Source organism: Camellia sinensis, chromosome 14 (genome assembly GCF_055761805.1).
Source record: "Camellia sinensis isolate YWXY chromosome 14, ASM5576180v1, whole genome shotgun sequence".
Classification (NCBI taxonomy): domain Eukaryota; kingdom Viridiplantae; phylum Streptophyta; class Magnoliopsida; order Ericales; family Theaceae; genus Camellia; species Camellia sinensis.
This window is the reverse complement of record NC_138974.1, coordinates 25,542,738-25,604,466: the sequence shown is the minus strand read 5'-3', so window position 1 is coordinate 25,604,466 and position 61,729 is coordinate 25,542,738. Positions and strand designations below refer to the sequence as shown.

Genomic DNA, 61,729 nt, shown 5'->3' with positions numbered 1-61,729 from the left:
CAAACTACAAACAAAATCACAATCAATTCATATCTGTTCAAACCAATACAAAAAACAACTCATCTACATTAACTGTGCAGAGCTCAATTCAACACTAGATCTAAACAGATAACCACAAAAAAAAAAATTAAAAAAAAAATTCTAGATCTGAACAAATTGAAGAGGAAGAAGTCAAATCTAGATCTAGAAACCACCGGCGACTCTGACTATAAAGGTGACTACATCTATCCCCCATCTTCCTTGCAAATGAAATATTTTTCGAGAAAAACGAAAAATGTGTGAGAAACCAAATCTGCAAGATCTACTCAAAGTTGAGTAAGGAACCTCACCATCAGAGATAGTGTTATGAATTTCGGTGTATTTCTGAACGACGTTGTGGTTGTTGAGACCTTCATCTTTCTCAATCAACGACTCAGTAGAGCCTCTATTCTTGTTTCATCGTCGCGGCTGCCAAAGAGGGTTTTTCTAGTGAGAGCTTGACTTTGGAGACGAGCACCCATTGGAATACGGAGAACACAATTCTGATGGCGGTGCACACCAAGATTACTATCTCTATGCCGAAATTTGAGAGTATCGCCTCCCTTATGATTAACGTGTTTGACGGTAGCGCATGGTGCAGTACAACTCACTCGGCTCAGTTTTATCTCACTCTGCCAGTACTAGTAGTTAATCATGAACTCAAGAGAGAGAGAAGAGAGAGAAACAAAATGGAGAGAGAGAGAGAGACAGAGAGAGAGACAGAGAGAGAGATAGACAGCAATAGAGACAGAGACAGACAGACAGACAGACAGACAAAGGGAGAGCATTTGGTACGAGATAGAGATTGTGACGACGACGGTGAAACCGCGACGGCGACAGAGTTGCAAAACGAAGAAATGAGATGGACGAGAGAGAGAGAGAGATAGGAGGGTTTGTTTTGTGTTTCACCGTGGATACCAAATATATAAGGGTAATTTGGTCATTCTGTAAAAGATTATCCTTATGGACACAATAACTTTGCCCCTAGATCATTGAACAAAAGAAAATCGAATTTGGACTTTTGAACCAAGAGCCCTATTTTTTTTTTTTCTTTTTTCTATTTCTACTTTCTCAATTGCTACCCATCGTCGGCGACTTGTTGAAAAATTGGCCAATGCTAAAAAAATATCAGCGGACAAATGGACATGTGTACTACGCACAAGAGGATACAACCCTTATAACCTATAACTGATTTTTGTTACACTATTGGCTCTTGTTTCATTTATATATGGAGTATGTGCCAACCAAGAGGCACAATAGTTAGAGTTTTGAGTCAGACACACCATTTAGTAGCAAACTAGTTTCTCAAAGAAACATGGTACGCCGGTTTAGTTTTGAAATTAATTTTGAAAAATAATTTTGTGAAAATAATTTTAAAAATTCAAAATTTATTTGACTATAAATTTTCAAAGTTTTTTTGAGTTTTATATTTTCACAACAGAAGACGAGAGAAACTGGGGTCCTAGGCCATTCAGGTTCCTAAATGCTTGGATCCTGCACCCAAGCTTCACATTTGTCGTGCACAAATCATGGTTAGATTCACAGGTGCAAGAATGGGTTGGGTATAGAGAAAAGATCAAATTGTGCAGTCTTAAACCTGAATTGAAAAGGTGGAACACTTAACTGTTTGGTTGTGTGGAGGATCAACTGAAAAAGGTTGAAGATGAGTTGCATGAGTTTGATTTATTGGAAGAATTAAGGCTATTAGAATCTTAGGAAATTGCAAGAAAAAGGGAGGTGAGGAATTTGGTATGGTCATTAAAAAAGAAAAAGGATTGGATTTGGTTCCAGAAGTCTAGATTGAACTGGGCTCAAAATAGGGATAGAAATACTAGGTTCTGTTACATAATTGCTAGCCAAAGGCAAAGAAGGAACTTAGTGGACTCAGTGGTAATTGATAGTGTTAGCATTAAAGATATAGAACTGGTGAGAGAAGAAGTGTTAAGGCATTTTTAGACGATTGGCCATCTAGACCAAAATTGTCTGGTACTAAAGTAGCGGAGCTTCTTGAATAAGAATTCACAATGGAATTAGTATGGGATACAATAAAAGGTTATGATGAGAATAAAGCGCTAAGACCGGATGGGTTTAACATGGCATGCATCTAGAAATGCTGGAAGTTCATAAGGAGTGATCTATTCCAATTCATGCAGGAGTTCTACAATAATAGTAAGTTGGTCAAAGGGCTTAATAGCTCATTCGTTACCCTTATTTCGAAGAAGATCAGCCTCTCAGGTTTGACAGATTACAGGCCTATAAGTTTAGTGGGTGTAGTGTATAAATTATTGGCTAAGGTACTTTCAAAAAGATTGAAATGGTATTACCATATGTGATTAGTGAAGTGCAAACTTCCTTTTTGGGAGGTAGGAACATCTTTGATAAAGTAATGATTGCCAATAAGGTGGTGGATTGGTGGAAGAAGTCTAAAATGAAGGGAGTAATATTCAAACTTGATTTTGAAAAAGCTTACGATTTGGTCAACTATGAGTATTTGTTTTCTATGATGGCAAATTGGGCTTGGGGAGAGATGGTTAGGTTGGATACGAACTTGTGTCACTATGACAAGGATTTCAGTACTTGTTAATAGATCGCTAATCGAAGAGATTTGTCTACAAAAGGGATTAAGGCAAGATGATCCTTTATCTCCCTTTTTGTTTAATATAGCACTTGAGGGACTTCACCTATTGTTGGAAAGGGCAAAAGCTTTGGGGTTAATAAATGGAGCTACTATTAGGCAAGCAGGATTGAAACTGTCTCATCTCCAGTTTGCCGATGATACTATCCTATTTTGCAAAGTAGAGTGGGAGAAGATTGTGACTGTCAAAAGGATTCTTACATGCTTTGAGCTTATGCCAAGACTTAAGACAAATTTCCACAAAAGTGTGGTGTGTAGAGTTAGGATTAGTGATAAAATTGAACAAGTCTTTACCTCAAAACTGCTGTGCCTATGCCAGAAGTTGCCTCTTAAGTACTTGGGTCTACTAGTTGGGGTAAATCCAAGAAGAAAGAAGACTTGGCAGCCTGTGGTAGAGAAAGTAAAGGCCAAGTTAGCTTTATAGAAGAAAAATATGTTGCCCTTTGCTGGCAGGTTAACATTGATAAAAAAATCTATCCTAGATAGCCTTTCTGGAGTTTACATTTCCATTTTCAAATTACCTAAAGGAGTAGCAAAGGAAATTGATAAGTTGAAGGAAGCATTTCTGTGGGGCAGCTCAGAGACAAGAAGAAAAATTCATTTAGAAAATTGGAAAGAAGTAACTCTGAGCAAAGAACAAGAAGGGTTAGGCATAAAAAGGGTAAAGGATATAAATGACTTTATGATAGCTAAGTGGTGGTAAAGGTATGTGGTAGAAGATGATTCACTGTGGAAAAAAGTAATTATCAGCAAGTATGAGGCAGTAGGAGGTAGATGGTTACCAGTGATAGAAGGGGTTGGAAATGAATCTACTGTATGGAGTGACATACTAAGTATGTCAAGGACTAACTCTGGACTATTTGATTTTTGTTTGTATCTAACTGTAAGATTGTGATTGGTGATGGGTGTAGGATTGATTTTTGGCATGATAGATGGCTTTGGAACTTTCAATTAAAAGTGGAATTTCCCAGGTTATTTATATTATTTGTGGAAAAAGAAGGGACATTGAGCTCTTTCATGCAAAGGAGAGATAACTCAGGGGTTTGGAAGCTATTGTTCAAATGACCACTCCTTGCTTGGGAGGAAATGGAGGTTAGTTGGTTGAAAGTGTTGATAAGAGATGCTCCTTGGCTTAATGTGGGGCTGTAGGACTCAATTAGTTGGGATACATCCCTTGATGGTCAGTTTACTGTGGCCGCGATTAGAGAATGGCATGAGTTGAGTCAAGTTCCAAGATTGCAGGTCCCTAGGCTGCTATGAAAAGGTGTAGCTCCACCAAAAACTTAGTTCTTGAGTTAGTTGGCATGTAGGGGGAGGGTGAAAATAACTGGTCTGTTATAGAGGTTTGGGGTATTAAGGGGTGGTTTGGGATGATCCAAATAAGTGCACTTTTTAACTTTTTATGAAATATGGGTTGGGTTTGAAGTGATGTGGTAGAAATGTAATGTGACTTAAATAAGATGATGTGACTGAAATAGGATAGTGACTTTTTGACTTTTTTAGATTATGACAAACAAGACCTAAGTAGCACTGTAGAGAATTTATGCCCATTTTGTAAGTTGGAAGCAGAGTCAGTGGATCACATTATGTTGCAGTGCTCTGAGGTTTGGAAGGTTTGGTCATCTCTACTGAAATGATGGGGCTTATCTTTGGTCAAACCTACTGCTGTTGATGGAGTGCTGCTATGGTGGCTGAGAACAAAATTTAAGTAGTTAGGAAGATTTGGAGGCTTGTACCAATTGCAATATTGTAGTCAATATGGAGGTTAAAAAATGAGTGTGTTTTTAATGAGAGTCAGCCAAACATGAAGGAGCTTGGTGAAATTGTAAATGTAATGATTGGGTTGTGGATGAAGTATGGGTTGCCCGCGATCCCTTATTCAGTGCATGATATTGTAAAGAATATGAATCAGGTACGGTTATGCATTTGAGGGTGTTTAGTTGTATGGGTAAGTGTTGGTTTGTGTGGGGTTGGTTTTTTATTGAATTTGTTGTTTGTTCTCTATTGGTTGCTCACCAACTTGGGATTGGGTTCTGTCATATGATTGTTATTGTTTCTGGGTGCTAACCTAGTTGGGATTTGGATTTTAAGATATGATGACTTTTGCTCTCCCTCTTCCCCTCCCTCTTTTATTGATGTAATATTTCTCAAATGTTGTATTATTTTCTATTCATCAGTAAAGGTCTCTTTTTGATTGATCAATATATATATAGTTTCAAAATAGTTTATAGCAATTTGAAATTTGAAATTTGAAATTTGAAATTTGAAATTTGAAAATTTGTTTTTTCAAAATAGTTTTTGTTTTTTTGTTGTTATAATTAGTTGTCGTTTTAATTGGAATTAGTCAATAATAATTTATAATATAAACTTCATTTTACCTCTCTGTAGTTTAAACCATGTGTGGTCTATCTATATAACGTTTGAAAATAAATACATAACCCTCTTGTGGTTGTGGATTGAAGTATCCACTAAAATATCATTAAATTTTCGTCATTTGTTTAGAAAGTAAAGTGCACTCCTTATATTTTATTCTATATATGATTTAAACCCTGCACTTTTATCAAATTATGCAATGACGGAAGTCTTATTGATGCAATGCACATACATGATGAGAACATAAAGGCCCGTCACCATCGTAGGGCTCGATGAACATTAAGACTGTTTGCACTTTGAGCTTAGAAAATTTCCAAAAATCTTACGGACACCATCGTAGGGCCCGATGAACATCAAGACTGTTTGCACTTTGAGCTTAGAAAATTTTCAAAAATCTTATCCCAAAACCACACAACAAGATCTATAGAATGGATAATTTGTTGGGAATTTTATTGTGAAAGGTAATTAACTCCATAGAAATTGAAAATGTACGATCTTTTAAGGTACCTGCTCTCATGAAATAATATAGCCCTTCATAAAACAAGTTATAAAATTTCAAAATAGTCACCAATGCTACTAAAACACCATCCCCATGACATTTATTTGTAAGAAAAGTTTTAGCGTTCATATACATCATGTCTAGTATAAAAGAGAAAATACATGAACAACAACGTTCGTCAGACCAGCAGATTGAAATGTTGTTATGAAATTCTTAATCGTTGTATCTTGAAAGACAGATGCCCATTTGAACTCGTGAGCACCGAAGAGAGAGGCAAAACTTGTTTTAAGAATATTGTGTCTAACACAAGTCTTAATCAAATTATTTATTATTTCTAGAATTATACATTATATTTGTAAGTTTTTTCTGAATTATTTTCTAAATTCACCAAATTTATTTTCAGTTTCGATTTATTTGTTAATTTCTAAATCTAGTTCAAGGTTTTATCTGCCACATATGATTTATTCTAACATGATTTACACTATTGACCTTGTCAAATTTTAGCGAAAATCAATCGTCTTGATGACGTTTTTGGCTTGTTTTTGTTTTACAATAGAAATTTCTTTTCTTATTTTGTTCTTTTTCAATGCTCAATGTCTTTGATTAAGGTATTGTTTGGCAGCTTTCCATTTTGTTTAATATTTGATTTTTTTTTCTCATTAATACACTCTTGGATTTTTTTATTTATTTTTTATTTTTCAAAAAACTAAACTAGTTTAACAAAAATAAGCACTAAATATTTTTTCTTCTTTAAAAAAAAAGAAAAGAAAAGAAAACCATATAAAATCATGAGTCCTTTTTTTTTTCTTTTTTGTTTTCACCAATTTTAAATTTTTTGAAAACAAAAGAAATAGATTTTGAAACTCAACCAAACAGAGTAAATAACATTTTGAAACTTTGTGTATTCTTTGTCAATCAAACCACTACTAAGCCTTTATTCCAACCTTCTTTATGAATCCACGAATTTAGAAAATAATTTTGTTTCGACATTGTGCTACATTTATTTAGCTGAAAAATATTTTTTAAGGAAAATATATTTTATGATTTTTTTTTCTAAAAAATAAATATTTTTCTATGTTTGGTGTGGTGGTTGTGGCAGTGGTGATTAAACAAAGATGGAGGTGGAGTTGGTGATGGTGGCATGATAGTGGGGCGGTGGAGGCGGCCATGGCGAGGGTGGTGTGGTGGTGGAGGTGTGTGTGATCGTGATAGCATAGTGCTATTACTAAGATTTTAATTTAAAAAATATTTTCTATATTTTCAAATATTAAACTTATTTTCTGACCATAGAAAATGTTTTCCATACACCAACAAATACAAAAACCATTTTTCAACCCAAACAAATGGATTAGTTCAAATTGAAGGACTGAAAGTCGTGTTATCTTTAATTTATCTATTACACATTTCGATTGCACGTTTCTACCACATCACGTGTGTAATTTGTGATGGAACTGATACATTCATACATCAGTTCTAAAAATACATATTTGTCACATTATGAACCACAGTTTAAAGGAATCTTATCTACAAATAGTAAAATAAAGATTAATGCTTTTAGATAATAAAAAAAGTTAAAAATTATTTTTATTATTTATATGTATATATATATTTTAAAATTTTAAAAATTATTTCCAAACAATATAATTTTATTGATCTTATATTTTAATAAAAAAATAACTTAAAAAGTGACTTTTCAAAACTTTACATCGAGAAAGTCCTGTGTTACTTTGCGCTTGCTTGTCATTGATGTTGATGTCACAAACAATATGCAAAGACCGGAAATTTGTCCTTTACTCTTCAAACAATAGACTTTAGATTTGCTAAATCTTCATGTAATCTTAAAATAATCTTCACATTCAATTATTTGGTTACTTGTCTAATAATCTCTCCATTCAATAATTGTCTAATAATCTTCGCATTCAGTGGCGGAAGGACGTTGGGGCGAGGGGGTCACGCGTCCCACCGATTTTTTAATTTATTTTATTTTATTTTTTGTTTGGGTTTGAGTTTGGTCTTGTTTACAGTGCTTGCTACACAGTCTTTCCAAATGCATCCCAAACACACGGACACCACACGGCCTTTTTTTTTTTTCTTTTTTTTTTAATCTCAATTCCAACCAAACACTGACTTACAATTTTTTTTTTTTTTTGGTGAGTGCATGTAACTCCAATTACAACAAGGCTAAAATCCTAACAGTGTATGAAATTCTTTAATTTTTTATTTATTCACAGTACTTGTTAAGTATCTTCATATTTTTTTTTGTCTTCATTATCTCCCTTTGTTGCTTTGCAATTTACCGACTCACGATTTATCATATTAGGATAACACAACACAGATTTGGGATCACACTACAATCTTGGTATCATCTCTTCGTGATTTAGAGGTAACTTTATTTAATTATTTTTACTTTTAAATAAAAATTATGAGTATTAATTTATAGTTACTTGTTAAATTTTGATTTGTAAAATTGTTTTATTTGTTATTATTTATGTTAAAATAAGAGATTTTGATATGCTAAAATTATGAATCTTAATTGGTACTGATTTATATTAAATTAGGGATTTTGGTTTGTTGTTGTTTGTGCTAAAATTAGGGATTTGATTTGTGCTAAAATTAAAAATATTAATTTGCAGTGATTAATATTTAAATTAGGGATTTTGATTAGTTATAATTTGTGCTAAAATTAGAAATTTTGATTTATTGTGATTTATGTTAAATTTAAATTTTTTTATTTGTATTAAAATTGGAGATTTTGATTTGTGGGGGTTTGTGATTTTGATTATGAATTTTTATTTTGATTTTTAGTTTTTTCAAACAGTCATGGAGAAATATTTCGAAAGAAAATCAAAGTTGGAATCATTTCTTCCTCAAGAAGAAGATGATAATTATTCTTCTACAAAACAAAGTCGCATAGAAATCAACTTAGTAGACTTTCCTGTAGATCCAGGACTACGACCTCGGATTATGGACTATAATGCTAATGATCGAGACCAAATTCGTAAGGTAAATCTACAAAAGGATTCTTGTCAATCTCGTGATCATAATTTTCCACAAAAATTATTTGGACAAAAACTTTAACGATTTAATCAGACTTGGTTTAGTGAATTTCCTAATTAGTTAGAGTATAGCATAGCAAAAGATGCAGCATTTTTTTTATGAATATTAATTTTTAATATTTAATATTAGTTCGAAAAATTATTATTATGTTATTGTTATTGATTGGAGAAGAAAAATTTTGAGATTATAATTAAAAGGTGTCCCCTATATTAAATTCCTGATTCTGCTACTGTTCACATTCAATTATTAGGTTAATTGTCTAATAATCTTCACATTCAATTATTTATTAGGTTAATTGTCACTAGTGTAACTTGAAATATTAGAGAGGGAGAAAGGATAGGGTAAAGGAATCAAATGTCTTGTTTGGTATATCCAAATCACTAGGAATTAAGACTCAGTCTATCCCTAATCGAATGTGTGAGTAATGGTTGCCAATAGAACTGCACATTCTTGGTAGGATGGATATTCGACTCTCTTCATCTGTTTCCATCTTTTCCATTTCTTTTTATTGACAATTATGCATGTAATCGAAATATTTAAATTTAAAAAAAAATAAAAATAAAAATTAAAAGTCAGATGTGTTATGTAATGGAATACCTAATGCCATACGTCTCTTAGTTGTTAGTCTTATATACCATTTTCCCAAAGTTACTTATACATCCCATAAACTTACTTCCACATTATCAGATAGGAGTATTGGGTGCCTTTACATGTAGAATAAATCTAAATCATAAAATAAAAATTTTGTATAATTTCTAGGAATTCGTAATATTATTCTTTGAAAAATTATTATCACTCAACTATCGAATTGTTTAGTAACATTTTTTATTTGAAAAATTTTCTACTACACTATTAGTTTAAAGCAGAACATGGTAATTTTTTATTTTTTATGTTTTAGATTTTAAAATGTATTGCACAGTGTAAATCATAAAGCATTATAAATTAACGCAGCGGATAAAAATAATTCAGATCATACCTTAATGACACAACCTCGTGGGTAAATCACGTACTTCCAAAATCTGATCAGTCAACGAACCCAGCAGTGAAGTGATACTACAAAATAAGTATTACCCACACAAGTTACAGTGCAAAATGGCTTGATCGTTATTTTCTGGAAGAGAGTCAGAGAGAGAGTCTGGGAAAAAAAAGGTTATGGGTAAAAACCACATAACGTATATCTGATATACGTATATCTTTAAATTAACCATATAATATGATATATAACAAATATCTATCTATCCATCTATCCATATCTATTGATATGATAAATATAGATATCCTGAATGGTTATCCAAATAAGTTTTGAATTCAAATTCAAACTTACATGGATAATATTCAAAAGGTTCAGGTTCAAAAGGTTCTAAGGGTCATGCCACATGGGCGCCCAATTTCTAACATCTCCCACTCGGACATGAGTTGGCATGACACTGCCACATCTCTATCTCAATCTCCCCAAAAAATAAACAATCTCATACCAGCCACTGCACTGTACGACTGCTGAGAACACCTGCATATGAGAGCTCTATACTAGAAACTCAAAATGAGCCAGCATAGAGACATCAACCCAAAAAGAACATAAATAGTGTCTCATATACCCCAGACCCATCTAATTACACCGGTCCAAAAAACATCTCTAATCCCTCAAAAGAGTATGTTTGACCCTCTCAATTCTTGCAATATATTCACACTCAATCTGCTTCTCATACAGAGCGATGTGAGTTGTCGGTAGTGAATATACAACAGTGGTGTAATACTAGATGATCTTCCCTTTGCCCTCATGCCATTTAGTTTAGGATTGACCGCTTTCCCAGTGATGTCCCTTAAGGCCGAATCATACATGACCATAGGCAACATACCAAAGTAGCAGAACATCAACCCCTTACCTTATGACATAGTCAAAAGTCACAAAAGGGTACATAAATGAAAGTCATATCAATAATGACACGTAAGACTCACACGGTGAGGAAACAGGGATCCATTCTCTCACCTCATTACTCAGTCGCCAAGCACATATAGTATGAATACATGTTACGGTGGAGTAACTCTTCCAAAAGAGTGACGTCATCCTCAATACACCGTACAGATATAAGTCTAGTCACTTTCTAGCGCCTAACCCGAATTCTCTATTTGCTCGCCTTCTAGGCGCCAAATAAGATCTCGCATCTGGCTAATCATAAAAGGCACAACATGGAAAGTGGGTACTAATATCCATGTTTGATCCTTAACACGACCTCATCTTCGTTGTAACCAAGGCGACATATATAGTGGATTATTTAAGCCTCTCTTGGCTCCAAATAAAAATAAACCACTAGTCTCATCCTTGCTTGCTCCCAAGCGCCAAGGGCGATTGCTCGTGTGAGTGAGCCAATCTTGCCTGCTGACATCATCATCTGCTAATCATTATGACACAAGCCATAATAATGTCAACATCCCATCATCTCAAAATAAGTGATCGATTAAAAAAAAATTTGACCACAGCTTGCGCAATTCTAGATTCCAAACATAAGCCTTATCAGTACCTCTTGCGATAAGTATATACAACGGAATCCACTATGTGCGCCTCACATGAAGTGATTCAAGATCACAATTCTAGATTCCAAACATAGACCTTATCAGCATCTCTTGCGATAAGTATATACAACGGAATCCACCATGTGCGCCTCACATGAAGTGATTTAAGATCACTACCTCTTGCACAATAACCTCTCTAAAGATATTTTGGTGACCAATTTGCGTTCATTCTTGATGCGCCCAACTAGCGCATATGCACCAAACTAGCGCATTGAATCTTACAAGGAGCAAATTAATATAGTACTAGTAAAGCATTTTATCCACAGTCTAATGAGCAAGGTCAATGTCTAAACAACTCAGTTGACCATTTACCAAAGATAACACTTATCATGCCGAATACGCCCACATAGCGTACTTTAGGCTCCCACAACAAAGAAAAGATCAAGGAATATAGGTCATCTGTTTCTCCCAAAGACAATCCGAGGATTCACTCAATAGCTAAGGCTTTGGCTTTTACTGATAGGTAAGTCAATGGGTTTGCAATTTTGCATCTAGAATCGTTCTAGGATATTCCTTATGTAAGTCATCGAAGACAAAACATGAATTCTCCCAAAGCAATCCCTAAGGATCGTACATCCGAGCATATAAATTACATCACCCATGTCCATCATATCTAAAATAGAGGACTGCTCACCCTAGGTGGCGACAACCTTATAAATTCCTGGCTCATAATGACTAAGTAAGGAAAAACTTCTTTTGGACCATTGATCATGCCTCAGTGGTCTTCATCGATCATCGTTGGCCTATCATGGCTTGACGAAATCTAAGAACCACTATTTGGATAACTGTTTTAGGCTGTAAAAGATATATTGGAACTAGCAACCTTTTTGCGCTCCTAACTTTTCACCATAAAACAGAAGGTAAATCCCTACGGATCTACTTATCCAATTCTCTAACAAAAAAGTTGGGTCACAATGTCCACAAATCAATGTTCCGAACTTATGTCAATAATAGCCTAAGTCAAAATAACCTCACTCCCCAGGAGGAAGTCTTCTCATGGTCTACACTTTCCTCAATGGTCCGAATTTTCGGTATCTAGCGAGCCTTATGCCTCAACAATGACTATCCAAATTATGCATAACTTTATAACAGTTTTGCGTCATAATGGAAAGTCAACCAAATTATAAAAATGGTTAATCCTCAAAGACTTTGTCTTAAACTGCGCAACATTGATCCACTTTCTAAAAATAGAGGACTAGAGCCTTAGGCATTATCCTAGGCTCTTTATCATCTTGCGAAGCAATCATGAATGTTTCCCTCTCAATCACCCAGTGATTGACGTGGAAAATTTTCACATTTGCTACCACGCAGCTAAGAATGAAGAGTATTCTTTTCTAATGGAGTAATCCATTAGTAGGCACAACGCTCCTACTGTCCCTAGGATATTGGAAATTTATTTCCATTCTCAACTAGGCTACATAGAGCGCTATGCTTAGAATTCTCTATCTTATAGAGTTCCAAAAACTTTATTCACGTCACCTTTACTAATAAAACTTTATGTGACTTAGTTACACTACCACAAAAGCTGCTTACCTATATGCACATGACCCAGAGGGTTTACATGACCGCATACAATAATGCGCCACACAACCCTTTGTGATTACAGGACAACATACAATAATGCGCTATAGAACCCTAGGTCTTAACTTCGCAATCTTATGAGAAGTAAAATAAAGATAAGCTGCTTAACGGTTACAGATCGCCCATAGATGGCTCTCCGCTAACCCATTACTCAAATGGAGTGTAAAATCTGATATAGAGGGCACTTAGTTAGGGATATAGGCAACAAACTAGCGCAATTCCCAATTGGGAAACATTTTGCGCCATTATCCACCTAACATTAACAATATTTAATTCCTTATCTCTACTACACCATTGTGTTGTTGAGTACTAGGAATAATCAATTTTCTAAGCATCTATCTCTCTTCACAGAGTTTTCTAAAATAACTCAAATAGATACTCGCCACCTCGGTCAAAACTAAAGGCACAAAAGCTATTATCTCATTGATCTCAACCTCATATGTGCTATGTCAAAAATGATCTCAAAACTTTTGACTTATGGGAGATCAAATAGTCTTGACTCAGATGCGTATCGTAATCTAGAAATGTGTCGAGATTGAGGCTTAGCTATCATACCCTTACACATATCTAGTCACAAATATCATAGTGAACTAAATGCGCCAAAACAAATGACCTTCTACGGCTTTCCTACTTACTTGTGCGCACCCATTGCGAACAAAGTTACACATTCACATGAGAGCAGGATGTCATAAGCGAGTGGGCCCGAGAAGGCCTACTCAAACCATCGTGTCATCATCTCATTAATGTGATTAAGTATAATAAGCCACTGGTTCATGACCAATGTCATAAACTAATTCCAATCATCTTAATGTGTGAGTTCTAAAAGACAAGTTTTAAAGGTTTAGGTCCAACTAGGTAATGACTCACGACTAATTCATATTCACTAGATCATAAAAGGATGTCATAGAGATATCAAGTGCACCTAAGTCACAAATTTAACTAGTAAGTGCTAATCCCCTGCACCTTCAAGTCAATCTTATTCTCCATACACTTTACTGCATCTAGTTGAAAGATGACGATACTCCTCTTGCCATATCTATTTCTCGCTTCATAGTTACTTGCAATTAATTCTACTATCCACAAGAATGAGAGAATAAGCTATCAACTATGACAGCTCCTGAAGTAACTTAAGTGCGAATTAGGCTAAAGAGTCTAATTCAACACAATACTCTCATGAGCCATGCGTCAAATTCTTAGAGTCATAACAACCTTGTCAGCCTTGACCTTTTCATTATTATACTGCAACGTTTGCGCTTAGTGGTAAACATCATTAAAAAACGTTAGCCTAGCTAAGGAATCATACAAAGAAGCCCCTCCTCATGTCTCACACTCAAGTGTGGAAACAGTAAGTGTCCAGTCTTAGACAAGTTGGCAATGCTAATAGATTTTGCAGCCACTAAGCGCTAATCTTTTCACTTAATGTTAATAAATTTTGCAGCTTCTAAGTGCTAATCTTTTCACATAATGTTAATAGATTTTACAGCTTCTAAGCGCTAATCTTTTCACATAATGTTAATAGATTTTGCAGCTTCTAAGCGCTAATCTTTTCACTTAGTGTTAATTCAACGCACACTATTATTGTGCATGAAATTTTGCTCCATCCACTCCCAATAATTGGGTAGAGAGCAAAACACTGCTCATACTGGCTACTCGTCTAATGACTAATTTATTTAAGCTCGCATTTCTTGGATGACGTGACTCTTGAATGTTACTCTATCCAATGATGTAACATTATTTACAAGTCAAATTACAAAGTCAATCCGCGCAGCTCAATAGTGTAGACGTCCCCGAACGCCCCCGGGAGGAACGAGTCCCCCATTCCGTTCGATATTGGGCTCACTACAGTTCAGGACTCTAAAATTGTCACGGTTCTAAGTCTGAACCAAAGAGTCCAAATCCGACAAATCGTTTTGAGAAAACAGATTTTTAGAAAAGAAGTTCCAAACATGGACTGCTTTGCCAGATACAGAGTCGCCACCTAAATGTTTTATTTTGGGAAAATTTAGGAAACCCTGACTCGTTTGCCTAAGGCCACGTGTCCATCATCACCAAAGTTGCCTCGGCTCGGGAACTTGGGTACGATTGGGGAAGGTCACTTCGTGAGCACCCCCGTTCGCCCGATCAAAGATCGGCCTCTACTAATCGTGATATCTATTTTTGAAAACATTATGCGTTCTTATTCCGGTTATTAGTCTAGATTTACTATGTGATGCGCACAGCATACAAGTATAGACTGGATCGCCTGAATTGGAATAAAACATTTCATGTTTGTTTATTTGAAAATGGTTTGATGGTGCTACCCGCAAAGTAGGCTAACACATGGATTTGCCACCCTCGGGTGGGCTTAGAAAAACATGATTTTGCCACTATCTAGTAGGCTTAAAACACACATTCGATGAATTGTTCCAATCCAAATAACCCAACCTTCACCCACAAGCAATCAGGCAGTTATATCACATAAGCAATTAGCCTCATGGTAAGCATGCTATCATGGCAGTCACTCACACGCATGCAAGGATGCTAAAGCATAAAACTTACTGAGTACTCCAAGCCAAAATAGAAGCTAAGTTAGAAATCCATGCATGATCCTAACTATACAGAAATGCCTAATGCAACACATGCAAAAATGAAACTATAGTAGGCTCGGCTATTCTAAACATGGCATATGAAATGCTACAGCTAACATGTATTCAACTTGGAATTGAAAATACAATGCAGTTAGTATGATGCGCCGAGCCCGGTGCATGCAAGACAGATGAATGAATGCAAACATGCTATCATACCGTATGCTAATTGAAATATGCCCTAATCTAACCATCATAAGGGGGTAAATAAAAGGGAGAAAGACATGGGGTTGGAAGACATACATCACACTCACGCACACTTATTACAATATTGCCCTCGCGCAGAGGGTCCGAAAGAATAATACAATCCCGAATAAATATTACAGTCCAAATAATTACAAAATCCTAATTAAATTACAAATTTAACTAAGAAAGCTGTAAACTAGCATGCAAGCTGGGGACTGCCTCGACTCGGCTCCGGATGATGAATGATGCATGCTCGGGTTGCTTGGCACGGAAATCCACTGCAATGTCCCAATTAGCCTCTGTTTGCGATTGATGCCGGAATGCTGTGCAAGGCTTTTGAAAGGCCACTGATTCTTGATTTGCTGCAACTGAGAGCAGAAAAAGGGCATGGCAATGTATTTTCACAAATGTATGCATGCCTCGATCCTCGTGCCACCAATCACGCATATCGATGCATAATGGCCGAGGAGTCGAATTGCACGACTCAATATGGAGTGAATGCACATGAGAACACAACAAAACCTAAACTCCATCATGGGTAATCCGGAGTGTCGGTGACTGAGAATTGAGACACGTTCCGTCACTCGAAGTACGAAACGTCCCTCGTTTCCCGTGCTCGGGCTAACTCCTATCCCAAACACAATGCAATATGCATGACATGCATGAATGCGACTAATATACAACCTAGCATGCACAATGCTATGAAATGGCATACACGATGCACGAGGTACCATGGCATACACAATGCGCTAACATTCAACCTAGCATACGCAATGCTATGAAATGAAATGGCATACACAATGCATAATGGACTTATACCAACATGAGTGGACCTCAGCCACACTCACATAAGAGGCCATTAGATGAAAATGAGACACTCGAGATGCGTGCACACATGCACGCAAATCGAGGACCGACCCTAGGGCACCAAATGCCACTCTAACAAGACATGGCAAGGCATGGAATATGGAATACTAGCATGCAAATTTCAGTAGCAAAACAAGATGCAAAACAGCCCCAAAACATGGCAATATGGCACCCGATGCATGAAATGAGACCCGAAATGCAAAACTAGGCACACGCAATGGCCTATAGCTATATAAAACATGCACTATTTGAACATGAAGTGTGAAGAAAGATTCAAGGCAGTCCCAAAACAAGCATATTTACAGTTTTAAGCAAGGCCAAAAAGTGAACACAAATAGGGCTAAACCAATATGCAAAAATGGCCCCAAAAGGGAGATAAAGAAACAAGTATTAGCTGCTGGCTCCAAACAATGAAGAACCCTTCAACAAAGTTGAATAGGGGCTCAAAACAAGGTATTTTACAGTTTATGGCCGAGCCCAAAACAGTGCATAAGTAAGCTAAAAATACTATGCAAAATAAGGCCTAAAAAGAGGTTTAAACACAAAGAGCAAAAAGGATGCCTCAAACAGCAAAAGACCCTTAATGAAACATGGAGAGGGGTTCAAAACAAGGCCATTTACAGTTCGGAAAAGAGCCCAAAAATACAAGCACAAGGGGCTAACAAATCATGCAAAAATAAGGCCAAAAGAGGGATATAAAGGCAAGTGGCAAATGGAAGCCTCAAACAGTGATGAGCCCTTCAACAATGTTGAATAAAGGCTCAAAATAAGCCACTTTACAGTTTATGACAGAGCTGAAAACAGTTTACACATAGGCCAAAAATACTACACAAGAAATAGGCATGCAAGAGAGGTAAAGAAGCAAGTGCAAAAAGAAAGCCTCAAACAGTGAGAGGCCCTTAAACAAACATGAAAAAGAGCTCAAAAAAATGCTATTTTTAGTTAGGGTCAAAGCCCAAAAGTGTAAGCAAGAATGGTTAAGAAAGCATACAAAATAAGCTCAAAAAGAGGGAAAAAGTGGCTCACCCTTGAAGACCAAACTTTTGCAACCTCTTGGCCTGAGAAAAGGTGCCTCCTAAGCTCTGAGAAGATCCTCCAAGCTGCTGGAATGGAGTGGTGGTATGGTGCTATGTGATGGTGTAGAAATGGGTCACTACAAAAAAAATTGTTTTTTGCGACGGCAAAATGCCGTCGCAAATAATCCAAACGCCGTCTCAAAAGCTATTTGCGACGGTAATTTTTTTTTTTGCGACGGCAAGTGGGGGTCGCAACAGGGGGGGTTGCAAAAGATCGTTTTTGCGACGGGAATAGTTCTTTTTTGCGACGGCAAATATCTGTCGCCGATAGTGGATGAAGATCTGGGCTTTTTGCGACAGCACAAGTTTTCCGTCGCTAATGAGATTTTGCCGACGGCAAAATTCCGTCGCAAAAAATGCCGCCGCAAAAAATGTGGCGTTTATGACTATTGGCGACGGCAATTTCACCGTCGCTAAAGCCTTGTTTCTCAAATAAATTCAACACCTTTTGCGACGGTATGTCACAAAAAAGCCTGGCACAGCTTTTTTTTTTTTTTTTTTTTTTGGGACGGGGTGTTTTGTCGTCTCAAAAAAAATTACAAAAAAAAAATCCCTGTTTTACAATTATTTAAAATATAAAAATAACCTGTAATGTTCGCAAATGATATAATAATATAAATACATAAATAAAATAACTAATGTTGGCAAATGAAAAATATCTTAAAAAAAATAAAAAAATGACATAATAATATAAATCCATACATAAACAAAAGTTGGCAAATGATAAAAATTCCTAATGTTGGTCACATAATACATACATAATGTTGGTCACAAATTTAAATAACATAAATCAAAATCAAAACCAAAAGTTTTCGTCTTGATTCATTCATGAGTTACAAAAACAGAAGTTGGTCATAATCTTTACGCGCCCACATTCCACGCGAAGCAAACTGCTACTCAGGAAATATCTGAAAAAAACAAAATAAAAATAATTAATAACAATATAATGGTGGTAATATTTTAATTACAGAAAAATATAAAAAATTAACTACCATATAATTAGAAAGATAGTTTAGTGAAATCCGGCTCTAACTCCCAAACCGGGAACCCGATTCGAGCCCCGTCTTCTCCCACAAGTCTCTCGTGCCTAGGCGGTCGTGTGTGCCAAGTTTCGTGCTAAACCGACACCGTTTGGTGATTTTGGGGCGTTAACTCCTCGAATTCAAGTTTCTTAAAGAACTAGTTTGCCTAAAGTGAAATCCGGCTCTAACTCCCAAACCAGGAACCCGATTCGAGCCCCGTCTTCTCCCACAAGTCTTTCGTGCCAAGGCGGTCGTGTGTGCCAAGTTTCGTGCTAAACCGACGCCGTTTGGTGATTTTGGGGCGTTAACTCCTCGAATTCAAGTTTCTTAAGGAACTAGTTTGCCTAAAGTGAAATCCGGCTCTAACTCCCAAACCGGGAACCCGATTCGAGCCCCGTCTTCTCCCACAAGTCTCTTGTGCCTAGGCGGTCGTGTGTGCCAAGTTTCGTGCTAAACCGACGCCGTTTGGTGATTTTGGGGCGTTAACTCAAAATTATGCAAAGATACATTTTAGCTTAGAATGCAAAGATACATTTTATACCTGATCTTCTGGTGGTGGTGTATATGGATTCTCGTCTTCTGCAGATTCCCTAAATGCCCGGTGGCCACTCAATGCATCAGGAACCTATGATAGTCAATACATAATGTGGTAATCATATTCGAATTTTATACATAATCTTGTGTGAAAATTGAACTATCAAACAATTTAATTTATATCGAACCTGTCTGTTGGGATCCACACTTGCGCCCTGTGACACTAAGGCCATCATCTCAGCTCTCATCTGCTGTAAATGTGTAGAGAACTCTGCTCGCAGCTCCTCCCTCAACTCATCCCTTAGCTCTGCACGAACCTTCTGCGTGATCTGATCAATAGTTGATGGATGGGGTGTTGGTTGTGATGGCCCAGCACCATCTTTATACACTGCTCTCCGAGGCACAATTCTCCCGTATGTGCGACAATATCCATGTCCGTCATGACCTATCAACTCATGGAAAATGGCATTCCTAGCCTCCAAAGTCCGACCATCCTCAGGTAGCATAGAGAGTTGATGATTAAACTCATCCTGTATTGAATAAGACATACAAGTATATGCCAAATTAAGATGGTTGACACACAAAAAATAAACTTTAAATACAATCAAAGGTGTTTGGAAACTACCAAGGTCTGAATAACCTCTGGGTCATCTACTCTACGTGTCATAAGCCAAACATTCATCTTATCAGTAGACTCCCCCTTACTGGTCATCTGCATTTTTTTAGAAATATGAAAATTAGATTGTAAATAATTTGTAAATGTACAATGTTTATTTATATACAAAAATAAAACAATAAAATGTAAACCTCATGCCGTATCTGAGAGAAAGTAGTACGCCCTGTGGTATGAGCTATGCCGTGAGCTCGCCGATTTTTAGCGTTCCTACTTGCGATTTTCTATAACAGGTTCGACAAATGTGAGTATGTAAATATGATTTGTATGTTTACATATCATAAATATAACTTATTTGTATACCTCAGCATCGGAAGTACGCCAATACTCCACAAGTTCTTCCCACTGGCTTGGCACAATGTGCATAGGAACATCATCCTTCAGATTAGGATCAGAACTTCTAGGCTTGAAATACTTAGCCTTAAGCTTGTTCTTGTGATCCTTCCATATGCTGTTGCAGTTTTTCATGCAGATTGGCTTGTACTCCTCTGGACATATATTCAAATTGTCCAATAAAACACAATTTCAAAGTTTAAATAATAATAACACAATTTTGGAATTCGAATTTGTGGACAAAAATATACTTTTACCTTCACATCCTTCCAGATAGCATCAATAATATCATCAGGCACATTGTTCCAGTCAAGAAAAGTAAGAGGAACAATGTTACCATTCCGCACAATAATGCCAAGTTGAGTAGTTAACTTAGCCACGTTATCCCCTATTGGGTAGTAATTTCTATCAAATTGTATGTCTAGCTTTTTACCAGTACCCCACTCTTTAATGCCCTTGGCACATCCTCTACCACGCCTAGTCGAGGTTGATGAAGAACTAACATGACCTGTGAGATACAATAACAGTAAACAATATGCAATGGTAATAAACAAATGCAAATTTAAATAATGTGAATACAAATCATATCAAATAAACCTGAGGTGGGCTGTGAAGAAGTCGAAGGGTCTGCAAAATATAATGAGAATAAACAAATTATATATAATGAGCATAAATAAATGTATGTTTAAATAATTTTCATACAAATCAAAGTAAATTTATATACCTGCGTATGGCTCATAAGCTGATGATGATAGCTGCTGTGGTGGCACTGATGGTGGACGCACCGATAGTAGGCGTGGAGGCTGAGTACATGGTAGCTGCTGTGGTGCCACTAAAGGCCCCTCCGATAGTGGCCGATGTGATGCCTCCTCTGATGGTGGTGCTACTGATGTCCTGTTATGTAGCACATCAGACATCATGCGCCGGGGATGATCAGGCTTCCTCTTCCTTCCCATAATAATCTGCAAGCAATATAACATTAATTGACATTAGAAACATAGACAATGGTTTGTCGTCAACTATAATATGACATTAATTGAACTAATACAATTACAAAGACAAAGTAAATTAAGAAATTGATGATTAACTACAACCTTGGCCTTAATTGAATTACTAATGTTTCCACCACTATCAGCCTATTTGAACATCAACTGTTTCCCCTTCTGCAGCTTCCCTCACCCAACCAACTTCTTCATCACGAAGCATTATATTTTCTTCCAATTGTTGGATCATGTATGGCTCGATTTGTGGATCAGTCGAACTCATATCAAATAAACCTCTTTGAGACATCTTCACCACGACTTGCCAGTCCGGTTGTAACGGGTCTGCAACATACCAAACTTGCTCTGCTTGGGACGCCAAGATGAAAGGTTCATTGGTAATTCGATCATCTCGGTACAACAAATGATTGAAGTTCGCCAACGTGAAATTGAAGACATCTTCTTTCTTTCCGTGAATGTTGTCAATCCAATCACACTTAAACAACACATGTTTCTTCTCATTGGAATATCGAATCTTAACAATATCTTTCAATTGTCCATAATAGTACACAGACCCCACACGAGGATTCTTGTCTTTTCGACTAGCATAACTTATGGTATCTGCCTTCAAAGCTACACCACAATTTTGTGTGGCTCGACGATCATCCATGGCCTTTACTCGATACCGAAACTCATTCAGTATATACCCATTGAACCTCCTTGCCAAGTTATGAGGACCATTTGCCAATAGAATAATCTCTTCAGAAAATATGACATCAGTAGTCCTTCGCAAAGTTTGGACCTATTTTACATGAAAAATGTAAAATTTAAAATGTAGTTCGACTTAAGTAACTAGAATCTATAGAGTTAAATACATACATGTTCCTTGAACCAAATGTGAAAAGTTTCAAAATGTTCACGCCGAAGCTGATGATCGTCAACACGAGGCATTTTGAGCTTAAGTACTTCAAGGTGTTCGTTGTGTAGATTGAAATTTTAGCAATACAAAATATTTTGTAGAAAATTCAATAAAACATAATAAAATATTGAGTGAGTGACTTAACCTACTTTATGAATGGTTGAACCGCGCTTGTATTGAAAAAGATGTACCGATGAGCTTGTACCCAAGAAGTATTATCAAGATAAAAGCTTGTGTTTTCACCAATAGCATGACCCAAATTATCAGCACCACTATAGTTCCTCACGGGTCGACTAGATTTGGTTTCCACATCATTGAGATATTGTGCACAAAAATTCATGCATTCTTCCATAAGATATCCTTTAGCAATTGATCCTTCAGGATGAGCTCTATTACGCACGTATTGCTTCAAAGTAAGAAGATACCTCTCAATTGGATACATCCATCGAAACTGAATCGCTCCACCCAATAAGGCTTCATCAGCTAGATGTATAGGCAAGTGCTCCATTATATCAAAAAAACTCGGAGGAAATATTTTCTCTAGATGACAAAGTGTTATAGCGATACGATCTTGAATATATTGCAAATCCGTCGCACGATTCACTTTTGAACACAATTGTCTAAAGAAATTGCTCAATTCAATCAAGGGTTCAATTACATTCTTCGGCAACGATCTTCGAATAGCCAATGGAATAAGTTGTTGCATCAGAATATGACTATCGTGGCTCTTAAGACCCCCAATACTTCTATCATGTGAGCGCACACGACGTGATATATTGGATGAATACCCGTCGGGAACTCTTACTTCCTTCAACACTTTCAAGAACAAATCTTTCTCATCCTTGGTCATCGTGAATTGTGCTGCTGGTAAATAGGCTTTATTCGACCCTCTTAACTGCAAATGTAGGGGTTTTCTAATATTCATATCTTATAAATCACGCCGAGCATTAACGTCATCCTTCGATTTTCCTGCAACCCCTAATATTGTCCACAACACATTGTCACAAACATTCTTCTCTATATGCCTCACATCGAGGTTGTGTCTTATTAGATTGTGCTCCCAATATGGCAATTCATAAAAGATACTCTTTTTCTTCCAACTGTGGGTGCGATGTCCAGCTTTCTCCTTCTGTACCTGTCTCCTATGCCTCTCTTTAAGGTCATCCCTCTTGTATTGGGTTAAAATACCCTCAGATTCTAATTGTAGCAACATCTCAGTTCTAGACAACAATTTGGGTTTGAGTCGGACTTCCCGAGTACCATCAAATGATACTTTATCCTTCCGGAATTTATGGCCAGTAGGTAAAAATCTGCGATGACCCAAGTATGATTGTTTCCTACTATGCTTCAACCAACACGATGTAGTTTCCTTATTGCAACAAGGACATGCATATTTGCCTTTAGTGCTCCATCCTGACAAGTTTGCGTATGCAGGAAAATCACTAATTGTCCACAGTAAAGCTGCATGCATTTGAAACATTTGATTTGTTGATGCATCAAATGTTGACACACCCTCATTCCATAGTTCTTTCAACTCCTCAATCAACGGTTGCATGTACACATCAATCTTGTCACCAGGTCCTTTTGGGCCGTCAATAAGCACGGCTAAAATTAGAAATGGTTGCTTTATGCACATCCATGGCGGCAAGTTGTATGGAACGAGCACAACAGGCCAAGTGCTATGAACTATGTTCATCGTTCTGAATGGGTTAAAACCATCAGATGCTAAGCCAAGCCTTACACTTTGGCAATCATTACTAAAGTTAATATTCCGACGGTCAAAATCTTTCCATGCAAGGGAGTCAGCAGGATGCCTAAAGACACCATCATCAGTTCGTTCCTCTGTATGCCATCTCATTAACTTGGCCGTCTTGGATGACATAAACAACCTCTGCAACCTTGGCTTTAAAGGAAAATACCTCATCTATTTTGCAGCTATTCGTTTGCCACCTTTGTTAGGACCATTTGAACCACCATCACCATTTGATTTCCATCTACAACTATTGCATATGACACATTTGTCAAGATTGGCGTCCTCGTTTCGAAACAACATGCAACTGTTGGGACATGCATCCCACGTCTCATACGTGAAGCCCAAATCTGTTGTGACCTTTTGAGCTTTATAATATGAGTCCGGGAGTTTCACACCCAACGGGAACGCCTCATTCAATAACTCAAGCAGCATGTCAACAGACTTGTCTGTCCACTGATTAAGCACCTTCAAATGTAAAAGTCGAACAATGAATGACAAAGATGTGAACTTCTGACAACCCGGATACAATTCACTTTGTGCATCTTGAAGAAGTTTGAAATACTTTGCAGTCTCTGCATTTGGACCGAGTTGGGGTTCAAATGCATGGGGATCAGGGCCCTGTCCCTCAACACTTGTATCGGCATGTGGATTTCCCATAGCCCCTTGTATCATTCCAATCATATCATCCCCAATGTCTAAATTAGCTAATGTTTCATTCTCTCGATTACCATGCAGAGATACGTAAGATTCCCCATGATTAATCCAATGTTTGTATTTTTTAAAAAAACCATTCAAAATTAGATGCTCCCGTACACCCTCTCGTACAAAATAGTATCGATTCTCACACTTCCTACACGGACAACTGATCATCGAACCTTCGACCCTATTGGTGTAGGCAAACACAAGGAATTCATCAATCCCATTAATGTATTCGCTCGACATCCTATTTGGAAAATCGATCCAACTCTTATCCATCATCTGTACATATCCACAAAAATATCTCATCAAAGTAACTCTAAATATAATACCTACGTATTCATGTACCATGATACCTATCCATCCAATTTCTCTCAAATAGGTAGGTAGTCTTATCCTAGTTAGTTATTTACTGATTTAATAGGAGAACATAAAAAATGAAATACTTATACAACAACACGTGAGATCAATTAATTGAAGAAAAAAATGATATAATTTCATACTTTCTGAGTCATAACTTAAAAAATAAATAAATCATAACCAAACACCACATGTGGCACAACCAAAGATCTTATAAGTCTTAACTAAAACAATATCATAATTAACGAAGATAATTCATCATAACTAAAGAAAAAAAAATGACATAACGAATGATGCATATGATAAATGGATGTGTATGGTAGAATTCTCAAAAATTATTTAATAAAAATGGATCATTATTCTGTATATTATAATTTTGAACATCACATACATAATCTTATGTAACAAAGTAGAATAAGAAAGCCCAGTCCAAGTTTCTTTTCTATCTATATAAATGGAGGCCCAATTACTTTCCATACTACAAATTTCAGAATTTATGATTCCAAAATTTCTCTAAGGATAGGTTTAGTAAACTAATAGCACAAAGCTTTGTTAAACAAATTTATGAAGGCAAGAGTTTGTTTTTCCAGGCTTGCCACATAAGATCTCACACAATCTGAACTTTCACGATGAGTACTTTCTATTGTCTGCAAAAAATAATTGTAAGAAGTTGGTAATAACTGACTACATTGTTTTATCCACTTGTGCTAACATACATTACAAGTTACTAAGCATACCAGCTTTATTATCTGGTGTGACCGTGAGCTAGTGTCATTTAGTGCGATTTCACCCACTTGTCTTTGGGCTGCATTTAAAAAAAATTAATTCAAAGGTTAAGAAAATGCCACTCAAGACATGTGCACACAAAAAAACCAGAAGCTTTAAATGTTTACCCTCGTAGATACTGATCAAATGTCTTAAATGTTGATCATCATTTGTTGTTTCTTCTACCAGCTTCCGAACCACAGTTCCTTTCTGCATCCAAGGAATTACAGGAAACAAATATTAGCACGGAGAAAAGACAGAAACATATGGTTCCTGTAACTATGAATCAGTATGTATAGGTTTCACCTCTGGAGCATCTAAAGCCTTGAGGTTGCGTCCAGATTCTAAATTCAAGAGGTCCCTGACATTCTCATTATAGATTTCTAGCCCAGAATTCTTTTACAAAAGTCTCTCTCTGGAGTCTGTTATGAAGCCAAACAAACATATAATCAGATTGAATGCGATAAATTAAAATATATATGTATATATATATGTTAATATTGAGTTCCCTACATTGGTCAAGCATAAATTTCCACAAACAAATGGAAAGTTTTCACCATGATTTAGGGATGAGGTTTAAGTGAGTATTTATCTATGCCCGAACCTGATAAAAAAACTGAATTACATAAAATTAAGTATGATGAAGCTTACATTCACTATGTGCCTATAAATATCATTAACAGCTTTCTCAGTGATTCCTCTTATTGTATAGGTTTTCCCACTGCTAGTTTGCCCATATGCAAACATTGTTGTTGTAATACGAGGAAGAAAAAAAAAATTTGTTTAACATGTATAGATGTAATTTCCGAAGTAGTAGCAAAGATCAAAATAAAAAAAAGAAAAAAAAAAGAATGATAGATGTAAAGGAAAGCATAACCATTGATGCCATTAAAGCAGACAAAGCAACATTCTTCACTCCTTCCTCATACACTGCTTCTGTTAAACAAGCAGGATCAAAGACCCTATCTAAATGAAGAAGCTTTGTCAACATATATATATATTGATACAGATTTATATATATATATACAGATTTAATAATGTATATATTATCAATATATATATACATATATACGATACAGATCTGTATATATATATACAAAGAGAGAGAGAGAGAGAGAGAGCATACCTGTCGTCCTCGCCGCAGCAGCACCGCACCACCGCACCACCGTTTGCCGTTCGGCTTCGTAGGGATTTGGGGCAAAGAAATTGGTTTCAAAGTTTTAGGGATTTGGATTATGTTTTTGATCGAGCGGCAAGATGAATAGGGAAAGGGGCAAAAAAAATTTCACTTTTTGCGACGGTAGGTTTTACACCGTCGCAAATGGCAAGTATTTTATTCATAAAACGGCGCCGTTTAAATTAGACTTTTTTGCGACGGACAATTGCCGTCGCAATAAGTAAACTATTTGCGACAGCAAACGTACGCCGTCTCAAAACATTTCTTTTTTGCGACGGTAAAAACATCCATCGCTAATACTGATGCATTTACTCCCTATCCGCGCATTTTTTATTGCCGACGGGGATAACGCCGTCACTAAAGCCTTCGTTTGCGACGGTTTATGCTGCCGTCGCAAAAAACCTTTTTTTGCGACGGGAAAACCGCCGTCTGTAGACAGCGCCCGCGTGGGCCTCATGCTACAGTTCGGACTCGATTTGTGTCACGGTTCTTAATCTGAACCAAATAGTCCAAATCTGGCAAATCGTTTTGAGAAACAGATTTTTTGAAAGAAGTGCCAAACATGGACTGCTTTGCCAGATACAGAGTCGCCACCTAAATGTTATAAAATGGGAGAATTTAGGAAACCCTGACTCAGTGCCGAAGGCCACATGTCCGTCATCACCGGAGTTGTCTCGGCTCGGGAGCTTGGGTACGATCGGGGAAGGTCAGCTATGAGCACCCCCTCTCGCCCGGTCCGAAGACCGGCCCCTACTAACTATGATATCCGATTTTGAAAACTTTACGTGTTCTTATTCCAATTATTAGCCTAGAATTACTATGTTATGCGCGCAGCAAACAAGTATAGACTAGATTGCCTAACTTGGGAATAAACATTGCATATCCGTTTGCTTTGGAAATACTTTAGATTTTGCTACTCGTAAGTAGGCTAAAACACGGATTTCAATGAGTTTTTCCAACTCAAACAATCCAACCTCCACCCACAGGCATCCAAACAGTTTAACACATAAGCATTTAGCCGCATGGCAAGCATACTGTCATGTTAACATTCACACACATGCGAGATGCTAAAGCATAAACACTTACATCGTACTCCGTGCCAAAACAGTAAACTAGTTAGCAAAACGTGCATGTCCTAGTTCATGTTAAATTGCCTAATGTAACACATACAAGATGCAATTTAAATAAGCTCGGTTAATCCTAAGCATGGCATATGTAATGCGATCAATTATCACATATTCGATTTGTAAATTGAAGTACGAATGCAGTTAGCGTGATGTACCGAGCCTAATGCATGTAGTACAAACGCATGAATGCACGCATGCATAGCATAAGGTATGCTAAATTAAACATGCCCTAATCTACCATCGTAAGCAGGTAAATAAAAGGGAAGAAAGACGTGAGGTTGGAAGACATACACACACTCACGCACACTTATTACAGATTTGCCCTCACTCGGAGGGCCCAAATGAATATTACAGTCCCAAAATAATAAACAAATAAAATTATTACAGAATTTTCTAATTAATTAAAAGGAAAGATGCAAAAGGAAAGGAGGGTGGCCACAGCCTCTGCCTCGGGATGCGTAGATGATGCATGCTCGGAACTTGACTCGCCCGAAAGACCCGTACCGTACCCCTGCCACCTCTGTTTGTACTGCCTTGTCTCTCTGAAAATTGCCCAAGTCCTGGAGCAGGTTCCTCACATGCTGCAGAGCACCACCGGCCAGACAGAATTCCCACCGGCACTCCAGAATTTCCATCAGCATTCATTGGATTCATCGGCACTCCAGAGATTGCCGGTCGGCACTAAATTCTGCCGGTCGGCAGAAACCTCCTGCAGAAGACAAATTGACAGCAAACAGAGAACAGACAGTGCATGGCATGGGGTTTTCAGGTACATGTGAGCATGGTTATACTTCCTATCATGTTTTGAACTCAAGGAAGCATGCCCTTCGATCTTTGAACCATCAATGGTGCATGGTGGCTCAAAGAATCAAATTTGCCATTTGATATAAAGATGCATGCGACAAGCAAAATGAAAACCGAAACCTTATCAAGTTGGGATCAAAGGCCCCGGTGACCGGGAATCGAGGCACATTACATCACTTGAAGTATGAATGTTCCTTGATTCCCACACTTGGTTTGACACCCCAAACCAAGTAAATGCAATGCATGTTATGCAAACATGGCTCAACATGCAACATGATACCAAGATGCAAGGCACAACAAGTACTATGCAACTAACATGACAAATGTGTAATGCCAAGCATGCAAGATGTAAATGTGATGCGAATATGGACCAATTTGGGAATGGGATTCACATGCTATGAGGCTTGATGGAACAACCATACAACAAACATGAAGCAAGCATGCAATGGGGGCCTTGAACCATAAAAGGACAGACCTTAGTCCACCCCAAAACAACATCAAAAAGTGCTCAAAATGTTGGGCAACATCTCATGTTAACAAGCAAACTTATGGTCCTAAGGTTAAGGCACAAAAAGGAGGCAACTTACCCCCACCAACATGACTTCTCATGGCATGATTTAGACAAATAAGAACAGAAATTTTACATGCAAAATGGGACTTCGAAACCTCCTAGTATGGCAGCTACAATACCTCTCATGAAATGCTACCACCAAGACTCTTTCCTAGGCATAAGAGAGTACACCCCCAAGGCATGAAAGAGGTCAAGCATGCACACATGCAAACATGATTCTTGGACTAAAATAGCATGGCAAACAACTTCAACTCATTAAAGTGGATCAACTAAGGCATGCTAGTGATTCATGTACTTGAGGGCTCACAAGCCAAAATGCATGGCAACCATATCAAACATGTCAAACATGACCAAATGGATAACCAACAGGTTTTAAGCATGAAAAAATAGTGCTAACATCTTCATGGAACCAACCCAACACACACAAGAATCATGGCCTAATCATGAGATACACTTCTAAGCAAAATGGAGCAATACAAAGCAAGTATTACAAGCATACAAGGAGGCACAAATCCAGCCGAAAATAGAGATCCCACATGACCTAAAAACACCCAAAAAGTTCTGAAATGAAGCAAAAACCAAGCAAGCATGCATGTCACCCTTTTGGGCCACAACTCAAGGAAACAAGACCATAAAGGGAGAGGGGTGTCCCTCCCCTATGCAAGACTTCAAACCGACTTTTTTAACACTAAAAATACACTGATTTTCAGTAGTGAAGAGATCAAGATACAAAGATGACCAAAGCTTAACCAAAGAGGCAACAAAAGTGGCCAAACAAGGCCTAATAGAGTGAGTTTGCACTCAAAACACCAAACCACTTAATGAAAGTTCTAAAGCATGAAAATATAAACCTTTTTTATGTTATACATAAGAGCTAAAACAGCAAGCAAGCTAGGTAGAAAACTATTGCAAGTTTGGGGAATAAAAAGCAAGATGCTCACCCTTGAAGAACCCTTGAAGAAAAAATGGTCTAGCCCTCTTCTTTTGATCAAAACCAGTCCAAAAACTCAAGAAACAACCCTCCAAGTCCCTCAATCTCGGAATAAGGTGTAATAGTGTGTGTAATGGTGCAAAAGTAAGGTAAAAACCACCTTTTGAGCTAAGAAACACACACAAAGGAGGAGAGAGAGAGAGATATAGAGATGATATGTATCTATATCTCAAAGCTCTGGTTTTTGGTTGCCAAAATCTAACCTAGATCCAAGAGGAAAGACCTCCTCTTAAAGGACTCTCTCTTGCAAAGCTTATACAACAAGCTTGGCTAGAGGGAGATCCCTCCATACACGTGTATGGAGGGGGGAAGAGTTGGTGCCAGCTATCACAGCTGGCACAAATATCTCTATAAAGTGGATGAACAGTGATCGGCTGCCCAAAAATGTCACTTCGACAAAAAACAGTGCCGACCGGCAATAAACCATGCCGACCGGCAATAAAATGTGCCGACCGGCAAATAAAAGTGCCGATGGCAGCAAAAACCAGCCGGTGGCCTCTAGCCACTGCTGGTGGTGGGTGGGGATGGTCCACAAGCCCTACCCTGCCTCTCAAAGGCAAGATGCAAGTGTTTGGTGCAAAACCAGACACTAAACGGTTGAATTCGGAGATCCTGAGGTAGGGCACGCGAGCCGAGACCTCCGGGAACTCCAAACGAACACAAACAAGGATAATCACCGAGTATTCAAACGGTGACGTCCAAGTCTTGAGGACGGTCAAAAATGGGGTGTCTACAGTTGCCCCTCTTTGACAGAACTCGAAAGTCATAACAATGACGGGAGTGAATGCCAAAGCCCAGAGACGACCCATTTTTGACAAGGCCGAAGACTTAGACAAACATGCAAGACAATCAAGATATGCACCCGAAGGCAGGGGCAAAATGCAAGACAATGCAGAGAGCCGGACATAACTTATGAGCATGCAAAGAAAGCTGTAACGAAGCATACATGCGACAGTTTTAAGCTAGCACACACCAAACTACACTACAATGCAGAAAGGATGTAGGAGAATTATGCAATTCTCAATACGTCTCACTCGGAGGATACAATACCTGTGCGGCTCGTCTGGTTGCACCAGCCTCAAATGAACCGTACATACAATATCGTGCCTAAAAAGAAAACAAACTTAATAGGTACAATATCGTTAGCAATATGCAAAGTAGTGTACTCGAAACGCGTGACAACGCAAAGCAAGTAGGGAGTATAACAATACTGTGGAAATACGAACATGTAAGTGAAGCATGCGGTCTACGCTGGTAATTAACATGCGGTCTATGCAAGTAAGGAAATGGTTACAAACATGCGGTCTACGCAGGTAATGAAATTAAACATGCGGTCTACGCAAGTAAAGCATGCGGTCTACGCAGGTAATGAAATTAAACATGCGGTCTACGCAAGCAAAACATGCGGTCTACGCAGGTAACGAAATTAAATATGCGGTCTACGCAATCAACACATGCGGTCTACGCAGGTAATGAAATTAAACGTGCGGTCTACGCAATCAAAACATGCGGTCTACGCAGGTAATGAAATTAAACATGCGGTCTACGCAATCAAAACATGCGGTCTACGCAGGTAATGGAATTTAACATGCGGTCTACGCAATCAAAACATGCGGTCTACGCAGGTAATGAAATTAAACATGCGGTCTACGCAATCAAAACATGCGGTCTACGCAGGTAATAAAATTAAACATGCGGTCTACGCAATCAAAACATGCGGTCTACGCAGGTAATGGAATTAAACATGCGGTCTACGCAATCAAAACATGCGGTCTACGCAATCAAAACATGCGGTCTACACAGGTAATGGAATTAAACATGCGGTCTACGCAATCAAAACATGCGGTCTACGCAGGTAATGGAATTAAGCATGCGGTCTACGCAAGTAAAACATGCGGTCTACGCAGGTATTAAGCATGCGGTCTACGCAATCAAAACATGCGGTCTACGCAGGTAATGAAATTAAATATGCAGTCTACGCAATCAACACATGCGGTCTACGCAGGTAATGGAATTAAGCATGCGGTCTATGCAAGTAAAACATGCGGTCTACGCAGGTAATGGAATTAAGCATGCGGTCTACGCAAGCAAAGAAAGGATGTACCATTACATAGCATAATTGAAATAATTTGTGGAGTTCACAAAGCATGAAAAGGATATGGGGCGGGGCGTTCTTCGCACGCATCGAGGGTTGCTCGCAGAAGTTGTGGCCTGAGGTCAACTCGAAGGTTCACGTTTCAAAGGTGTGATTTCCCGTATTGTGAGGGTGTCCAACGACGTGGCTGACCCAAACAAAGATGCGGAAGGTGCGTTAACCGCAAGAAGAGTTTCACTGGTACTAATTCTGATACTTTGCTACCTTGTCACTCTGCGCTTTACTTTCCTTTTTTACTAGTAATTTAAGCACATTGCACTGCCTCGGGCAGGTTTTATTCTTTTTCAAAGTTACACATTTTGCAAAACACGTGATGGGAATGAAACAATCCATTTTGTTCAAAAGATGTTGCATTTGTGGATTTCCTGTGCATCGCATCGCAGGGTATCACACCACAATGTGAACGAAATTGAACTCATTTTGGAAATGTGCAATCGTAATAATCAGGTAGTGAACCGACTTACAACTCGATAAGCAAAACAAAGACACGATGCAACCACACAAGTGCGAGTACAACTCGATAAACAAATCAAGAGCTTAAAGAGAGCGAAATACAACTCAATAAGCAAATGTTCACAAACTCGACGAGCAGGCAGGCGTGGCTCTGCAAGAATCGACCGCCGAAGAGGGTTTGGAGGTGGTGAAATTCCCCGATTCTTAGCATAAACAGCTCAGAAAACTAGAAGGAAGTCGACCGGCTTGGTGTAGGGGCCACCGGCTGCAAGGAATGGCTACCGGCCATTTATATGTTTGGTCGGCAAAATGAGATGGCCGGTCGGCAGAGTTTTTGGCCGGTCGGCACTAAATGAGGGGATCAGCAGAATGTTGACACCTGTCCCCCACTCAACCTTATCTCCTACAAAAGATCCCAGCTTCGTAGTTTTTCTCATTTTCACACTGATTTGCTCCAATGGAAGAGTTTCTTGCTCAAAATCTCACAGCTTGGATTGCTAGCTTGGATGGCTCGGAAAAAGTGAATTTTCGGGGTTTTGGCATAAATGCACTATTCACTTTGGGTCGTACCCCCTTGCACTTCCCGTTTCTTCATGCCGCGGTAAGGTTTTGGAATCCGGTGACACATGTCTTTAGCTTTGCCGGGCAAGAGATATGTCCTACCTTTGAAGATTTCCGAGCTTTAATGGAGTCCGAGCGCGACGAGGAGCTCCTGCCCCAACTTAATTTTAGTCATGCCCAATCCTTAGGGCGCATGTGCGGACTCAGCATACGCGATGCTCGGTCTCTGATTGGTGACGGGATGTTGGACATTCCGAGTTTGGCCAATCGATTTTCTGATGCTGGTGATCGCAGCAACCATCACTGGCAAGGCTTCCGACGGCACGCCCTCTGTTTGTGCATGCTATCCCATTTTCTACTTGTCTCGGGCTCTGGAGGGGCTAGTGTCCAGCTGATTGAGGTTGCCCAAGGCTTGAGAGAGGGCAAGAGCTGTATTGCCATGGCTCTGGCCGAGACGTTAATGGGTTTAGACGCCTTTTATCGCCATGAGACGACTAGGTTGGCGGGGAGTCCACTACTGCTACAGGTAATGTTTCCCACCCAATCTCGCATTCATGTATTGCTCACATCACTCGGCCCTCAAGCTCGGTCTTTTCTCACAAAAACCCCATTCTCACTCTTCTCTCCTCGTACATCTCTCTATTCTTTATTCTCTCATTTTTTTGCAATCCCTCTCCAGGTATGGTTGATGGACAAACTGCAGGTTGTGGACTCCTGCCCAGCATATTCAGCTCGCGGCTACTTCTTCCGGCATCGTCTAGTCAATGCCTTGGATGAGGAATGGTGGTTCGCTTGGATGTGCCACTTGTCCGCAGACCGTATTGCTTGGCGGTGCCCTTGGCTGAACCTTCCGGCAATGAGTTACAATATGCCTCGGCAGACTGGGATTCAACTGGTTGGTCTCACTCACTGTGTATTCTATTTTCCATTTCGGATTCGACGCCAATTTGGCCATGATCAGACCTGCCCGCCAGAGGGGATAGAGTATCCTGCTGCATTCCCAGCCCGGGGCGCGCAACTTGCTTGGCAGGCCACCGCATGGAGGATGAGAGAACTCTTGGCCCCCGCTCTTACTTTCAGCTACACTTTGTCTGACGAGTGCATAGATTGGCTCAATGAAGAAGCACAGATCGGGTCCAGCTTGGCATCAGAGGCTTCGACCAGCTCTGGGAGGGGGCGTAGGAACACCTGACTTGACTATGCCATAGATTTATTGCTTTATTAGTACTTTCAAGTTTTCTCTTATGAATGTAATAAAAAGCAACTTCAATTGTATGTAAGAGCAGGAGAACTCTGTTTTGAAATCAAAGAAATTGAAAGTTGTGGCACTAAAAATTTTCCACCTTGGTCCAAAAATGGTCAAAGTTGTAAAAAGATTATTTGAACAAAGTCAGCTTTTATTAAAACTTCTCAAAGATATTTTTGATGTGGATCAGAACTGGACACGCCTGAGATCTGTCACTCGAGATGCACAACCCCGGATTCCTGCAGCTGGAAAGTTGCCCCTAGTCTGAAGAGCGCCGCAGCACTGCATAGCAACGGAAAGTTGCCCCTAGTCTGAGTGGCACCGCACCGGAGATTCCAAGGAATGCTGATGAACAAAGATGACTGAGATGATCAAATGGACAAAGTTGATCGGGGACGTGTTATAGCTGAACTTCAGGATGAAGCTGCCTACGTATCCCAAACATGGGAATCAAGCCTCACGTAGTTCCGGCTTAGGTTCGCTCGAGTATTTTCACTCTCCTTTTGCGCTCTAACTTTTGCCAAGGCCGCCCTTTGCGGGTTTTCAGCCTTGCGAGCTCAGTTTTTATATTTTCTAATTTTTTGTGCTCTGACTTTTGCCTAGGTCGCCCTTCTGGGTTTTCGGCCTAGCGAGCCTCTCAAGGGTAGTATTTCTTCAACTTGTCCATGTTGATCGGTTGGGAAAATTCCAAGCCATCTAAGTCCATCAGAACCACAGCTCCACCTGACCAGATAGCTTTGATGATGTAGGGACCAGTCCAATTGGGTCTGAACTTGCCCCTCGGGTCGTGGATGGGTGCTCGGTTGTATTTGAGTACCAAATCCCCTTCCTTTAGATTTCTGGACTTAACCTTCTTGTTAAAAGCCCGAGCAATCCTGCGCTGATAACTCTGAACGTGATACAGTGCTTTCAGCCTTCTTTCGTCAAAGAGCATAAGTTCCTCGAACCTGCTCTGCTGCCAATCTGCCTCAGCTATCTGACACTCGGCCAATAACCGTAAAGACGGAACTTCAATCTCAATAGGTAGAACAGCCTCCATTCCATAAACTAACGAATACGGAGTTGCTCCGGTAGAAGTTCTAATTGAAGTCCTATAGCCCCACAGAGCAAACGGCAACTTATCTGGCCAATCTCGATAGGTCTCCACCATTTTCCGCAGTATATGCTTGATGTTCTTGTTGGCGGCCTCAACTGCTACATTGGTTTGCGGCCGGTACGTAGATGACTTATGAAAAGCCACGTTATACTTTTCCAACAAGTCGATCACTTCTTTCTTAAAGTGGGATCCATTATCCGAAATGATCTCGTTTGGTACCCTGTAGCGACAAATGATGTTGTTTCTGATGAACTTGGCGACGTGTGACGCTTTCAACACCGCGTATGATTGGGCCTCGACCCACTTTGTGAAATAATCTATCGCTACCAGGATATACTCATGTCCGTTCGATCCCTTCGGGGTAACAACTCCGATCACATCAATCCCCCACACGGAAAATGGCCACGGGGACGTCATGTTGTAAAGCTTGGATGGTGGGATGTTCATACGGTTTGCGTGGATCTGGCATTTGTGGCATCGCCGAACAAAGCCGATACAATCCTCCTCCATGGTCGACCAGTAGTAACCCTGCTTGAGGATCTTTCTGGCCAACATTACTCCATTCATGTGCGCACCGCACTCCCCTCCATGAATAGCCTCCATTAGGCGCTTCGACTCTTCAGCTTCTACACAGAGCTTATGCATTCCCAGATGACCCCTTTTGTACAGTTTACCCCCGCAGATGATGAACTGAACAGCCATTCTTCTGATCGCCCTCTTATCCTTGGCATTTACCCCTAGTGGATACGTCTCCTTTTCCAAGAAGTTCCAAATATCGTAATGCCAGGGGTTGTCGTCTTGGGCCTCATCTATGGCGAAAATTGACTCGTATGCTGGCGCAAACTTCTGATCAATGATGACTGGACGCATCCGGACTCCGGTCGGGATGTCTATCATGGAAGATAGAGTTGCTAGTGAATTTGCGAACCTGTTGTTCTCTCTTACGAGGTGGGTGAAATTTAGCTTCTCAAACCGAGGAATTAACAAATCCAAGGTTTGGTGGTAGATTATCATCCTTTCCTCTTTGACTTTCCAGTCTCCTTTTGCTTGAGACACAACAAGGTTCGAGTCCCCAATGACGTCCAACCGTCTTGCCCCTAGTTCTAGGGCTGCTTCCAGACCAGCAATACATGCCTCATACTCTGCCTCATTGTTCGAGACTTTGAACTGGAGCTTGAATGCTAAAGGAATACGGGAATCGTCAGGCGCTATCAGCAACACCCCTATCCCATACCCATATTGGTTTGACGCTCCGTCATAGTACATCGTCCAAGTTTCATCTTCGATGTGCAGAATGGCTTCATCTGGGAATAGGTACTCAATCGCTTCATCCCCCTCAACCGGGTGGTCGGCAAGGAACTCCGCTACCGCTCTCCCTTTCACCGACTTGCGTGTTACATACTTCAAGTCGAATTCAGAAAGCAATAGCAGCCAACGGGCTAGCCTACCCGTAAGTGCTGGCTTCTCGAAAAGATATTTGATGGGATCCAAACGTGAAACCAACATTACAGAGTGAGCTAACAGGTAGTGCCGCAGCTTCCTGGTAGCCCATACCAAGGCCAAACAAGCCTTCTCCAGTGGTGTATAGCGGGTCTTGTAATCCAGCATCTTCTTGCTCAGATAGTAGATGGCCCTTTCTACTCTGTCCTCTGACTCTTGTGCGAGCATGCAACCCATGGTGGTCTCAGTTACCGAAAGATACAACATCAACGGTCTCCCCGGTTCTGGCGGTGACAACACGGGCGGGTTCTGTAGATACTCTTTGATCTGTTCAAAAGCTGCTTGACATCGGCCATCCCATTGGAATTTCTTTCCTTTCTTCAGGAGACCAAAAAGTGGTTCACAAGTCAAGGTTAATTTAGAGATAAACCGTCTTATGAATTGCACTTTACCCAGAAAGCCTCGCATCTCCTTTTCAGTCCTCGGTGGTGGCATTTCTAAGATGGCCTTGATTTTGGAAGGGTCGACCTCGATGCCCCTTTGTGTAATCAGAAACCCTAGCATCTTCCCTGCTGTAACACCAAAAGTACACTTCTGGGGATTCAACCGCAGCCGAAACTCTCTAATCCTCTGAAAGAATTTTTGTAAGGCGGTGTAGTGGCCCTCTCTTTCTTTGGACTTGACAATCATGTCGTCCACATACACCTCGACCTCTTTATGGATCATATCATGCAATATTGTAGTTGCTGCCCGTTGATAAGTGGCTCCAGCATTTTTAAGCCCAAATGGCATCACTCTGTAACAATATGTACCCCACGGGGTAGTGAATGCAGTCTTCTCCCGGTCTTCGGGTGCCATTACTATCTGATTATAGCCTGAGAAGCCATCCATAAACGAAAGCAAGGCGCGTCCTGCCGTGAAATCTACCAATTCATCAATGTGCGGCAAGGGAAAGTCGTCCTTCGGACTGGCCCTATTCAAATCTCTGAAGTCTACACAGACCCGAATTCTGCCGTCTTTCTTCGGCACCGGAACAATGTTGGCCAACCAAGTCGGGTACTCAGACACCAGCAGGAAGCCTGCATCAATTTGTTTGGTGACCTCTTCCTTGATCTTAAGGGCCCAATCAGGGCGGATCCTTCTGAGCTTCTGTTTGACAGGTCGGGCCTCGGGATCAAGAGGGATCCGGTGATGTACAATCTCAGGATCAATTCCAGGCATGTCTTCGTAGGACCACACGAAAACATCTTTGAAATCTTTTAACAAAGCGACTAAGCGCTCGCGTTCCTCAGAAGACAACGTGGACCCGATCTGGACCAGCCGCGGGTCCTTCTAAGTACCAACATTCACAGTAGTGATTTCATCCATTAAAGGTTTAACAAATCTTTCCTGCTCTTGATTAATTAACCGTTGCAAAATCGGAGGAATTTCTTCCTCGTCGTTTTCATCAAAATTTTGAAAATCCAGATTTAAGCAATAAATCAAAGGCACAGAAAAATACTCCGAAACCACATCCACGTCGTTCTCATTAAATACTTCCGAGCCGTCAGATTCCTCTGTTACAACAGACTCAAAAGAAAATGAAAAAGACGACCTAGACAGGACTGTGGCATCCGGGTTATCACCCCCGGGAATACCGGACTCAGACTCAGTTGAGCTGGAATCTGATTCCGACGCACAAGATTCGGTAGAATCAGATTCCGGCTCACTACCCGACCCGGTGCTGCTTGATAAAAAGCCTTCTTCATATTGCCAGATGAGAGAAGGTGCGATGGACGCATCCAAAATAGCTGATGGTAGGCCCGCAGCCGCTTCATTCCCAATCACACATACCGAGGAGCTATCCCCCAAGCACCTCTGTTCGATCGGAGGATCTGAAAGCAGACATGCCAGCGCTGCCCCCATTTCATTTTCATCGTCCTCAGACTGCACTTCCTTACTTTGCCCAGCCTCAGCCGATAGATCTGCCTGCCCTTCGGCGATATCATCCTCAGGTAACTGTAAATCAAAGAAGATCTCAAATCCCGGCACGCGCTTCTTCTCCGCGTTGAGCCACGGCTCTGGGAAGCCACAGAACGGAAAGTCCTCCCCCTCCCGGACGAAGCGTCCGTTTAGGGTCCCCTGAATGGGCTGGTGCATTAAGTCAAAGGGCTTCCCCATCTGTTTCGCCCTGGCCCTTCCGGCCATTTCCTTTCCTTTCCTTATCCAATCCTCTTTGGTGGGTAGGTAGCCCAAACCAAAGGTATGGGGGTTATGTGGCACTTCGGCCGATGCTGCGGCACCTTTCCTGCCGCTCTTGCCTAATCCCATCCCGGGGATGTGCTGGAGTTTTTTCATGAGATAGACTGCTTGGGCACTAACATACACCCCTTCGTTAGCTGCCATGATGTTCTGTACGACCCGAGCCTCGGCCAAGGTAAAACCTGATATGAACACATCTTCTATACCGTGCTCAATTTCTAGAACAGGCGTAGATACCTCTGGTGGTGGATGAATTGATGAGTTTCCAAAAACAATGGCTACTCCCTTCCCATAGGGGTATTTCACCACTTGATGTAGGGTAGAGGAGACCGCCTTTACTTGATGCAGCCACGGCCGCCCCAAAAGCAAGTTGAACGTTGCAGGAACCTCCAAGACATGGAAATCTATCTCGTGCTGTCCTGGCCCAACCTTTGTTTGAATCTTAACTGTCCCCATCACTTCTCGGCTTGTGTTGTCATACGCCCGAATCACCTGGGCCGTTGGCACAAAATCCGCGACTTTCAAACCAATCGCATAAGCTGTCCTTGCCGGGCAGACGTTGATGGCGGACCCCGTGTCGACAAGTACCACAGGTATCCATTTATCTCTGCACTCGACAGAGATGTAGAGCGGCTTGTTTTGGTTCGCCCCCTCGGGTGGCAGTTCTTTGTCAGAAAAACTCAATGTTGGGGAACTTCCTCCCGAAAAGACTAAGCCTACCAGCTGTTCGGGCGTGGTATCTATGGAAAGTTTGGCCTTATCCATGGCTGAAAGGACAGCCTGCCTATGTACTCGAGAAGCCATAACCAGTCCCCAGATGGAGATGTCTGCTTGTATCTTTTTCAATTGTCTCAATACGGCCTCGTCTTCGAGTTGCTTCTCCTTTTGTTTCTCTGCTTCATTATCTTTTCCAGACGCCTCTGGTTGATCTAGGTGTGGAGGCTTGAAATGCCGTCCACTCCTAGTCATGTGATCGACTTCGCCGATATACCAGGTATCATCTGGTTGGTTACCTTCCCAATCCTCGTCCGTGTGGGCAAGACATAGATCGTCGTCTTCCCACCACATACCATCTGCAGCTGACAAGCATCTGTCTGGTTCTGGCACAACTGTCCCGATACTCGCAGTTCCTTTTATCCCTATGCTCGTAGCATTCTCTATTTCCGTACTTGTGGCGGTTTCGACCCCCACGTGGCCTTTTGCTTTCCTGATCCTCTCAGAATCCTCGAATCTCTCTTGTTCTGACTGTGTCAATGCAGTAGATTGCTCACTGATCCCTGTACTTAAAATGCTCCATTCCCGAGTGAAACTCTCGACATCGGCGCTCTCCGGCGATGTATTCTGTTCTTCGACACTCCCGGCCGTTGTGGACATTCCCGCCCCTGCCGGGCCTTGTTCTGACTGGAACTCCCCTATTACATCTGGCTGATCGTCTAACCATCCCGTGGCCTCCGCTGATTCTTCATTATCGTACCAGTTGATGGCTGAATATTCTAGATCTTGGTTATCGCAAAATTGGAACTTGGCAAGATCCTCTTCCACGGTTGCCAAATCATCCGTTTCCTGTCTTGGACTGTTCCCTCGGATTACACACAGCTCTCCCCCGACTGGAAATTCGACATTTGGTCTATTCTGGCCCACTGGTGAAATGTAGTTACTCGAACTGTAAGTGTTCCCAACATCACTCTCGGATTCTGCAGACTCTGGTTTGACAACCTCTTTCCTGTTCTCGATGGTCACCACCACTGGCTTGGGTTGGATTATAGAGACGTCCATCATGCACAAATCGGTGCAATCAAGGAGAAAAACTTTCGGCTTAGGATGCGACCCCAGTGTAGATGAAGTTGATTTTTTTGGGTGGTGGAACTTGGTTATGTATGGGGAGAGGATTTATAGTAACATTGGGTTTCTCAGGAGGTAGAATCACCCCATTATCAATGAGATCTTGAATCTCATGACGTAAACGAAAGCATAGGTCGGTGTCGTGACCGTGCTGCTGGTGGAACGCACAATACTTGGCTGGATTGTGGGTGGCGGGTAGTCTTTCAGGTAAGGGCCGCGGCTCTAGGGGCTTCAGATGCCCTTTTCTGATCAAAACCCCCAAAGCTTTGGATAGGGGCATATAAAGTGGAGCGAAGGTTCTGGTGTTTCTGGGAGGGTATTTGGCTGTTTGTGAGTTGCTTCCGGACGTACCGGAGAATGGTGTGGCTGCCGTATTTCTTGGGGAAGGGTTAGTGGTGACCATACTCACTTCGGAGGTCCTGGCAGTCGTAGCGCTGCTCGGGCCTGCATTAGTATTACGATTGAAATTTCTGCGGGGTTGCTCCCGGTAATTATCAATCCATCCTTGTCTTAAGGCGTCCTCGATCTGCACCCCCATTTCATGCAGATCAGCAAAGGTGGGAAAGGGGACTACAATCATCTTTTGCATTAGCCTCGGCTGAAGATTGCGCACAATCATCCGAATCTGGTCTTTGTCTGTGGGTCTCAAGGTCATCATTGAAGCCTTAGCCCGCCATCTAGTTACAAATTCTGAGAAGCTTTCCTTGGGTTCTTGCCTCGTTGTCTCGAGATCCCGGGTCGTGATCTCGATTTGCGTATTGTATGAGTACTGCAGGATGAAGGCCTCAGCCATCTCGTCCCAACTTCTCTTGACGTCGTCCTCTAACTTGGTATACCATGCGGCCGCTACACCCGACAGGGTCCGGCCAAACAAAGATAGCTTCTGTAATCTGGTGAGGCCCATTGGCCTTAGGACGTCTGAAAATAGTCGCAGGTGTACCATGGGATCCTCAGATCCATCAAAACGATCAATTTGTGGCATCTTAAACCGATCTGGCAGCGTCACGGCTGTGTCGATGTATCCGTCTCCAATGTCCGGAATGGACTTCGCACCTTGAGATTTCTTGAACAACTTTTCAAGCTTGTGCATTTTCAATGTCACGGGGTCCACCTCGGACTCGAAGGGGGAATCCGATAGATTGACGGGAGTGGGCGCCTTGGATTGTTGAGGCGGAATCGGGGGTGGAGCTGGCCCTGTTGGGATGTTCGTATCTTCTTGGACATTCCGGGCATTTGGCGTCTCTTCGGGTATCGGAACCCTTAGTGGGGGTGGGACTTGCTGTGAAGCTGACGCCCCAGTTTGCTGTTGCAATCTCCCAATTAACTCCGCTTGCTCACTCATAACTGTGGCTTGTTGCCTGGCGAATTCTGCCTGTCGGACAGCATCCTGCTGCATCATTTTCATGCTTTCCTGAAGTTGGCGCACCATCTCCTCTAAGCTAGCCATACTGTTCTGCTCTGGTTGAATTACTGGTATGCGTTCCCTCTCTGTGGGTGAAACGGGATCCTGATCCCTACTGTACACAGGTGGGGTAGACGAAGCCCTTTGCACTGACTGTTGAACCGATGTCCTCTGCCTAGTTGCCTTCCGTTTAGTAACCGGGGGTAGAGAACGGTACACTGGTTGTCCTTCTATCAGATCCTCAGATCGATGGAGCCGGGGACCTCTGATCCAGAGTGCTTGGGGAATATCTACTGGGTTAGACGCAATGATGCTAAACTACCTAGCAAAAAGATAAATAAAGCAATAAATAAACCAACAACTGGACAGCACAACGGCATAAAATAAACAAACAATATACAATTGGATATTCAAAATACATAGTCGGTAAGCCGAACACACTGTTCCTCGATACTGATCACTGTTCCCAAAATCTTTGTTCCCAAAACTGAACCTGATACCCGCAGATAACTGATTCATAAACTGATACTGATGCCCTCAGGCCTACTACTCAGTCCTGTAAACTGACATGCACGTTCCTGTAGAATCACATTCTAAAAAAGCACATAGCAAGCAAAGAGAGCCAAAACACCCCTATGTTGGGGTAGGGTTTCCCTGTCCTATTTTGTCAGGAGCTAGGGTTTCACTATGCACACAACAGTTTCAAACAACCTAACATCGGGTAAGCAACCTGTCCTAACTTGGAATGGTCACTATGGATCCGAATATGCACTAGGTCGAATGGCCAAAAAGGGTGCCCCGGTAAAACCGGGGTTTGTGTTCCCATGCTGTCAGAGCCCATAGCCGGTCAGCCTTATGGACATGCCTTGACAAGGCAAGCCTCCGGCAAACCGTTCAGGAATGGCAGATGGCAAACACTGTGTTCCTAGGCGCACCAATGCACATTCAATGCAAAGAAACACATAAGCGAAATCAAAACAGGATATCATGAGTTCGAGTCAAGCTTTCTAAAACTCCCCAGCAGAGTCGCCAGAAACTGTAGACAGCGCCCGCGTGGGCCTCATGCTACAGTTCGGACTCGATTTGTGTCACGGTTCTTAATCTGAACCAAAGAGTCCAAATCTGGCAAATCGTTTTGAGAAACAGATTTTTTGAAAGAAGTGCCAAACATGGACTGCTTTGCCAGATACAGAGTCGCCACCTAAATGTTTTAAAATGGGAGAATTTAGGAAACCCTGACTCGGTGCCGAAGGCCACATGTCCGTCATCACTGGAGTTGTCTCGGCTCGGGAGCTTGGGTACGATCAGGGAAGGTCAGCTATGAGCACCCCCTCTCGCCCGGTCCGAAGACAGGCCTCTACTAACTATGATATCCGATTTTGAAAACTTTACGTGTTCTTATTCCAATTATTAGCCTAGAATTACTATGTTATGCGCGCAGCAAACAAGTATAGACTAGATTGCCTAACTTGGGAATAAACATTGCATATCCGTTTGCTTTGGAAATACTTTAGATTTTGCTACTCGTAAGTAGGCTAAAACACGGATTTCAATGAGTTTTTCCAACTCAAACAATCCAACCTCCACCCACAGGCATCCAAACAGTTTAACACATAAGCATTTAGCCGCATGGCAAGCATACTGTCATGTTAACATTCACACACATGCGAGATGCTAAAGCATAAACACTTACATCGTACTCCGTGCCAAAACAGTAAACTAGTTAGCAAAACGTGCATGTCCTAGTTCATGTTAAATTGCCTAATGTACCACATACAAGATGCAATTTAAATAAGCTCGGTTAATCCTAAGCATGGCATATGTAATGCGATCAATTATCACATATTCGATTTGTAAATTGAAATACGAATGCAGTTAGCGTGATGTACCGAGCCTAATGCATGTAGTACAAACGCATAAATGCACGCATGCATAGCATAAGGTATGCTAAATTAAACATGCCCTAATCTACCATCGTAAGCAGGTAAATAAAAGGGAAGAAAGACGTGAGGTTGGAAGACATACACACACTCACGCACACTTATTACAGATTTGCCCTCACTCGGAGGGCCCAAATGAATATTACAGTCCCAAAATAATAAACAAATAAAATTATTACAGAATTTTCTAATTAATTAAAAGGAAAGATGCAAAAGGAAAGGAGGGTGGCCACAGCCTCTGCCTCGGGATGCGTAGATGATGCATGCTCGGAACTTGACTCGCCCGAAAGACCCGTACCGTACCCCTGCCACCTCTGTTTGTACTGCCTTGTCTCTCTGAAAATTGCCCAAGTCCTGGAGCAGGTTCCTCACATGCTGCAGAGCACCACCGGCCAGACAGAATTCCCACCGGCACTCCAGAATTTCCATCGGCATTCATTGGATTCATCGGCACTCCAGAGATTACCGGTCGGCACTAAATTCTGCCGGTCGGCAGAAACCTCCTGCAGAAGACAAATTGACAGCAAACAGAGAACAGACAGTGCATGGCATGGGGTTTTCAGGTACATGTGAGCATGGTTATCCTTCCTATCATGTTTTGAACTCAAGGAAGCATGCCCTTCGATCTTTGAACCATCAATGGTGCATGGTGGCTCAAAGAATCAAATTTGCCATTTGATATAAAGATGCATGCGACAAGCAAAATGAAAACCGAAACCTTATCAAGTTGGGATCAAAGGCCCCGGTGACCGGGAATCGAGGCACATTACATCACTTGAAGTATGAATGTTCCTTGATTCCCACACTTGGTTTGACACCCCAAACCAAGTAAATGCAATGCATGTTATGCAAACATGGCTCAACATGCAACATGATACCAAGATGCAAGGCACAACAAGTACTATGCAACTAACATGACAAATGTGTAATGCCAAGCATGCAAGATGTAAATGTGATGCGAATATGGACCAATTTGGGAATGGGATTCACATGCTACGAGGCTTGATGGAACAACCATACAACAAACATGAAGCAAGCATGCAATGGGGGCCTTGAACCATAAAAGGACAGACCTTAGTCCACCCCAAAACAGCATCAAAAAGTGCTCAAAATGTTGGGCAACATCTCATGTTAACAAGCAAACTTATGGTCCTAAGGTTAAGGCACAAAAAGGAGGCAACTTACCCCCACCAACATGACTTCTCATGGCATGATTTAGACAAATAAGAACAGAAATTTTACATGCAAAATGGGACTTCGAAACCTCCTAGTATGGCAGCTACAATACCTCTCATGAAATGCTACCACCAAGACTCTTTCCTAGGCATAAGAGAGTACACCCCCAAGGCATGAAAGAGGTCAAGCATGCACACATGCAAACATGATTCTTGGACTAAAATAGCATGGCAAACAACTTCAACTCATTAAAGTGGATCAACTAAGGCATGCTAGTGATTCATGTACTTGAGGGCTCACAAGCCAAAATGCATGGCAACCATATCAAACATGTCAAACATGACCAAATGGATAACCAACAGGTTTTAAGCATGAAAAAATAGTGCTAACATCTTCATGGAACCAACCCAACACACACAAGAATCATGGCCTAATCATGAGATACACTTCTAAGCAAAATGGAGCAATACAAAGCAAGTATTACAAGCATACAAGGAGGCACAAATCCAGCCGAAAATAGAGATCCCACATGACCTAAAAACACCCAAAAAGTTCTGAAATGAAGCAAAAACCAAGCAAGCATGCATGTCACCCTTTTGGGCCACAACTCAAGGAAACAAGACCATAAAGGGAGAGGGGTGTCCCTCCCCTATGCAAGACTTCAAACTGACTTTTTTAACACTAAAAATACACTGATTTTCAGTAGTGAAGAGATCAAGATACAAAGATGACCAAAGCTTAACCAAAGAGGCAACAAAAGTGGCCAAACAAGGCCTAATAGAGTGAGTTTGCACTCAAAACACCAACGATTCATGCCCATTTTCTCCCCCAACTGAATTTCTTCCCTCTTCTCCTCTTTTCTTCAACTTCAAACCCCTAAGCAAGGTTTTTTGAAAGATTTTTTCAAAGATTTCATCTCTCTTTCATTCTTTTCCACTTTGTCCTTGCTCGGTTTACCGAAAAGCGCAACATTTGACAAAATGCAAGCCTCGAAACATCGTAAAAACTTTATTTCAAAAACGTTTTGAAAGAGAGGGTTTTACGGCTAAAATATTTTGATCAGGATTGTTTTGGTCCAAAAAGAGGTATGAAGTTGAGCTTTGACTCTCTCCTTGCTGATGAAATTGAACCTTTGCCCTGCACATCTTCCAAGACCATCAGTCGCGTCCGAGTCTTAAAGGCGGTCAAAAATGGGGTGTCTACAAATAGTCAAGATCATATACAGATCTATTGAGGGCTTACTAATTTCATAACTCCAAAACTCGCCAACCAAAATTACGTAGCGTGCCGCTAATCATAGCGCACACATTAGTTTTTATTATGCCAAACAAGGCAACAAAACCACGGCGACTTTGAGTCATGTTTCCTTACTTTGGCTCAATTAAGACTTGACCTAAAGTCTCCAAGACTTTTGCTCATCTAAAGAATGGGATTACATTGTTCACATTTGAACATCTTTACTAAGTCTAGGTCAACCAATTAACTTCCATAAGCTAAGTCAATTTAGAGAGAAATTCGCATTGGGATTAATTTGATTAGCATAATATAATTTTGCCACAAAAATCTAAATTAAATAGCGACAATATTACACAAGTCGCAAGATCGAAAATCCGCTATGCTCGCAATCATCTCTTGTGCCACAGGTGATAATTATCCAAAATTTAATTTAATTTATGCGCAAAATATTGGTTTTCGGGAGTTAATCTACAAAGATTTCTCTCAACCGAATAACCTCCCACTGACTATGGCATGTCTAAAAGCATGATAAAAAAATTCTAATTCCATACAATAGCATCATAATGTAGATTCACAATCAATACATGCTATGTTACATTTAATAACGGAATTAAAATAAAAAATAATTAATCATGCTATTCTAATCATAACATATTACAAACCCTAAAAAAAATAATATGCTGTATTTAATATTCAAATTATGCCAAAACAGAAACTGTATCACTTCCGAAATTTTCTGGAATTTTTCTAAAATTTTCTGGAATTCTAAATAACTAATAAAAACACATTAAATTAGAAATAAAAAATTCCAGAATCTGATAAACTGAAAAAATTATTCCAATAAATAGTAAAACATTTTAGAAGTCTACAATAAAAAATTCAACCCAAGAAAATAATTTATGCAATACCAGAAGCATTTTAAAGCATAAATAATGAATTATAATCACAGTAAAAATATTTTTTATTTTCATAAAATTTTCAAAATTTTACAAAAGATAGACAATATAATTCTGAGTCTAACAGTACTAACCACGCTCAAAACAAAGCTATAACAAATTAATTATGACCATTTAACGTAATTCTGAATTTAAAAACAAAACAAACAGACCCTTACATCAGCAGCCAAGCCGGCGGAGGAAAAACGGCGCGGCTCAGCATGCGGCGCGCGTGTGTGGCGCGGAGGGCGTGCGTGTGGAAAACGCGGAACAACGCGCGCGTGGAGGCGCGTGAGAGTGCGTAAGAGCGCACGGAGGCGCGTGGAAGCCTCCCACGACGTCAGGTAGCGCGTGAGGCCCACGCTCCGCCTTTCAGGGTGTTTTCTAGTTCGATTTTTTTGTACTGCCGGACTCCATTTTTCACAATAAAAACATTTATGGCATTAAAAATAACATTTAATGAACATAAAAATGAAGTGTCTCATATTCTCAATCAATGAGAGTTGAAGTGCAAAAAACAGTGCACTTCATCTTCCTCCTCCATTAATTTTCATGCATATAATGTGTATATATTTATATAAAAAAAATACACATATTTTAATGCATAAAAAATAAGCACGAAAAAACCCATATAGGCTCTGATACAAATGTAAATCATAAAGCATTATAAATTAACGCAGCGGATAAAAATAATTCGGATCATACCTTAATGACACAACCTCGTGGGTAAATCACGTTCTTCCAAAATCTGATTAGTCAACGAACCCAGCAGTGAAGTGATACTACAAAATGAGTATCACCCACATAAGTCACAGTGCAAAATGGCTTGATCGTTGTTTTCTGGGAGAGAGTCAGAGAGAGAGAGTCTGGGAAAAAAAAGGTTATGGGTAAAAACCACATAACGTATATCTGATATACGTATATCTTTAGATTAACCATATAATCTGATATGTAACCAATATCTATCTATCCATCTATCCATATTTATTGATATGATAGATATAGATATCCTGAATGGTTATCCAAATAAGTTTTGAATTCAAATTCAAACTTACATAGATAAGGTTCAAAAGGTTCAGGTTCAAAAGGTTTTAAGAGTCATGCCACATGTGCGCCCAATTTCTAACACAGTTTAGTTTCATTTTTCAAATTTATTTATAAAAAAATGTATAAATTAAAATTAAAAGCTAGTTTGGGTGAGAAAAATGAAATGTAAAATAAAAAGCACTTACTTTCATATAATTTTCTCTTTTTGAGGGTAAAGATATTTTTAATATTTATTTTCATCAAACTGATTTATATTATTAAAAAAATTAAAAATAAAATTTTGAAACAAATCTAACCAGATTGAATAATTATTATTTTACACATTTCTAAAATTTATAATTTTAAAACCTATTATCATGATCTATCAAACAAGATTATTACATTTTTTGCTTTTATTATTTTTTGAAATTTGATAATATCATTAACTTTCATTGCACATTTCTTTTTATTTTTATTTTTGTTTTTGTTTTTGTTTTTATAAAATTATATATTTCAAACCTACTTATTGAGATCTTTATTGAATATAAATTACGTAAAAATTAAAAAATATGAATTTTTTTATGAAGTAATTGTACACACTTGTTAGTGTGCTAACATGAAAATTATTCACATGCATTATCGATTTCCAATTTTCCTTGTTAATATAGAAACTTCTCATTTTATTTTGTTATAATATATATATTATTTGTTTCATTGAAAGAACTATTTCTTTTATATTTAATTTCAAAAGCCGCCTAGATGAATTTATTTCATTTCATTTCATTTAGTTTTAAACTAATTGTTACATGAATAATTAGAAGGTGAGAAATTCTCTATATGGTGAAACAGAGAAATTTCTCAATTTCCAAACAATGGAATTTTTAGTTTTTGTAAAACAATTATATGTATGTTTGTAGGAGAGAAATATTTCATTTTTTAAAGTTTTTCAATTGATTTTTATATGACTAATTAGAAAATATTTTCTGGAAATTGAAAAGTTTATCAATTGAGGGACTTCCAATTCAAAATTGTGAAACTTCTCAAAATTATGAAAATTTTGTGAAATATTTTATTTTTTTTTAATTGTCAATTTACTATTGCATACTAAGAAATTATAAAATGAAAATTTTCTTTATTTCTTAGAAGTGAAAATTATAAAATTTAATTTAGAAATTTTTAGTTTTCTAAAATTCAAAAATTTAAATAAAGTTTCACAATTTCATTCCAAATTTTCCTTTTGGAGATGTAATTTCTCGGTTATTAGGATGACATTTATAATTTTTTGGTAGGAATTTTTCATTTTCATTTATCAAATTTGTAGAAAATTTCCATGTTTCTAAAATCATAGAGAAAATTTTCAGCTTCTTGATCTTTTGCAAAAATATAATTGGATGAAATTTCACAGTTTCATCCCAAAATTTATATGATAAAATTTACTATTTATGGATTAAAATTTCCCCCCCTTTTTTTTTTTCTTTTTTTGGAGGGAGGGGGGGTGTTATTTACACGAAAATCCCTTAAATTATTGAGAAATATTATTTTGACCCCTACACGATAAAAATATACAAATGGACTCCCTAAAACTATTGAGAAGTATCACTTTGTCCTTTAAAATATAAAAACGTACAAATGGACCTTTTAACTATAAAAACGTACGAATTGGACTCTCTAATGGAAAAGGTCAAAGTGAAATTTTCTATTTCAAAAATGAAATAGAAATCTCTCCATTTTATAGTGTTAATTTTTCACAACATTAAAAAGGAAGAAAAAGTATCATATCATTAGGTCGCCACATTGTTCCATGATTAATCTTATTTTATTTTATTTTATTTTATTTTAGGATAAATTACAAATACATCCTTTGAGGTTTAATTAAAATACAAATTGCCACACATGATTCTGAAAATTACATCCACCCCCCGAGGTTTTTAATTTTATAATAAATCACTCTTTTTATTAATAAATCATCAAGTCAATTAATAGTTTTTAATGATGTTAGAAATATATTTCAATTAATAATTTAGTTATGACTTTCATTTTTTTAGTTAATTCTGTCAAATAAAAAAATTCTAATAAGGGGATATTTGTAATTTTTCAAACTACAAGAGATAATCCGTACTTTAAGCAAATCTCAGGAGGTGCATTTATAATTTATCCTTTATTTTATTATCTTTAATGATAACTTATCGTGAATATATTTCAATATTAATTATTAGTCGATTTTCTATAAAATAAATTCATAAACAATTAACTTGAAAGTATGCATAGCATCTATATATATATATATAAGGAAAATGGTCTTTTTAATCCACAAACCTCGTGGGATCAATTCTAATTCTAATTTCTTAATTTTTTGATTTTTTTAAAAAAAAGTTGTATTACCCTAAGCCCTATTATCCATCATTATCCATTAAATTTCCGTATTACCCTAAACCCATTATTACCCATTACTACCCATTACTACCTACTAACCTTAACCCTACCACAACACACAGCAACCTAAAAAAAAAATTTGGGTGAATTATTACCCATTACTACTTACTAACCTAAACCCTACCACAGCACACAAAAACCTAAATAAAAAATTTGGACGTGAGAGAGTTTAAATTTGGGAGAGAGAGAGAGAGAGAGAGTTCACATAGAGTAAGAAAGAATCTTGGAGCCTTCCTATCACAGCGTTAGCAGCTTTGGAACAAAATTTTGGAAGAAAAATATTTCAAAGTCAGTGAGTAAATCATTTATTTTTTAATATAGTAATTATATTTTTAAATTAATTAAGAATGATTGTATTCATTAGGTTCACAAAAAATATTAATTATTGATGAGATTAGATTGTATTTTGTGATTGTGATTAAAACTTTTTTTATTTTTGCAATATTTTATTTTTAATCTATGTTTTTTGGGGGGAAAAAAAATTTTATTCATTAGGTTCACATAAAGTGCGCACTATTGATGATAATGATTAGATTATTTTTTGTAATTGGGTTTTTTAACTCACTGTATTTTTTTAAAAAAAAATGGTTGTGCTTAATTTGTGAATGGATTTTTAACTCACTATGCTTTTTGATATAAAAAAAAATAATTGTATTTTTTAATTATCAACCGACTTCATTGCTTTTTTTTTTAATGAGGAAAAATATGATTGTGTTTTTTTACACTTCATTTTGATCACACGGTGATTTTATTATTTTAAACGATTATATTTTTTTACACTCCATTTAATATGTGTTTTTTGAAAAAAAAAAATTGTATTCATATTTTTTTGAATACAATCACACGGTGATTGTATTTTTAGTCTATGTTTTTTGAAAATAAAATAGATTGTATTTATTAGATTCACATAAAGTAGTCATTGTATTTTTTTTTTTTTTTTGGTAAAAAAAGGTTGTGTTTTTTAACTATCAATTAACTTAATTTCTATGTTTTTTTTTTTAAAAAAAAAATTATTTTTTAATTACCAATTGACTTTATTGTTTTTCAATACGATGATTGTATTTTTACACTCTATTTGATTGATGATGATTGGATAGTATTTTGTGATTATGATTGGACTTAATTTATTTTTTAATACGGTAATTGTATTTTTAATCTATGTTTTTTGGGAAAAATAAAAGATTGTATTCATTAGGCTCACATAAACTACGTACGGTGACTTTATTTTTTTAAATGATTATGTTTTTTTACATTCCATTTAATATGTGTTTTTTTGAAAGAAAAAATAGATTGCATTTATTATTATTTTTTTAATACAACCACACGGTAATTGTATTTTTAGTCTATGTTTTTTTGGAAAAAAAAAATTAGATTGTATTTATTAGATTCACATAAAGTAGTCATTGTATTGTTTTTTTAAAAATGGTCATGCTTTTTAACTATCAATTAACCTAATTTGAATTTTTTTTTAAATTTATTTTCTAATTACCAATTGATTTCATTGTTTTTCAATATAGTGATTGTATTTTTATACTCTATTTGATTGATGATGATTGGATAGTATTTTGTGATTGTGATTGGATTTAATTTATTTTTCAATACGGTGATTGTATTTTTAATCTATGTTTTTTGATTAAAAAAAAAAAAAAAGATTGTATTCATTAGGCTCACATAAACTACACACTATTAATGATGATGATTGGATTATATTTTGTAATTAGATTTTTTAACTCACTCTATTTAAAAAAAAAAAATGGTTGTGCTTTTTAGCTATTAATTAGCTTAATTTCTGATCGGGTTTTTAACTCATTATGTTTTTTGAAAGAAAAAAATTATATTTTTTAATTATCAATTGACTTCATTGCTTTTTTTTAATTAGTTTAATTTGTGATTGTGTTTTTTTACACTCCATTTTGATTACATGGTGATTTTGTTTTTTTTAATGATTGTGTTTTTCTACACTCCATTTAATCTATGTTTTTTGAAGGAAAAAAAAGGGGTTGTATTCATGTTTTTTTGAACACAATCACACGGTGATTGTATTTTTAATTTATATTTAAAAAAATTAAATTATATTTATTAAGTCCACATAAATAGTTTTTTTTTTTTTAAATTTAATCCCAGGCATAACGGGTGACTTACTAATGGGAAAATTAGTCGAAGGTCCCTCTCCCATTTTTAGTAATGGAAAAGATCCATAATATTATTTTTTGATATCTAAGGTCCCTAAACCCACACCCATAAATCATATCAGAGAAATTTGACTATCTCTTTTTCTGATCTTCATTCTATCAAACCTCATTTCTCGCTCCACTTTCTCTATTTCGTCTCTCTCTCTCTCTGTTCATTGAGCCTGCCTACTGTCTTCTTCCTCCATTTCTTTACTCCAAAGCAAATTCTCCAAAGAAAGTTTGAACAGCAGACTCATCGATCATCTCTACGTTCTCATCATCAAATAACAACCAGTGGTTATAGTTTTTCACAAGGCTAACATAGTGCCTGTGGTATGGCCCACTCCTATAGCGATCCAGGTTTTACCCCGACCTTTGTTGTGTTCCATACTCGGGTTCCGTGGTTGTTTGTTGTTGCCTTTGTTATGTTTCCTCCCTTTAATTCTTTAAATTTAAATTTTGGGACTTGTTAGGCGAGTTTGGAACAAGTTGGTTGTCTATTGGTACAAATCGTTGCTGCCCAGGTTTTGGCTTCTTCATCGAGCGAGACTTTTTGCGCTCGAGCGAGCCTTGGGTATTTGTTTCTTCGCTCGAGCGAGGATTAAGAGTCTTCAGGTTTCTTTCTTAGACGCAGCTTTCGCTCGAGCGAGAACTTTTGCACTCGAGCGAGACGTGTGTTCTTTGTTTCTTCGCTCGAGCGAGAACTCTTGTGCTCGAGCGTGCGTCTGCGTTGGTGGCAGACCTGAAGCTCTACATTGTGCGCTCAAGTGACGCTTCTTGCGCTCGAGCAAGGCCACTTGTAGTGTCTGGTCGCTCGAGTGACAACTCTTTCGCTCGAGCGAGCCTCGCATATATTAGTTCGCAGCAGCGTGATTTTATATCATTTTTTGACCTTTTCTTCACTCAAAACCCTAATCTGGTTGTCTCTCTCTCTAAAACACCCTCTCTCTCTACAAATACTCCTTGATCTAGAGTCCTTCTACCCTACTCCCTTTGTTAAAAAGCTAGAGTTTGGCGTGGGCTTCCTTTTGATCTGAAAAAGTTCAAGTTTGGAGCATCTTCAAGTTTCTCCTTCTTCCTCTTTGAGCTTCTCCGTTTAAGGTAGGGATGTTCTACTTTTTATTATGAGTTTTAACCTAGATGTGTGTCATCTTTGCATAAATGGGGGAGTTGGGAAGTTTGTGTGAAGTTAGGGTTTGGGATTGCTTTGTGAAAGAGGGGTTTTCTATTTTGAACTCCATATGTGTATCTGTGGTCTTGAAGATGGGGTTATTTGTGTATAATGGGTGAACTTTAGCCTTGGGTGCAATATTTGGGAAAGGGGGAAAAATGCCCTAATTTGAATGAAACAAACTATTGTGTATAAATAATGAAATCAATGTGGAAATATGAAATTGGTTTAAGAATTATGAAATTGGGGGAAATTGTGATTAAATGGTGTAGTTAGATTGATAAATCACTCACCTATGGAATATTTGATAAATTATCTATTGATAGAGTTATTTATCTGTTTAGAAATATCTGTTTTGGGCTATCGGTGGAGGACAACTATGATTGTTGTAGAAAATGCATGAGGATTAGGAAAATTGAAACTAATCAATTGAATTATGTCATTGAATATGACGGTTTGAGTAAACCATTGAATATATAAATTGATGAGTCATTGTATATGACAACGTGTATATGTATCATTGTATGAGATGAGATAGGGGATGCACTCCATTGTTTGGGAGGAGATAGGGGATTGACTCCATTGAGAATTAAGTTGGTCGGAGTGTCCTGGGTAAAAGTCCCGAAACATTATTTATTTGTGGGTGTCTGTTCCCTCGAACGTGGTTCCGTAAAATGGCAAGAAATAGAAGTGTTGGATTGATGAATGTACTAAACTGTGAATCATTGAGTTGTAGTCTCATTTTGGTTGTTTGAAAATCATGAAGTTACTTAATTGATTTATCCAAAATGAAAGAACGGAAATGAATCGAGATATTGGCTATCTATTGAATGACCTTGAAAAGAATGTGTGTGTTGGTTTAGAATACTGCACATTTATCGGATGCTCATATTTTAGTTGATTCTCATATACTGTTTAGCATATCTCTACCGGGCTTTGGCTCACCCTACTTGGGAAACCATGTTTCAGGTACAGATGACATGCCATCTCCAAGGACTTAGGTTTAGGGGTTGAAAACTCCGTTTTTGTTATTATTTTTGTATGTAAATGTAAATTCAAGCCGAGGGCTTTATATGTAAAAGAGTTAGGACTCTTCTTTTGTTAAAACCAAGTAACAACTTGGAAAGATGTAAACCCGTAGGGCACTTATTCTGTTGTTAGCATTTAGAAACTATATGTAATACCTTTTATGATATAAACCCTGATGAATGAAATATACCGTTTCTATTATGTTAATGATTCTTGTGAATTGTTGATTTATATAATACTTTGAGGGCGTTACAACTTGGTATCAGAGCATACCGAGTTTGAATACTTTGGGTACGTGGAAGTGGTTAGTGCCACAATGGGTTTGTTTCGCTTGTTAGAGACTTGAGTATGATGTTCCATGCTTATATGATAACATGTTTATGTGACTATATGGGTATGTGATTTAATTTCTTGGATGTTGATCAGGTTTATGGTTTTTGGGAGTCATGTTGGTAAGGCACTTGATCACTTTCATTTCTAATTGGAGCTCTAGCAGCGCCACGGGACGGTCATTATCCGGAAATGAAATTCGTATGTGTTTATGTGATTATGTGCTTAAGTGGAGTGAATTACAGTTGTCCATTGTATTAGGACGCGAGTGAGATAGCTTCAGCACATTTGTAAATGTGCTAATCTCTTTGTTACCTTTATTAGGATGTCAGGACGAGGTCGTGGTGGTAGGCGTGGTAGGTCTAGGAGGCATGAGATGCCTATACCGGATGAGATTCTGGCACAGGAGGAAGGAGTGGGTCAGGCCAACATGGCTGAGCCAGTGGGTCAACAGGCCATGGGTGCCTTAGCCCGTGAAATGGCTGGAGCATTGAGGGAATCTATGGACATTCTCAGGGCTGAGAATCAAGTCCAGGCCCAAGTAGTTGAGGCAGGGCCGTCTTTTCTGAAGTGGGAGTTCTTCCAATTGAATTCGGATAAGTTTTTGGGTTATCCGAAGGAGCCACTGAAGGCTGATGAGTGGCTTGAGCAGATAATAAAGACGTTTGAGATGCCCGGCATTGAAGACGAAGGTTAGAGGGTGACCTTGGCATTCTTCCAGCTTAAGGGAGACGCGGGTCAGTGGTGGACGTATGCGCGGAGGCGCATTGGAGGGACTTGGGAGGCCATTATTGAAGCTTTCCAGGACAAGTTCTTGTTTGCTACAGTAAGGGAGAAGCTGAGGGATCAGTTTTCTCAGCTCAAACAGTTAAACCCGCCAATGGCTGAGTTTGAGGCCACCTTTACTAGCTTGTCTAGGTTTGCACCAGAATTAGTGGCGACTGAGGAATGCTGTTGTCTGGAGTTTGAGAAGAAATTGAGGACCAGACTCATGTTCATAGTTGTCGGTCCATGATTAGGGATTATGGGCGCCTTATGGAGGCTGCAGCCCATCTTGAGACTATTATGCATACGGAGAAGGAGATGATGAGGGGCTCCAGGAGGAGTCAAGATAGTCAAGGGGACGGTAAAAGGCAGAAGGGTTCTAACCCTCAGCAGTCCTAGGGAGCACATTCGAGATCTACCTTTCCAGTACCGAGTTCAGGTTCTAGGAGAGGCGGTCAGGGGAACATCACCTGTTACAAATGTGGTCAGTTGGGCCATAAGTCTCTAGCTTGTCCACAGAGAAGAGGAGGGCAGCTAGCAGCATCATCTTCGGCCCGTTCTTAGGGCCAGAGTCAGGGTAGAGGCCAGTCGCTCACTTGTTACCAGTATAGGTAGGCGGGGCACTTGAAAAGGTCTTGCCCGCAGTTGGGTGGCACACCTGGTGCGTCTGGTTCGAGGCAGACATAGAGTCACCAGCCAGCACAGTCAGCACAGGCCTCGAGGGCCAATCAGGGAGCCTCTTCGACTCAGTCAGTGCAGCAGTCTTATACTCCAAGAGGTGAGCATGTTGATTAAAGGCCTACGGGCATGCGTGTATGTTGTTACAGCGCCAAATCTTGTACCTACTCCATCAGTTGTGAGAGGTACCTTTTTGTTTTGCAACTCGGTGTAGACGCACCCGTGGGCCTCATGCTATAGTTCGGACTCGATTTGTGTCACGGTTCAAAGTCTGAACCAAAGAGTCCAAATCCGGCAAATCGTTTTGAGAAACAGATTTTTTTGAAAAGAAGTGCCAAACATGGACTGCTTTGCCAGATACAGAGTCGCCACCTAAATAATTTTAAAATAGGAAAATTTAGGAAACCCTGACTCGGTGCCAAAGGCCACGTGTCCGTCATCACCAAAGTTGCCTCGGCTCGGGAACTTGGGTACGATTGGGGAAGGTCAGCTATGAGCACCCCCTCTCGCCCGGTCCGAAGACCGGCCTCTACTAACCATGATATCCGTTTTTGAAAACATTATGTGTTCTTATTCCATTTATTAGCCTAGAATTACTATGTTATGCGCACAGCACACAAGTATAGACTAGATTGCCTAATTTGGAAATAAACATTGCATATCCGTTTGTCTTGAAAAACATTTTGGAATTTGCTACTCGCAAGTAGGCTAAAATACGGATTTCAACGAGTTTTTCCAACTCAGACAATCCAACCTCCATCCACAGGCATTCAAGCAGTTATATCACATAAGCAGCTAGCCTCATGGTAATCATACTGTCATGGCAACACTCACACGCATGCAAGGATGCTAAAGCAAAAGAACTTACAGAGTACTCCAAGCCAAGACAGGAACTAGTTAGTAATCACATGCATGATCCTAGTTCATATTTGAAATGGCTAATGCAACACATGCAAAGATGCAATCCAAGCAGGCTCGGCTATCCTAAACATGGCATGTGAAATGCTGCAATTAACACGTATTCAATTTGGAATTGAAATACAGATGCAGTTTGAATGATGCGCCGAGCCCGGTGCATGCAAGACAAATGTATGGATGCACGCATGCATAGCATAAGGTATGCTAAATTAAACATGTCCTAATACTAACCATCAAAGCAGGTAAGTAAAAGGGAGAAAGAAGTGGGGATTGGAAGACATGCACACACGCACCCACACTTATTACAAATACGCCCTCACTCGGAGGGACCGAATAAATATTACAGTTCGAATAAATAACTAACTACTTAATTAATTATTACAGAATTCCTATTTAATTAACAAATTAAATGCAAGGTGGCCACGGCCCTGCCTCGGGATGCGCGAATGATGCATGCTTGACCCATATCGCCCGGAAACTCGCTGCCATAGCACTGTTGCCTCTGTTTTTCACTGCCCTGCTCCTTTGAGGACTGCAAAAGTCTAAGGGCATGCTCTCTGGATGTTGGGGAATACCACCGGCTGAGAGGGATGGCCACCGGCCATGGGAAATGGTCACCGGCCGCTGATGAAGTTATCGGCATTGATGGATTGCCGGTCGGCACTGTATTTAACCGACCGGCCAAAGCTTCCTACAGAACCTGCAATTGGCAGCAGCAGAGGGCAAGCAGTGTATGGCATGGAATTTTTAGGCAAATGTATGCATGGACACACTCCCTATCATGTAATGAACTCAAGGGAGCATGGCCCTCGACCCTCGGGCCACCAATCACGCATTTCGATGCATGATGGCCAAAGAGTCAAGTATGCATTTCAATGTCAAATGCAATGCACACAAAACATACAAGGGACCCAACCTCAATCATGGTTGGTCAAGAGGCGAGGCAATGCACAACAATGCACATGCGACCTAAGCATGCAAGCAAACATACAAACATGCAATACAACTACATGGCACACACAATGCTAACAACATAACATGCACAATGCATTGAAACATGGCATACACAATGCAAGATGGACTTACACCAATGTGAATGGACCTCAGCCGCACCCACATCAGTGGCCATGAGATGAAAATGAGACACTCGAAATGCGTGCACGTATGCACGCAAACCGAGGACCGACCCTCAGGCACCGAAATGCCACTCTAATGAGACATGGCAAAGACATGGAATATGATATGCAAACATGTGAAAATCAGTAGCAAAATGAGGGGCAAAACAGCCCCGAAACAAGGCGAAATGACACCCGATGCATGGAATTTCTCCCGAAATGCAAAACTAGGTACATGAAATGGCTTACAGCTATACAAAGCATGCATAATTGGTACATGGAATGAAAAGACAGAAGCAAGGCAGCCCCAAAATAAGAATTTTTACAGTTCAAAGCATGGCCAAACAGTAAGCACAAGTGGGACTAAATTATCATACAAAAATGGCTCCACAAGGGAGGCAATGAAGCAAGTGGAAGATGAAAAGCCCAAACAGAAAAAGACTCTTCTACAACACTGAAGAGGGACCAAAAATATGACTACTTACAGTTTATGGAAACCCCCAAAACAATATACAAGTATGCTCAAAATGCCATGCAAGGTAGGGCCCAAAAGAGGTCAAAACACAAAGTATACAAAAAAATCATCAAAAAGCCAAAGACCCTTAATGAAACATGACAAGGGGGTCAAAATATGGCCACTTTCAGTTCGGACCAAGGTCCAAAAACAGAAGAAAAATAGGCTAAAAAAACATGCAAAATGAGGCAAAAACATGGATTTCAAAGCAAGTAGCACATGCGGTATCGAAACAATGATGAGCCCTTCTTCAATGTTGAAGAAGGGCTCAAAAAAAGCTCACTTACAGTTTATGACATGCCCCAAAACAGATTACACATAGGCCAAAAATAACATGCAAGATTAGGGCCTAAAGGAGAGAAAGAAGGAAGTGCAAGATGGGGACCTCAAATGACAAAAATCCCTTAATGAATCATGAAATAGAGCTCAGATAAATGGTACTTTCAGTTTTGGTCGGAGCTCAAAACAGCAAGAAAAATAGCTAGAAAAATAATACAAGAATAAGCTCAAAAGAGTGGGAATGGTACTCACCCTTGAAGACCAAACTTTGGTAGCTTCTTGGACCAAAATGCAGCACTCCTAAGCTCTGTAGAACAGCCTCTAGCTGCTGGAATGGAGGATGGAAGGGTGGGGGTATGGGTTGTAGTGTAAATGGCCAAGGATAATGGACTTTGAACACTCTAACACACCCAAATGTAGAGAGAGAGGGAGATATATAGAGAGAGGGTGATATATATGTTATATGTATGTATTAGGTCTGATTTTGCTTAACCAAAAAAATGGAGGAGGATGGGTTTCTTTTATAGAGCAAGGAAATGGCATAAAGCTTCTCAAAGAAGCTATACAAAAGGGGCAAAGGGACCAAGCTTCTAACAGAAGCTAATGCAAAGGTGAAAGCTTCTTGAGGAAGCCAAGACAAGGGGTCAAAGCTTCCTCAAGAAGCTTTGAGCAAAGGGTGCAAAAAAGAGGGTCAAAAGGGGTGCAAAGGGTGCAAAACAGCCACACACGTGCATGGGGAGCAGAGTCTGTGCATTCCAGCGGCATAGCTGGCATCCATTCAATCTGTAGAATACTCCGGAAGGTCGTCGGCTAGAAAACTTGGTCGGTCGGCCATCTTTTCTGGCCGGTCGGCCATCTATTTGATCGGTCGGCCATTTGTTTTGGCCGGTCAGCAGGAAAAATCTACTCTGCAGGTCCAACTTCAAACGGGCATAACTTCTTCATATGAACTCCTTTTCAGGTCATTCTTGTGTCAAAATTGAAGCCCCGGAAGTAAAATTTCCAATGGCACCAGCCTTGAATCAAAATTCCAACTGTGCAAAAGGTTTTGCTTATTTTAGTGAAGGCTGCTTAGTTTCGGTCCAACCGGGATGAGGCCCAACTTCAACCAATCATATCTCCGCCCTCCGGTTTCGGATTTAAGAGATTCTTGAATGAAAAATGAAGCCTCGGAAGTCTTCTTTCCAACGGTGGTGGCCTCATAGCTTAACTCAAAGTTTATAGACAAATAAGCTTGATTTAGCGAGGACTGCTCATCCATCTCTTAGCAATTCTTGCCTATCTTCTTCTCCAACTTGGCTTCTCCCCTCTTCTCCTCTTTTCTTCAACTTCAAACCCCTAAAAAAGGTGTTTTGAAATATTTTTCAAAGATTTCATCTCCCTTT

At 39.3% G+C, this 61,729-nt stretch overlaps 1 protein-coding gene and 2 long non-coding RNA genes across 3 annotated transcripts; all 3 read right to left on the bottom strand.

Moving 5' to 3' along the window:
* Positions 1 to 18,200: 18,200 nt before the first annotated feature.
* LOC145807820 (uncharacterized) lies at positions 18,201 to 19,136 on the bottom strand. The gene is made up of 2 exons (XR_014351238.1): positions 19,051 to 19,136; positions 18,201 to 18,395 (listed from the first exon to the last, which is right to left on the bottom strand). It is a non-coding gene; the product is annotated as an uncharacterized LOC145807820 (long non-coding RNA).
* Positions 19,137 to 19,275: 139 nt separating this feature from the next.
* LOC145806857 (uncharacterized) lies at positions 19,276 to 20,221 on the bottom strand. Its single transcript, XM_082904690.1, has 5 exons — positions 20,020 to 20,221; positions 19,851 to 19,940; positions 19,669 to 19,755; positions 19,361 to 19,573; positions 19,276 to 19,284 (listed from the first exon to the last, which is right to left on the bottom strand). Exons 1-5 carry the CDS (start codon positions 20,182 to 20,184, stop codon positions 19,276 to 19,278), a joined length of 564 nt encoding a protein of 187 aa, XP_082760816.1. The 5' UTR covers positions 20,185 to 20,221.
* A 562-nt stretch (positions 20,222 to 20,783) lies between these two features.
* LOC145807821 (uncharacterized) lies at positions 20,784 to 25,969 on the bottom strand. Its single transcript, XR_014351239.1, has 4 exons — positions 25,829 to 25,969; positions 25,651 to 25,732; positions 25,495 to 25,562; positions 20,784 to 21,011 (listed from the first exon to the last, which is right to left on the bottom strand). It is a non-coding gene; the product is annotated as an uncharacterized LOC145807821 (long non-coding RNA).
* Between the last annotated feature and the right edge of the window lie 35,760 nt (positions 25,970 to 61,729).

Excerpts from the sequence above, each read along its gene's own strand:
- LOC145806857 (XM_082904690.1), bottom strand. The coding sequence starts at position 20,184 with ATGAAAAACTGCAACAGCATATGGAAGGATCACAAGAACAAGCTTAAG. Across the intron at positions 19,941-20,019 it reads GGCGTACTTCCGATGCTGAG|AAAATCGCAAGTAGGAACGC; the intron begins GTATACAAATAA and ends AACCTGTTATAG. Across the intron at positions 19,574-19,668 it reads CAGAGGTTATTCAGACCTTG|GATGAGTTTAATCATCAACT; the intron begins GTAGTTTCCAAA and ends TATTCAATACAG.